The sequence below is a fragment of the Clytia hemisphaerica genome, unplaced genomic scaffold (assembly GCF_902728285.1).
Source record: "Clytia hemisphaerica strain Z4C2 unplaced genomic scaffold, Clytia hemisphaerica genome assembly, whole genome shotgun sequence".
NCBI classification, from domain to species: Eukaryota; Metazoa; Cnidaria; class Hydrozoa; order Leptothecata; family Clytiidae; genus Clytia; species Clytia hemisphaerica.
The window spans coordinates 18,850-90,938 of NW_027104310.1; the positions used below are offsets into that span (position 1 = coordinate 18,850).

The 72,089-nt window shown below is 36.1% G+C and overlaps 1 protein-coding gene across 2 annotated transcripts; it reads left to right on the plus strand.

Annotated features, from left to right (window-relative positions):
• The first annotated feature begins 19,512 nt into the window (after positions 1-19,512).
• On the plus strand, positions 19,513-60,532 carry LOC136817528 (adhesion G-protein coupled receptor G6-like). Of its 2 annotated transcripts, XM_067073854.1 has the most exons (14): positions 19,513-19,549; positions 26,268-27,055; positions 41,199-41,357; positions 41,520-41,720; positions 42,708-42,958; positions 44,653-44,793; positions 45,574-46,159; positions 47,123-47,366; positions 48,681-48,805; positions 49,675-49,818; positions 51,423-51,498; positions 51,938-52,227; positions 53,143-53,304; positions 59,868-60,527. In XM_067073854.1, exons 2-14 carry the CDS (start codon positions 26,305-26,307, stop codon positions 59,900-59,902), a joined length of 3,165 nt encoding a protein of 1,054 aa, XP_066929955.1. In that variant the 5' UTR covers positions 19,513-19,549; positions 26,268-26,304; the 3' UTR covers positions 59,903-60,527. The 2 variants fall into 2 exon arrangements, with proteins under 2 accessions (XP_066929955.1, XP_066929956.1); XM_067073855.1 differs by lacking the exons at positions 19,513-19,549; positions 26,268-27,055 and adding an exon at positions 39,955-40,732 and having other exon boundaries at positions 59,868-60,532.
• Positions 60,533-72,089: the final 11,557 nt, after the last annotated feature.

Sequence of the window (72,089 nt, forward strand, 5' to 3'; positions counted from 1 at the left end):
AGAACATCGTAAGAATATTTTTGCATGATTTTTGCCAAAAAGTTAAGAATATGCATGATGAAATGGATTTACACCATTCTTATAAAAAAAGCGTGTTTGGCCAAAATATCGTCCCCGCTTAAAAGTATTATGCTATTTTTGCCATACCCACTGATTTTTTTGCCCAGAAACCAATGGATTCGAATCCCCGGCCATAAAGAATATGCAGGTGTGCAATAAGGGGGTGTGAATTATGATTGTTGGAAAATACCCGATTATGTAATTGGAAACGGGAAAAATAAGTCTAATAATTGTTTATCGCAAAGTTTGTACTTTTTTATTACAAAGAAGCTTCAGAAAGATTATGTTGAAATAAAGTTAAAATAATAATACAACATGAATATGAAAAAGTACAAAAACGAATCAGCTAATCGTTCTTAATCATAATAGTGAGGATATTCAAAACAAAAACGTGTTTTTGATTCACTACTATCACTACAGTACCAATTCCTGCAATTCATTGAAAACAATGAATCGAAAGCTTTTCTCCTATCTGTTATTTTTATTTTAGGGTAAATGGGCTATTGACCTTAATCAAAACAATTTTGGATTAGAAAACACTTCGTGAGCTCAAACCGGAAAGTATATCTAAACTTATGATGTTATTTTGAAAGGTAAATGTGATAATTTATCATTAAGAAACTATAAATGATAACTTCTTACTCGATTTATTCATGCAGGGTTATTAAATATGGAATTCATAACATATTTTGTCAAATAAACCTATTTCTTCCAAATACATTTGCATTTCCTTTTTCAGGGATTATCTCCCTTTGTGGCGGAGAGTATTTATCGGGACTGTTTTTCACTCCCGCTTTCCATGTTATATTATAATATTTTTTTCAGTAGGTGTTATAAGTTTTTGTTGAATAGTGACTTTGATATGTCAATTCTCGTATAATTGTGCGTCTTTATTTCTTGATATATATTGACAGTATCCCAGATCTACACAAAATGTTTCAAAAGTTACTATATTGAGAGTAAGTGCTATTTCATATGACGGCTTGTAGTTATTCCATTAGTTTTTTTTGCGTCCTTTCTGCTCATAAACGTGTTTTAGGTTTGCTTTATTTGATTTGGGCTTTTTTGAGGATGTCCGGTGACTGAACATAGATTTAGGCAACAGACAATAGAATTTCAGCGCTTGACCCATCAAAAGCTTCACGGGTTTTCAAAAACAATAGCAACAATATTTTTTCCGATATTAACTGAGAAAGATATGAAAGTGCTGATTTATTGTCGTTCTCAATTAATCAGGAACTAGGTAAATCAAAAATGAATCGGTCCCGTTAATTTGAAGTTTAGTTTAGCTTTATATTGCACAGTGAAGGTTATCACGACTAATCGTAGCCATCAAATATTTGAGTTTTCATTTTATTTATTTCCAATTTTTTTCACAAATAAGATCATCAATTTAGATCTCAACTGCAATTACGCACGGTTGATCATATCGAAAGGCACACGAGAAAGAAGAATTAAGCCATTTCTCAAGAAAGCTCCGGACAGCCAATTCACTTACGTTTATTGCATAACTGTACCAAAATATCTAAAGAAACTCCTTGGTATTTCAAAGATTGCCAACAAACTTGCATCCCACATCACAGCAGTCAGCAACTTGTTATCAGATCCGGATTGCGGACTCATCAAGCCAATCAAAATTTTGTTCAACATAATGGAAGTTCTTCCAGAAGTTACAATTTTTCTGATATCCGAAAAAGAGGTTTTACAAAATCAAACAGGTTGCACGCCGAGGGCATTTGTACGTTACCAGTATCTCCAAGACCGAACACCATTACCAAGACCATTTGTTCAAGGTTAGTAAATCTTACGTTTTTTCTTGTTGTTATATTAAGTTCAAATAGCTTTTTTGGTTACACCCAACTCTTTAACTTTAACATTTCCAGATTTGATATGTAATTATGTTCTTATTTTTTCAGCAATATTCAATAGTTTTCCCGATTCGAAAACACGTGTAGAATTCTCACAGAAATATTATAAGCTATTGCTACATCGAAAGTTTCCAATGAAAGAGCCCAAGCTACTTCTCCAAGGAGAATCGGACTCGGGGAAGACCAGTTGGGAGGCACCATTTGATGGAATCATTTCAACAATGAATATTGCAGGTGTTACCCAAGAAGGAAATTTTGCTGGTCAACTTATCAACAACCAGACTGAATTAGTATTTATGGACGAGTGGACCGTCAACTCTTTGAGCTGTGAAGATGCCAAACGAATTTTACAAGGTAAAAAGGCTTAAAGTACTAAGTATGTGCAAAAGTGTTCTGTTTGGAAGATATTAATTCAACTGTAAACCTTTAGCTTTGTAAGTAGTCTAACTCAAAGATATTTGATTGTTTCAGGTGGTCTTGTGGTGCTTGCTCAAAAGCACGCGTCAGCGACCAAAGTGATGTACAATTTGAGCTTCTTCATAACGACCAACGTTCTGCCAAACTTTGGCATCTCCCTAGATCACGACACAGTGTATTTTCGTCTAAAAGTATTGAATGATGTCACAAACGACGACCTACGGAATGATGTCACAAACGACGTGACAATTGAACCTCAGCTGGAGCACATTACTGGCGAACTTCTTGCATCAGGAGCTATAAAGGAGGATGGAGCAAGAGCTGACATTAGTGCTGGACTAGAGACCAGCGGGTATTCTTTGATGTTAGGGTATTCAACGCCTATGCCCAAAGGTACTTTAGGATGAGCCCTTCAAATGCTTTTGAGGTCAACGAGAAAGAGAAGAAAAGAAAGTATAATCAGAGAATTATACAGGTTGATGGAGGATCCTTTACGCCTCTAATTTTCACAACAAATAGAGGTTCAGGCAGGAAAACACAAATGTTTAAGAAAACCCTCAGTATGCTCTTTTCTGAGAGAAGGAATGAAATGATGTCTTTGACTTTCTTGAGGACTAAACTATCTTTTGCTATGGTCAGATCGACTGTTTTATGTATTCGGGGGAGTAGAACACCCAAGAGGACTGTAGCTCATACCATGGACATAAACATTACAGAAGCTACAGGCTATATGTAATGTGATCTCAACTGATTACATGGCTCCGACTGGGGTTCTAGGTCCCCCCGCCAAACTTAGGCCCCCTGAGAGCAAGGTCCCCCCAGCCTGATAAAAGTTTAGGTCCCAGTATAATAGGCGAAAAATTTTTGATGAATAATTTTTTTTCAGTGTAAATTTTTACCTTTTAGTCAATGTAAACACAAGTAAATACAGAAGCAGCCAACGAGGCCATTTCCCCGAAATATCTGTTTCCCTTTTCCAGGAGAGAGCTTTTTTTGAAAAATGGGGAAACAGATCCGATTTTCTAGGAGAGACCATTTTCTTAAAACTATCTGTTTCCCCGATCCAGCTGATGACGTCATCAGAGAGAAACAGATCAATATTTCTAGGAGATGACATAAATAAATTGGGAAACAGATATCTGTTTCCAGAAAGATGATATTGCATTGGAAACAGATTGAACTTTCGGTGGGAAAACAGATATAAATCACAAAAAGCAAGGGAAACAGATGAAAATTTCCAGGAGAGGGAAACAGATATCCTATTTTTTATAAGCTTGGGAGAACAGATCAAAATTTTGATTCTGAAAACTGTGGAAACAGACCAAATTTTCTAGGGAAGATACTTTGAGATTAAAAATTTAGGTTTTGAGGAGAAACAGATCTTAATTTCTAGGAATAAGATTTTTGAACCTTTTGACCAACAGATCAAGTTTTCCAGGAAGGCTATGCCTGGGAAACAGATGTTTAAAAAAAGGTCCTCGTTGGATGCTTTCGTAAATAAACAGTAAAGTAAATTAGTAGTAACTAAACATTTTACAACTTATGCACCCTTGAGTTCTTAATTGCCCTCTGAAATAGTGCCAAGAGGCTTAACTTTTACCGGAAAGATTTTGCAAAGGACTAAGTTATGTGTAATACAATTTCAAGGCAAGCAGTAAGACTTAGCTATAACAAAAGTCAGCTAAGATATTTCTAGAAGACTGCATGAACTTTTAGCTTGGCTCTGTGACTAGAAACACAACCAAGGGTTCCTTTTGGAGTTAATCTTTAACAGAAAGTTAATTAAAATTTTAAGAAATGTTTGTGTTGTATAGACTTTTTACATACTCTCGGGTACCTAATAGCCGGGGGGGGGCCCGCTAATTAATTTTTCGAAAATTTTCCACCCAAGACATTCTTATTCCAACCCCCCCCCCCTTATTGATTTTTGGGAAAATTTTTTTTGAAAGTTCCCTCTTTTGCCCTAATTCTGCTGTATCAGCCTCCTTTTCGAACATTTTCCACCCAGGACATTTTTATTCCAACCCTCCCGCTTATTAAATTTTGAGATTTTTTCCAACCCCCCTGCTTATTCCAAACCCCCCGGCTATTAGGTACCCAAGAGTAAGAAAGGAAGAGTATCTAGCTAAAATGTCAATGTAATGAAGTTTTCGTTTTTGGAAAAAAGCCAGGTATATAAATAATGACATAAAAATAATATCACATGAATTAACTTTTAAAAACCTTAAAAATAATATATAGTGAAAACTATAACTTAGAACTATGAAATAAATATCAAAATATCAACAAAGTAAAATATTACCGTGTTTCCGGGCGAGGGGTCTGGGACTAGCAAACTTTTTTGGAGGGAAAAAAATTAAAGCCAGCGCCGAATCTTTGTTTTGATTTGAAATTTTTTTGAGAAAGAATTGCTGACACTCAAAGTTCCAAATGGAGCTGTGGTTCTGCACTATGTTGTAATACATACCAGACAAAAACTTAGGGACTTACCAAATATCGACTACCTAGAAAAGAATCAGTGCAGAGAGTCTATGCGAAAGTTTTCAAAACATCTGGATGGAACTGGGAGATGGTTTCATTTGCTCTGCACATTNTGAAATTCAAAACTAAATTTTTTCAAAAAAAAAAAAAAAAAAAAATTTTTTTTTCAGTTATTTTCATTCCATGGGGGGAGTGTAAGATAAATTCAATATATTTTCTCAGAATTTCATTTTATATTATAATTTTTCATATTTCGTAGGTTTGGTAGTTTGTTTACATTTTTAGGTTAGCATATTTGTTTTGATTTTGACATGATGACATCATCACTTTTTGGTGCACATTTGGTGACTTTTCACACCAGACCACAGTCATGCCTCACTTTTTTGACCACCCACTTTTTGAGCATAGTCAGTTGACATCTGACATTGGTCAAGTCAGGATGTCACTACTCAAACATTAAATTTTTTTTACATGTCAAAGAATTCTTTTGAATGTTCACTCAGCTATCAGTATAGCCATATTTGATTCACTCACTCTCAGCAAGATTCCATATGGCAGCTGGTAAGCTTTCTTGTTTGCTTTTGCTTCTCATCCCTTTTGTTTTCATCCAGGTGTGTCTTTGCCTCAAGTCACTTTAGGTTTAGGTCAGCACATGGTCCTGGCGGCCATCTTGGATTTTTTCATTTTTTAGTTTTTAGTTACTCAAACTTTTTCAATTTCAATTATTCAATCAAGCCTTATTTTTTCAATTACTTTTTGCTTAATCAATCAATATGAGCTCAATACTTAGTCAATTTTTCATACTTAGTCATTTTCACGCATTGTCATATTTTCAGTTTATTTATTAGTCATTCAATTTTGTATTTCAGTTTGAACGCTACGCTCAAGAATCAGTAAAAGTTACAAATCGTTGCTTTGTCAACTCACATATTATCTTGCCAAACTTCAATTCGACCACAGCTGTTAACAACTACAGTTTGCGTTCTGTTTGCAAGGTAATTTCTAATCCAGGAGAGAGTATTACCTCTTATTCCATAGTGATCAAGTTTAATGCACAGTTTGTCATGGTCTACTTTGTCAAATGCTTTGGAAAAGTCAAGCAAGATGGAATCGATTTGACTTCCTTCATTAAGCGATTTTGCAAGGTCATTAATGGTGAGTAAAAGCTGAGATTCACATGAACGATTTTTCCGAAAGCCATGTTGCGTATCAGTTAGTATGTTGTTTTTATCAAGGTGGGAGATGATATTACTGTGAAGAATATGCTCAAATATCTTGCATGATACTGATGTTAGGCTTATAGGCCTGTAGTTTTCAGCTTTGGCTCGGTCTGTTTTCCCTGGTTTGAAGACTGGGGCAACCAAGGCATGACGCCAGTCCTTTGGAGTCATTGACTGTAGCATGGATGCCTGCATTACCAATGTTAGTCCAGGTGCAATTTCATTACCAAGCTCCTTTAGGATTTAGAGGAGACATTGTCTGGACCAGATGCTTTGTTTGGGTTGAGATTTTTCAAAAAAGTTTCTTGACTCCTGCTATATTGATAGTTATGTCTGGCATAGTTATGCAACGTTGACCAATGAGTGGAGGGATGCGTCCATCTGGTTTGGAGAAAACACTGGAGAATTGATGGTTCAGTATGTCTGCTTTCTTTTTGTTATCAATGTGGATGTGACCCTTATCATTTAGAGGGGCAACACCTTCATTGTCACACTTACGAGAATTTATAAATGTAAACAGTTTTTTGGGATTGTTGTTCTCTCCGGGATCAACACATTTCACTACATAATTGTTAAATGCTGCTCTACAGGTTTTCCTTGATTTGACGGTGAGTACTTTAAATTTGTGTGATAACATCACATATACCGTGAAAAAGGTTAACTTGCATCAGTGGAGGCTAACATGCATAGCCCTCAAATGAATGACCTGGCTGGTCATTAAAATACAACTATGCAGCTCTACTCTACCATTTTTGTTTTGATTTATTTTTGTATTTTAATGACCAGCTGGGTCTTTCATTTGAGGGCTATGCATGTTAGCCTCCAATGATGCAAGTTACCCTTTTTCACGGTAGGTAGTTGATTTGTCTTTTACAAAACAGCTGTTATCTAGGTAAAAGATAATTTATCCTGTTTTACTGGCTGGAGTAATTTAATTTGTCAATCAATTTTTTATTCAATCATTTTTGGTTGTGGAAGTTCTAAAAGTTCAAGTTTCTATTTCTATTTGGCTGTTTGGTTGAGTCACAGCACAGGAGGCTTTGAGGCCCATTTTTTGCAACTATAGACGCTTTCAATTAGCGTCCCGTCAGCACCTTGAACTGACTACCCAATTCCCCTCACATGGTATGGGTTGACCTGGGCGAAGGTTCATTCACTGGCTGGCAAGTGAACCGCTGAGTGCTGGGAGTGGGAATCGAACCTCAGTCGCCTGTGCAGCAACTAAGGTTAATGACCACTATACCACAGCGTCTTAGTTTGGTTAACATTTTTGTTTGGTTTCAAATTGAAAGTCTCATGCATTTATCCAATCAACAAGCGTTCAACAATCAAATTTCATGCGGTCGATTGCGTTCGATTTGGTTCGACTGGTTCGATCGTCGATTTCGCTAAATTGAGATCGTCTAGATTTATTTTGTTTTTGCACTGGTTGCCTATGTCATTTGTTCCAGGCGTAGTTAATCGATATAATCAATAATCTGGAGTAATCGATAAATAATTGATAAGTAATCGATGGATTAGATATCGATTAACCGATAGAATCGATAGGTAATCAGACATTCAAAAATTCTTGAGTATCGATCAGCGATCGATTATTTCCAACCTATCGATTACTTATCAATCATGTATCGATTGTTAACAATCATCGATTACTTATCGTTCATGCATTGATTACTTTTATCAATTATTTACTTATCTTCGATCATGTATCGTTACCGATTATATATCGATCGTGACCGACTATTGACTACATTACCGGCCCTTTTTACGTCGGCCCTTATTCCACCAACGAGCCCAAAAATAACGCTAATAAGGTCCGACGTAAAAAGGGCCAAGATAAGGTATTTAATGAAGTAAAGAAAATTTCTGGAATTCACCAAATCTCATACCGATTGTATTACTTTGAATAAACGCCCGCTTTCGAATTAATAATGCTCCTCCAAAAAGGCAAACCATTCAATAACGCCCCTTCTCTAAATAAAACGGTAACTTTGTTTTTTTTTAACTTTTTTTTGTTCAGCCTTTCAGAGGGTTTGAGAATGCTTCAGCCGAAATTTACCGTATGCTTATAAAAAAAAATTAGTGTAGTAGCTTTTCTAGGCCCTATGCTACCAGGGGATTGGATTCAATTCAAAAGTACATCCCAATCGAGATCAGCAAAAAATGTTGCTTTTAATTTCGCGAAAATGGCGAAAATTCGAGAAATCGAGAAAGTTAATCCAATTATAGTACCACTCCCTAAAATCTGATAAATAATCGATCACGAATTTTAATCGATACTTAATTTAATTGAAGTATAATCGATCTATAATCGATAAACAAGCGATGAAAAAATTGATCGATAAATAATGGAGCTTTGAAAAAATCTTGAGTATCGATTACCTATCGATTCTATCGGTTAATCGATATCTAATCCATCGATTACTTATCGATTATTTATCGATTACTCAAGATTATCGATTATATCGATTAACTACGCCTGGTTTGTTTGCTTGTTCATTTTTAATGCAGTTGCGGGCAGTGTTTAATGTCAACTGTTTAAGCGGTGTGTGCAAGCATATTAATATTCTTTTCTTTCCTCGTCTTGTTTGTTTTGTTTGTTAGGTTGAGTAAGGCAAATTGTTGATGCCAACTGACTTTGAGCGTCGCAAACACCCAGGTTTTGCGGTGCTGTTTTTATTCTATACTGTACTTGTTTTTGAAAAAAAGACAAAAAGAAAAATAATTGGGTGCAATAAATCAAAAAGTATACTTTAAAGTATACTGCCCTTGGAGAGGGAAAGTTATTCTCATTTGTTTTGAAATCATTTTTCCTTTGTTAATTTTCATGCATGAAAGATTTTTCTAAAAAGAAGTGAATTTCATAGAAACTTTGAAACACATGAAAAATTCTCTCATAACATCAGAACATTTTTAAATGTGTGTACTGTATGTAGTGTTGTGAGAGAACTTAATTGTTTTGACCATTTATTGAACAGTTGAAATTTTAAACATTTATAAATTTGAAGATGAAGTGTTTGCTAACAATAATCAAAGGTTTAATGGATGATGTGCAGCGACCTTGCTTATGTAAGTATATAGATTACCTGTATATTGCTCAAAACTAATGGTGCACTAGAAAATGAATGTAATGAATCTTGTTTGTGATTATACTAGTCTGTGACAGCATGATGAGTTAAGGCAGTTTAAGTTAAACCTGGTGTGAGTGGATAGGGATTTTCTTTATCTGCTAAAGAGCTTTTAAGAGTATTTACTTTCAATGTTGTTTTCAATGTTACTTTCAATGTTATATACCAGATTAATAGGAGTTTGGTTTTAAAAGCTTTACTGTTTCTTATAAAAAAGTTTCAAAAATTTCTTTGAAAACATGGAATCTGGCATTTTCTACTTTTGTGGAAAAAGGATAGGTGGGAGATCGATTCTCTGGGTTTTACCCCATCGTTGTCAAACGTACTGCCTGAGCAGTATTAGTACGTGAGAAATGAATTACAATTAGTGACTGGAGAGGACAGTATTTAGTCATGGTATGAAGAGGATACTTGCCTTGCTTAGTAGTAGGAATTAAAGTCTGTCTCAAAATAATTTGCAGCTGAGACAATAATGGGTTGTAACTTTTGATAGAATTCGAACTAAGTTATGATTTTGTGCTCATCAAAAAGATATTTGTGTGTGGAATATTATCAAGCAAAAATAAATTTGAAAAAAATGAAAAATGAAAATGAAGAAGAAATAAATCAACTTCTTGTAGAAATGTGGTATGATTACCATTTTCACAGGAGTGGTTCTTAAATCTTAAACATCACTACTATGTTGGGTGTGCCACAAAAAGTATGCATCTTTGTTATGTTAAGATATTGCAATGAAAATTTTCTATTCCTTCTTTTACTATTCATAGAGGAAAGCGTAATTTTAAAAATTTTGGTTTATACATGTTTTTTTTTTATAAAAGAATGGTGTAAATCCATTTCATCATGAATATTCTTAACTTTTTTGGGAAAATCATTCTAAAATATTCTTACAGCACATTCTTAGGTTGGGATCCTTATTCATACTAGATTCAACATTTAGTATATACGTCTCAAGCATAAAATGGCACTTTTGTAAAAGGAGTGAGCCTAACTTGGGGATAATTGATAATTGATAATTGAAAATGCTCTTAAAATGGCATTCTTAGCTTTAGTAGCAAAATTCCATGATGGTGATATTCTTAGCATATTCTAAGTTGTTTGGCCATTTTCATCATGGACATTCTTTGTAAATCTTTAAATAATTGGCTCAGTCAATAAAGTAATATATACTCAAAATGAGATTTTTAAGCATTGTACATGGGGAAATGTTGTTTCTACAATTTTCCGAGACCCTCAAAATAGCATTTCATATAAAACAATCCAAATAAGGTGCAAAATTAAACCAATGAGGTTAAAGCATTTTGAGAGTGTTTTGGATGGTTTCTTTTATAAAATAATTATTTTTTGTTTATAATTTTTTTTTTATAAAACTCCAAGTGACAAAACTCTTCCTCTAATGTTATAATGGTCTTAGCTGGTTGTTGTCTCTCTTCTTCATTTATCATTAAGATAATAACATACTCAGTATCTATAACCTCTTTCCCTCATAGTCTTTTTAATAATCTCTTTTCACATGTCGTTCAGTAGGCTGGAAACAGAACTTCGTCATTTAACCTAAATCCACAATGGGCAAAGACTTTCCTAACTGAAAGTGACGCCCCCAAAATAACATAACATATATATATGGTTTCTTTTATGATTTAGCTGTTTACCTCGAATTTTTGAACTTTTAAAAAATTAGAATTTTTCGCTCTCTGATCAATTTTCAGAGACCTTAATTCAGCCTTAATTTCACAGTTACTTATTGAAAATTCAATCAGTTTAGGGCTATCCAGCTGTTTAAGTGGTAATTAACGGAGAAAAGGTTCTGCTTGCTGTTTTAAATGAATTTTGTCATTTTGTGTACAGTATGTGGCCCCCAAAACGGCGATCAAATTTGAAATTTCTCTCAAATCTAGGGGAAAAGAGATTTTACAAAAATTTTTGCTGCATGAAAACCTTTAACATCTCTACTTTATTTCCTGGAAGTTCTTTTTCAAAATTTTCAATTTCAACAATATTTTTCAATCGCTTAAAGATAGGTAGCTTTTTTCTAATGGCCCCCAAAACGGAGGTTTGAAATTTTAGCGATTTCTCGAGATATCTTTAAGATATGAATACAAAATTTTAACAAAATAGTTTTGAAATATGATTTAGAGGGTTTTGAGCATAAATTTATTTGATAAAATTTTTACCGTATACCCCGGTTTGTCAAAATGCAGGTTTTGGGGCCCCCAAAACGGAGGTGTAGCTAAAATCAAATTATTAACCCAGTGGTATAGGGGGGAAAAACTATGAACATATTTGTGTTTCCCTTAAATTTCAACCCGATGGATGTAAAATTTATGATTTTATGAAATATTTCAAGATTTCGATATTGCAAGTCCAAACTGAAAATTTAGAATTCAAAACGACAATTTTGTTTAACACGTCTTAATCAAGTTTTTTGAAAACAAATCCCTTTTGAAAATAGTTCCATTCATATGGAATAAGCTGTGAAATTTTAGAAAAAAGCTTAACTGAAAACTGAAAATATAAGCTTAAGATATTTTCTCCTATATTTTTGCAAAAAAATGACAGAATTTGCCTTTTTGCTGATTCAGCGAAAAAATTTATATATAATGTCAATTTTGTTATAAACTATTACTTAAGGTGATAGAATAGAATTCCAAGATTGTACTTTTCTCATATTTAGAATTTTCGGTTTTGTCAATGCTGATTCTAGGGCTCCAAAATACTGGTTGACCTTCAAGATGCTATATCTTTTACCCCGCCTTAAGTCAGATGTATTTGCATTTTCTGAACGGCATTAGGTGTAGAAAGTTTCCTATACCACGTTTTCATAACTTATTTTCAATATCCAAGGAGCTAGAGTGAGTTATATGCAATTTTTATCTAATTTTGGTGTTAAAATATTTCCTTTAGACGCAAATATGTTATTTTGAATCCGTCTCAAACCAGCAAAAACATGCTTATTTTTAAGTATAACCATCATTCTTTCAAAATAAACAAAAATCGTTTAATTCTGATAAATCTACAAGTCAGAATCTTCATTTTAATGAAAACCTCCGTTTTGGGGGCCGTCTCCGTTTTGGGGGCCATATACTGTATGTAAAAAATTTCAGTTTTTTAACATTACTTTTCGTTGACTGAACCGATTTTTAAGTTTTATATACCAATTTTTATGTTATAAATTTTTCTTTATAAAATAGAAGAAGAATAAACAAAAAATCTCTTTCCGTAAGCTCACAATATCTTGAAAAACCTCTATGCTTTTATTTAGCCCACCCGGCACACCATTAGTACATTACATAACGTAGGGCTGATATAGGTGAAAGGGCAATTTTGGGTCGGTCTTTAAATGTACGATACAAGCAAGTGACAAAATTAAAATTTAGTTGAGCAGTGTCCTGTTTTCTGCATTTTCCAAAATATTATGACGTCATCAAAATGCCCAAATTTTCACTGAAGATACCAATTTATATTTTGAAGCAAACTTGCAAAATCTCAAGTCATTCAGATAAACATTTCAAAAGTTATCAAACTCATTTTCTTGGATGGGAGGGGCTCTTTTCCCCAAGATGCACAAAGGGTTAAAAATTTATCAAAAGGTTATAATGGGTCCCGATTTAATAAGCATAGCACCTATTTCAATATTTTGGACTGGTCCCAAAGAAGTCAATAAAAATTCTTTAAAAATGGGTTTGATATCATTTTTACTAATAAACACAACAGTGACACACTGAAGGGAGCCGCTAGGACTGGTTAGAATTAGGTATTCCTGTTTGAGACAAAAACTGGACTGTGAAAATTCTAAAACGTTATCGCTTTAAATGCTCTTAAATACAACACCAAGCCTGATCTGATTCTCAGTTACTTAAAATCACTTGGAAATGTGAAATTTCCTAACCAATGAAAAATCTGTTTGGTATGAGAACAAGGTCTGGACCAGTCTACCTCCCCCCCCCCCCATCCCACTCACAGTCTGGCACTGGGTTGAAACCCTACAGTTTTACTTGCTCTTTGCTCATTTATAAGTATTTTTTTCTTTGTTCTCTTGCATTCAAATGTGTTTCATGATTTCAAAATTTTGTTAGGTGCAGTCTTTGTCCAAGAAAACAGGAACCCCGCCCAAATGCATAGTGTGCACCCCCCAGCACCCCCTCCCCCAGAATAGTGGGGAGGGTTTGGTTTTTTGGGTCGAAAATTTCCAGGTAGGATTTGGAAATTTTCATATTTTAGTTGGGAGAGACAAATTAAGGTGGGATTAATTTCTTTAAGTGGGATTTTTGGTGTTAGTTAGTTAATGTTAGTTTTTTCTCATCTTCAATTTAATTATAATTTTTTTCTAATTTTATATTCTATAAATTATTCTTTTACCATACTAAACTTTTCTCCTTTTTATTGTTATACTGTAAGAATATTTGTTTGGATCCTCGAATTAGTATAATTTTTTGCAGGGATAGCATTTTTAGCTGGGATCTGAGAATCTATGGATTAAGGGTGGGAGTTTTATGGCTAGGTGGGACCTGAATTTTAAGGTAGGACCTGGAACCCCCTGCACACTATGAAACCTCCCTCCATTAATATGGGGAAATTTCTTTCTACCATTTATTATTTTCATAATAATAATTTTCATAAATCACTTTTTCAAAAATTTTCCACATACATCCAAGAAGAGGTTTTTGACGATTCTAAAGATTTGAATCTTGCTCTCTTACCAGTTTGCAAATCCTATGAGACTAGAAATGAAAGAATCCCCAAAGAGAGGCATTCATAAAGTATTATACATTTCTTCTTCTAGTATAAAACAAAATGTCAAAATGTTATGTATGCAAAAAAGACTTAGCAAAGCGTTGTACCGGCTGTTTGACTATTTCATATTGTTCCAGAGAGTGCCAAACACAAGATTGGAAATACCATCGTCATTCATGCAAGATACAACCCAAAAATGTGATCGACAGACTGCTCTTTTTTAATGACACCTTTTTGCACATTTACATAAAAATAATAGAAAAACTTGACGGACAAGCTTTTCACGCGATGAGATGTGTGAACAGGCGTTGGAGAGATCTAATTCAATCATTGTGGGAATCAAAGAAAGACAAGAAAAACTTTGTAGATATGTTGAAGAAAAAATGGATTAGTGGATCTGCACGTGTCAATCAAATGTATTGGGGCAACAATGGCTTTGGTTGTAGCTTAGTCTTAGACAAAGGTGATCTTTTTGTAAGTGTGGAGGCTCTTCATCGTATGTCGTTTCTAGCTATTGATACCAATGGGAAGAATTACCCAAAAATCAAAAGCTTTGTACCAAAAGATATTGACAAAGGTGTTATATTTGACGTTAACAAACTTTTCTTTGTAATTTATGTTGAGAAAAAGTTACTTTGTTTTGATCGAAAAACTTTGAAAGAGATACCCAATGCTTGTGAGGATTTACAAATTGGTAAGCACAGTGAAGGTGTACAAGATTGGAGTGCTTTCAAAGTAAAAAAGCATTTAGATCGACCTGTTCGAATCAAGTTGTTTGATGAGTATGGCCTCATCCTGTACAACAGCGGTTTGGTGATCAAATTTCGTCACAGCTATTGGGACGAGGACTATTCAAACCGTTTCAGTGGTAAATATGTAAAGCAAGTCCCCTTTCAAATTGTGGATCATTTTGACACATTAAAACCGTGGTCACGTCAGATATCAGTATTGGCAAGAGTGCATTTTACATTTCAAGCCGAGACTGGCAGTAAACACCACATGGAAGGCTTTACTACAGCCTATGTCTTCAACGCTACCGAGATCGTCTGCTTTAATTTGGAATTCGATCAAATGCAAGATAGTTTGTCAGATACCAAAATGCTTTTAAATGTTTATGAGAAAGATGGTGGCTTTGGTTCAACTGATGATCATGTTATGTTGACGCGAGAAAAGGATGCAGTCATGGATGAACGAGAAGATTATTTGGAATCTCCCGACAAACTGGAATACTCAGATGATGAAGACGATGATGAAGATGAAGGTGAAGAATACGGTAACAAAGGGAAATATTTCCAAATTTGGTTACCAGAGTATAATTCAACTGAAGCTAAACCAACTATTCGATTACCAGGGATTCAATGTGCTGCAATGAATGAATATTGTGTTGCTTTGTCTGCTTCACGAAATAGACGATCACATTGTATTTATTTGTACAGTACTGAAAGACTCATGAATGAGGATACCATGTGGCAAGTTGTACCGTGTTTAAAGAAGTTTCCTGTCCAGTATGAATGTTCCAACTTATTGATGAGTAAGGAGAAAATGATTTCATGTCAATGGTATGAGGATCTTAGCAATGTTTACAGTTGGGATTTTGACGAGGAAGATAATGAATACATTCGCTTGGTTGAGTATAACTTTTGGTTCTAAATTTTTTATGGGTACTCTTAGGTGCCAAATAAACGGGGGGGGGGGTTCGAATAAACAGGGGGGGGGTTGGAAATTTTCGCCATTTTTGATACCGTGGGGACCTAATTGCCGGGGGGGGGTTTTTTTCGAAACACAATATAAGGTAAATACGGCTAAAAGCAGGGGAGCAAAATAGGGGACTTTTTGCCAACTCGAAATATTCTTTAACATTAATAAACGGGGGGGGGTCCTAATAAGGTCCGAGGGGGTTGGAAAATTTTTGAAAAATTAACAAGCCTGGGGGGGTGTTTATTTGGCACCTAAGAGTACACCTTGTTGAACACTTCTTGTTAACCAAAGAACAGTAAACTGATTTTGTTTCCATACCATTTCAATTTTTCTTTTGTCTTTGTTATCCTTTGCGTTATGATTTCATCGAATCATTTTAAACCTTTTAAAAGGCTACATACACTACACAATAATAATGTCAGGCAATATATTGACAATATTTTGCTGAGTGTCCACAATATATTATTAGCTCGATTTGCAGTATTCCAACATTTTTTTGTGATTTTGATAAAACAGGATAAAATCCTTTTTTATAATACTTGTTGTTTACTTGTTACATTACAGTCCGCAAACCATATGTTTGAAAACTATACACACCAATTGTTTGTGTTTATTGTGTTAAATATTCTCTACACCCCTGTCTCACAGCCCCGGTGGAACTTTTTCCTTAGTTGTGATAAAAATTCTCCTTGAAACCCCGATGGGGATGGAAGTTCTATTGTTCCGAAATGCAGTGGAGATAGTATTGGAGTACAATTTTTAAACATTAAATTTCGAATGAGGATGAAATCAAAGTCAATTTCCCAGTGGGGCTAAAATTCTAGGGTGCGAAATTTTCGAGTGGGGCTGGGGTATCTCTGGTGATCTTCAATATTCAAAACAAGAGCAGTGTGCATATCCCGAAGAGTAGTAGTTTTACTCTCGAAATGACGTAGCCTACATAAACTATATTTCTATTCTATATACCCTTGTACACACTTTTTTCCACTTATACTTCTAAAAGAGAAAGAGAAACAATGGAGATGCTACTTATCCACATAACTCTTGCATTGAAGCGATAAAGTAACGTCAGTTCGGTTAAAAGCTCTTCAAATGTTAAAAATAGTTTGCACTCTACCGCAGAGTGAACATTTGGTAAAAGTGTCTCTCTTATAGAATAAAGCTATGACAGCAAATTGCTATGTTTCTTTGGAGGAAACCTAAAAGTGCCATGTGCTGAGAATATTTTGTCCTGTGAATTAATTACCAGCCCCCTCCCTCAAAGCAACAAAACGGTCTGTTCTGTTAAAGGTTTAGTAGGTGTATTTTTGGTTAAAAACTGTTAGGGTCAGTACTTGTTTAAGTTCTGAAGATGGAATTATGAATGAGTGGATTTCTCGGTCAGTGAAGACAGTTTTCTTAAACCAGTTGTATATAGATAACAACCATTCTGTGATTGATTCAAATTGTTTTCATTCCGTTCTTTTTTTAGTGGGTAAGTAATGTTTAATAGGTATAAGAGTGATATCGTTTGCTTACTCAGCAGTTTTTATTTACAAGCTTTTTGATATTGAATTTATACAAATGTGGAGTAAGATTGGTCAAAAAAAAAAAAAATATTTTGTTGCTTATATCAGCATGATATAACAATAAGCAGACACTGTCCTGATATGAAATATGTGTCTGATATGAAACGGGAACACTTATGTTAAAATAAAACCTTTAATAACCTAGTTTTACCACTTTGATCCTTTAATTTGCTTAAACTTCAGCTACTTCATGCTCGGTGTGTCATTCTTAAACTTTTTTGCTCTTTTGAACCAGAGAGATATTATCTAAACACTTAAGGTAAACCTTATATAAAGCAGTTTTTTGTGTCAGTTTTCTAGAGTGGCAGGAGATGGTTACTCAAGGTACCGCACCTGATCTCAGACTTCGGTCTTTAGCTTATCACTTCCTTTTGTGTCTTGTGCATTCCTTTTGTCTTTTACTTTTTTAATTTATTTTTTCCAAAATGTATATTGGGTTTTTATTACAAATAGACGATATCGGCTTTACATAAAAACTCAGATTGGACCCCCGAGAATTCTCCACAATGCTTTGTGCGGAATAAATTTCTCCGTAAACTTTTTTCCGCTCAAAGCATTGTGGGCAATTTTCGGAGGTCAAATCTGAGTTTTCACGTTCACGTCCGATATCGTCTATTGTCATGGTTAGTCGCTAGTTTGTATTTTCTTCAGTACATGTAACTTCACTATATTTCATAAGAATTTTGTTTCTACTGGAGCTTTTAAATTTCTTTTGTTCCTTTTTCTTTTAAGTGGCCAAGAAAAAAAGTTAAAGAAAGGAAAAACAACATGGAAGGTCAAATCAACTTAAAAGACATTGCAAGACTCTTTAGTAAGTATGATGTTTATACTCCATTACTTCCCGGGTGCGCCACAAAAAAGTTTCTCTCTTTAAGACTAATTTTCTCGAAATCTTAAAACTTTTAAAGATCCGTTTCTATTTCATTGGAAAGTAGAAAAATAAACTTAAATTTTGATGGGTCATTCAGTATTAAATTCGACTCATTAGATCAAAAGTTATGCTCAATTGAATAAAAAAAGTTACTTTCGGAAAGTGCTCAAAAAAGTTAAAAATCGACCTATCCTATCTTTCTTCTTTCCAATTAAATAGGAATGGTTCTTTTAAAATTTAGATTTTGAGAAAATTAATTTCAAAGAGAGAAACTTTTTTTGTGGCGCACCTGGTAGAATTTACAGAACCCGCCCGAGGCCTTGGTCTTCAGCCAAAGATGATGACATCATTTGAGGGAAAATAAAATAAAAACCTGAAACAAAAATATTTAACCTGGTCGAAGATCTTACTAAGAGCTTAAATGTACAGCATGATAATTATTTAGACTAAATTTTATTTGACCTAACTGCAATCATGGTCGTAATATTTTAGAAAAAAAGGGAAAAAATCGAATTTTCAAAACTACAAACGATTTGGAAGTGCTCAAAGTTAGGTTGGGATGATAGAGTTTTAACTCTGAGCTTTAACTCTAGACTTAGACCTTAGGATCTCAGGATTTGAGGACCCAAAAGTTCAAAAATGGTCCACTAAGAAGGCTCGGAATATAGCCTGGAAGTCTATAAACCCGTGCCAAATTGAAATATCCGATTGAATTTAAGAGATAGTCCAAAATCGACTTTCTCGCCCGAACTCCAAATTTCAAAAAACTGAGGAAATAAGCTAAATTCTCAATTTATTTTGACCTAACTAACCCTTTTTTGTCTAAATATATCAAATGCTTAATTCCTTTAATTCAATTTTATTACAGTTGCTTGCGTTGTCATGGTGGCGATACCCTTGACAACGGACATCTTCCGACTTTCCAAAATCAAAACTGAACATCACATTGATTCTTTGTCCAGTTTGAATGACCAAAACTTCACATGAAAGCTGTTTTGTATAAACATTTACATCGATATGTCCATCCCTGTGATCCTTAATGAATAATGGCACAGAGATTTTAACCCTGTAGCATTGTGGGAATTCAGGCATGGAGCAAAGAGCATGAAATTTTAACCCTGTAGCACTGTGGGTATTCAGGCATTGCTCCTGAAGGCTGTTTTGGATGAAAATTTTTTTCAAAACAGTGATCATTGTTCGATGGATGGGCCAATCATTGTTGATTAAAATTACCCTCGAATATGGGATGAACGTTTTAGAAGCTCTGAGAGATAACTCCAGCCTCGTTTTCAAAATCGTCCAGGACAGACTTTTTAAGACCTGGGTTTCCATAATCAACATAAAATTTCCGTTCCAACGGTATATAACAACCCCATTCTTTTTTAGGGTTAAGCAAAAATGCCATTTTTGGATTCTGCTCCCCGACTATAAGATATGCTCGGGAAAGAAAGAGTTTGCATCCATGCGCTTCTTGACCAGAAATAACTCACAGCTCAATATATAGGTAAGTGTTATCCGTAATGTCATAAAGGGTTACCTAGACTACACAATATATTGGCGAACAACATTGGGCTTTTCCAGAAATAGTCCGTGCACCCTCTGTTGAGGATATCGGATATCCAGGGGGTTAACAATTTTTGTTCAAAAGTGGATATCCAGGGGGTTTAATATCTGCAAAGGAGCGGATATCCACGGGGTAAAGTGTCTTTTCATGTAAGAAATACGATATCCAGGGGTAAGCATCTTTATAAGAGAGTATATCCAGGGGGTTGAGCATACTTTTAAGAGTAGATATCCAGGGGTCTACAAAACAGCGGCATGTATCAGTACTTTGTAGCAAATTTGACCCTGACACCCCCATGTATAGTACACAAGTACTAAACAGCAAAATTTTTTTGAAAACACCCACCCACCCGGCATGATACATGCCGCTTTTTTGTACATGGACCCCCCCTGGATATCCAGGAGATTCGATACTTCGAAAAATCAATATCCTCAACAGTGGGGGTAAGTTTTTTTTCTGGAAAAGCCCATCGTTCCTGGACCGTAATGTACGATTTTCTTTCCTTGAAACATGAATTTTCTCAGGTTTAAAATATCATCTCTAAAATTTTTATTTTAGAGCAAAATAGGCCATTTTGTAAACAAAAAATTTTCTCAACCGCGAAATAAAATTCCACCAAACTTCAAAATTCGGAGCTGTAAACCGCTAAATGAAATTCTTTATTACATGTAAAATACAAGATATATTTTACTCTTTTTATAATCAATTAATTTTAATGCTGATATCTTGTGAATCGCCGATAATCACCAATATATTGCCTGAGAATATATTGTGTAGTGTATGCAGCCCTTGATTCCTTTTTTTTTTGTAAGAATAGATTCTCAAGTTGTTCTGAACAACCAATTCTTATGAATCTTGTTCTGCTTACAGATGTTATGATTCTAAGAAAAGAATTCTGCTAAAACACACCCCTTCTCACAGACCAGGTAGGATTTTTTCAGTCAGTGGGGATAAAAATAACAGACTGAAACTCAGTGAGGATCGATATTCCCATATTTCTATAGCTGGGGATTTCAACTCTTTTATTTTTAAGTTAAAGAATTCAGTGGGGGATGGGAAAAATAGTAAATATTTATAGGTCTATTTGATTATTTTCAGTGGGGGACAAAAATAGGAAGATAATTTTCCACTGGGGACGATGTTTTGGCCGATTTTTCCAGTGGGAAGGGGGTGTAAAAATTCTTCTCATAAATTTCTCAGTACTTGATCTCTGAGCAGATTTTGATTGAGACTGCTGAATGACGTGCCCTACGTACCCACGTGCCTTCATTTTTTTGACGTGCTTTCGTGCCCTACGTGCCTGACGTGCCTTCGTGCTTGCGTGCCTTACGTGCGAACACGTCTTCACTCTCTATAGCTATAGGCCATGACAGCGTAAGAAAATCTGCTTACGTTGACGGGCTGCATTGGTCTTTTTCATTCAGATTTTGGATGAATATTTTGAATGAACGTCAATGATAAAGATAAACATTAGAACCCAGTCGCTTTCGCTTTCGTTTTCAAGCAAAGACAACGAGTTTTTTGACTGTTTTGGTTGAACAACTAGGTCAGAGTTTTAAGTATGAAAATGTTCTTAAAATGTACTTAATTTCACCTTTTTGAGTATTTTTATCTATTTGGCTAAGAAATCAAGTGTTTTATAGTCTGCAAAGCCTTTGAATGTTCTTAACTTGTTCTACAATAATTTGGCTATTGAAGCCTTATGTTCTTATAAAGTTTGTTCTTATAAAAGAACGTTTATTTACCCTTTTGTCATTTGCTGTATTTTTGATGAATGGTCATCAAAAAATCATTTCTCAGTTAACGATGAGCTTTTCCTTGAAATCGAAAACATTAACTGATAAATTATTTTACACTCTTGACCTGTTGTGACGTCATCTTGACATGTGCTGGCGTCTTTAGTAATTTCGAGAGGTCCTCGTCTCTACTTGTGGTTGGAGTAGCTGGCTGAATAGTTGATAGATTGCACAAACACTTTCTCATAATATTTTCACAAGATATTCTACTCGCTACCTTTAAGGGAACTAATTTTAACGGTCGAAAAGCATTTCGTGGAAATTAATTTTCGCGGTTTTGCCCTATTTTGGACATTTTACTTTCTTTTTTCTAAGGATTTTTCAATTTTTTTTTATGAAAAATGGCCAAGTTTGCAATTCGCGGGTTCTAAAGAAAAAAGCGAAAATTAGCTCCCGCGAAAATATGTTCCCTTAAGGTTTCTGACAAAAATTCGAAAACTGTCTTTAAAATTGTATTCGAATCAAATCTGTTAAGAGTAATTATCAACTTCAGTTGAGCTAGAATCTGACAATCTGTCTGTCTGTCTGTCTGTCACAAAAGCTTTTGAGCAGCCTGGAGAATTCAAAAATGGTCGGATTTGGCTGAAATGTGGCACACTTGTTTGTACCTTGGCTTTTTTGAAGCTTTTGATTTTTGGGGCCTGGGTACTAGTTTTTCGCTTTATTAGCAAAATTGAAGATTCTTTTTCTTTGAAATTGTGCTGTTCGTTTTCTTCTCTATGCGTTTTTTTATGATATGGTTTTACTTTGTCATACCTTTAGCGCAAACTTCTCAATCAACAGCAGTAGCTCAAAAATAACTTGTTGATGAAATTACACATAGCTGCCTCCACTACAGAGAGTAGATCTTGTCTATGCTTGCCCCATGTTTCACCCTCAACGGTGAAGTGCTAATCTATCAAGTTTTATACATTTCTTAATGATCAAACGCACTCCATCGTCCTATCTCTTAATGTTATTTGAAACTGTGACCGATTTTGCAGAGTTGTTTTAAGCAAATTAAACATCAGTGCAGGTTATAAGAAATTTATGGTGATATTATTTTTAATTCTGAGTATAAAAAACACTCTGAGAGGGACCACTGATAATTATTTGTAAAGGTTCTTAAAGTTTGCTAGACATATTCTTATAGCCCACACTAGAAAAATGGTGAGACATGCTCTTTTTGTCAAAGTGACGATATATAGATTACATTAAAACAAACAATATGATCTTAAAGTGGTTTAAAAATTTTCTTAACTGATTCGTATTTGTTTTAGGGGTTTTTTAAGGTCTTTTAGGTTTGGATTTAAAAAAAATATTGATTCAGGTTTTCGATATTACATTTGTTGGTTAAAAGGTATTGCTAAAGTTAATAGTTCAACGATGGACTCGAAGCGATATATTAGCGATACTTTCGGGTACCTAATAAACGGGGGTTGAGAATTAGGGCAAAAGAGGGAACTTTCAAAAACATTTTCCTAAAAATTAATAAGCGGATGAGCAGATGGGGGGGGGGGGGATAGAATATATCCGGGTGGGAAATTCTCCAAAAATTAATTAACGGGGGGGGGGCCCAGAGTATATTGTTTATTCTACGGATTGGGTTGGGGTTGTGAGGCCGGAAGAGGTATAGGGTCGCACTCAGAGACAGTTTCTCATTCCTCAAAATCTTTTGATTGGAGTACTACTCGATAGTACTTAATATAATACTTACTTAGTCTTAATCAAAATCATGTGTTTTATTTGTATATCTTTTAGTAGAGCTCTATCTCTTTCTGTACAATGGCCTTTCATATAAAAGCTAGCTCCTCCCCTTCTTACGTTCACGGTCATTGAGAGACCAAAACCTTACCTGACTTCTTGTCTTATCTTTGCACTTGCTAGAGGGTATCACTTGTCTGTCACAGACCTCTACAAAACCGCATTATATGTGATTCTCCGCGCTATTTAAAGTACCTGAAAATCGGACTGTCCTTTAGATGGTCGGTAAACATTTATCAAAAGGCTGCTACGAGTACATTTAATTTAGCAGCCATTTCGAAGCTTATATTTCAACAGTTGGACTGGTCCTAGACCGGACGAACGGTCGACATCCTTTGAAAGAATTTTTCATGTAATCTGTACTAACAAACATTATAACGGACGGCCAGAACTTGTTTAACGAGCGGCCAGGACCAGCCGAACGAACGGCCAGAACCAGTCTAACGGGTGGCCAGGACTGTTGAAATTCAGGTTTTCTAGAAGGCTTGAAGGCCGATCTAAAAGAAAAATTTGATCGCTAATAAACCATAGGTTTTACCGTAACAAGACCAGTCCGATTTTCAGGTACTTTAGGTCGTTTGGTATAGGGGATGTTAATCTGAAAAAAAATTCCCGTCCAAAAGAAACCCTAAATTTTGGGTAACCTGTTTCATTTTTTTAGAAATCCAATGATTGTATTAACCCTCTATTTTATGGACCAAAATATAAAATTTCCATATAAGTTTTGATGGTCGAAAAACAGCCATACTTTGCTTGAAACTTTTGAAGAAATTTTTTACTATGAAAACCCAACGAAGACACTGTTTCACAGTTTATTTAGACTGTTTCACAATTTGTTTCAAATTGACGGAATTGCCATGGGATTGGTGCAAAAGAAAGTCCTGGCATGACATCCAAGTTTCCCTATGTGCGAATCGGAATTTGCTTTCTCCCAGCGGAATAAAAGAAATTATAGGTAGAAATTATCGTTCATAAGACTTTCTTTGTTTCATTTGGAGATAACTTTTCACAAAAAAAGTTCCTTTTTATAAGAACCAGTAAATTTCGACTTGTACGTTCTATCCTCACGATTTTCAGCCTTGAATGTTGACTTACTCCTTCACTGCCGAAACTAACATTTTCCTAATCCATTTCTGGAATTTCGAACTCTTTTTTCGGGCATTTTCTTCATCCATTTCTGAAATTTAAAACTCTTTTTTCGGGCATTTTTTTCATCCATTTCTGAAATTTCGAACTCTTTTTTCGAACATTTTCTTCATCCATTTCTGAAATTTCGAACTCTTTTTTTGAACATTTTCTTCATCCATTTCTGAAATTTCGAACTCTTTTTTCGAACATTTTCTTCATCCATTTCTGAAATTTCGAACTCTTTTTTCGGGCATTTTCTTCGTCTATTTCTGGAATTTCGGACTGGGATTACAAGTTCTTAATTTGTTCTCAGTTTAACATATTCCCATATCATTCCTATAAATAAAAACTTTTTCAGGGGTTGCTCGAGTTTAAGTTGAAAGTAAAATCCTATGAAAGCTTTATAACCTGAAGCCCGTGACGATTTTAATATCAGCTTTTCATTAAATTGTCTCTCCCCTGGAAATAACGACGATTTTATATTGTCAAAGAAATTTCCTTTTTGACAATTTCTTTATTGACGATTCTCAATAAATTCCAATTTCAAAAGAAGAACGTCAATGCTTTCTTTTTTTATATTTTAAAGTAAAGCAGGTTGGTTTTTTATCAACTTTTTCATAAATTATATAAGAAGGATTTTTCAGTATTGGCACTCCTCTTAAATGAAAACGCTTTTCTAGGTCAAAACGTCTAGTATTAAAGTCTATTTTGAATTAGTTAGTGGTTTTGTGCTCGTTACAAAGATAATCCGGAGTGGAATATTATCAAAAAAGAAAAAAATGGAAAAAATGGAAAAACGAAGATGAAAAATGAAGGAGAAGAAAATCAACTTCTTGTAGAATGATGCTATGATGCTCATTTTTATATCAGAAACTCTTCAATCTTTCGACAGAATAAATCTTTTTTGAAAATTTTTTTCACATTAATGATGTTCTAAGATCAAAGAATCACTCTGGTGAAAATGATAATTATATCACAATTATTGAAAAAGTTGATTTTCTTCTTCATTTTCAATCTTCCCCATTTTGCGATCTTTTTTGAGTTTTTTCTTTATGACAAATTATCCTCCTGTTTGTCTTTTCAACGAGCACAAAATCGCTACTTAATACCAATTCTATCAAAAGTTATTGAGCTTTGAAAGAACACTGCCAGCTAATTTGAAATAGACTTTAAGGTGAATTTTAGTATGACCTTTTTTCAAATTCGTGGTTGGTTCCCTTGTTTGAAGTCCACTTTTCAAAAGTTGTTTGCAGTGTCGCCCTTTAGGGAAATATTGTCTGATTTCACTTAAGGGTCGTGTTTATAGAAGAATAAATTGAATCAAACCATGTTCACACATTACTGTTCCGTTTCACTACGGTATGATTTCATTACGGATCGAGTGTGTTCATATTGGTTTCGGAACGTTTTGAAGCAAGAAAACGGAGCAGTTCTGTTCCGATGAAAAAAGTGGAGCGAAACCGTTTCGATCTGTTTTGCTTTGTAACGTCTTCTTTTTTGACGTTTCGAATTTTGACGTTAACACTTGTCTCGGAACCGTTTCGGAACGGAACGGAACGGAACCGTAACGTTTGAACATGGTCTAAATCTTGACTTTTCGGAAAGTATTTAAAATGGTTGGTAATTCATGATATGCACCATTGCAATATCTTCGACATCACACCTTAGTCCCAACAGCTGATTGGTTGTAAGTGACGTAAAATCAGTTAATGCGTCAGATGCAACCAATCAGCTGATGGATCCATGATGTAATGTTGGAGGGTGTTGAACGTTAAGTACGTTATTCATAGATTTCACCGTCGCAAAGCGTAATGGGTAATTAGGATCCCTGCGCGTTAACGAAGACTTACTATAGTTTTGCGTCTAGCCAACCAGAAGTCGTTACTAGAGCGCAACCAGCCCTGGTTCATTTCGACTGTAAAATAGCCTCTTGGATGTCCGGCTTCGAGAAGGTGACTTTTATCGCATTATCCATATATTTTATTTTTCAGGCTCGATTGAACGAAATTCTGTCAAAACAAAAAGACCATGCTTCGAACGTTCGTCATCATCACGTCATTTCTATCACATTACGTCACTCCTCTCAAACAATACGTCATCAAATATCCAACCAATGAAACGATCAACCTTTTAACACCGAAATGTATCGGCAAAAATTGTGGACCCGGAATGGCTGGTTGGTCTCTAATGAACATCCCAGGGTCTTGGGGATTATGTAAAACGAAACCGGATTCGCAAAACAAACGTTTTATCTTGGAAACTCCGACCATCAATTTACCCCCGGATCTTCCTTCCCCGAACAAGCTCTACATCACTGTTAACGCAAGTTTTAACAAATGCCAACCGGAGGGTTCAACGTGTAAAGAAAAGTTATTGTTAGAGACGTTGTACTCTACATCGAAGGGCTTTTTCACTGAATATCTTTATCTGATATCTGAACCGAAATTGAAAGGCACTTTTCAAGAACATACTCGTTTCATTGAAGAACGAAACATCAAATCGATCAGTCTGACTTTTATGTCAAGTTATTTTTGTGGTGTCATCCGAGAATTATCAATCTCTTTCGTATATTGTCCAACTGAGGTTGTTAACATGGTACAGTATCCGAACCTTAGTGCGGACTCCACTGGGAACGGAATATGCTTACAAAATTCGACCAATAAGAAACCTGGTCAGCTGTTGAGAAGACAATGCAGTGCGGCGGGTGATGCAAAGGATTCTGGGAGATGTGTTTGTGAGAAAGGCATGATGGGATATGCGAATGAAACAAAATGTGAAGGTAAGGATGATTCCCCACTGATCTCTATCTTCTTTATCCACTGATCTACTTTATCTACATCATCAGTGTTTTATTGTATATTCGACAATCAGAGCAAATGTCTTGATGGTGGGCATGGCTTTAGAGATATTGTTCAGAAGTGAATCAAACTTGTTGTGATTTCACTTTGACATAGTGCTCCAAGAATTGGAACAATATGTAATGTGTGGCACAACAAGAGCATTTTTATAAGCATTTTTTTCATGTGGTCGTCAAGAAAGCTAGAGATGCCTTTTATTTTGTTTAGTTTGAGAATGAATGCAAGAGGCTGGTCCCTATTCAATTTCAAGGTGACACTCTTGAATGCAAGGAGACAGTGAAATATCATCTTTGATCAAAACCTTAGCCGGGATGTCCAGGTCACCAGAACTAGCCTGTATATCGAAATCTTGTTTTCGATTCTGGTCGTCAACAGCGCGATTCGAAAGTTTTGAAATTCAAACGTTCGAAATTCTAAGGTAAAATAAAAAAAACATGGCGGAATAGTCTACTTCAAAACTGGACACAATTTCACGGGGAATCTGTAAGCAGTTAGCCTATCTAACGTGTAAAGAAATAATGATATCTCTACACGAAAAATCCATTTCACACGTGCAATGTATGATGGGTTATCAAGGACTGATCGCGGTCTAATAACGACTTCCTATTGGATCGTTGTCGTTTAGAGAAAATTGTTAGTCCTAATTTTCTTTAACAATTCATTTTGACCATGTAACGGCTAAAAGGAATCATGGGTAATGAGGACCACCGCGCTCTGCTGATAACGACTTTCTATTGGTCTAAATGTTTTCGCATTGAGCCAAGGGGAACCGTTATGGGGGTAAAATCAGTCCTGATTAACCATGATTCATTTCGACCAAGAAAAAAAAGGGTCCCATAAATCTTAGCAAGGATTAAATGAGATTTCGCGGGGACTATTTCGCGGATGACACTACTAGAAGACAATATTTTTACAATTTTGTACCTTTTACTGTGTAATGATATAATATTTAGGTATGATTCGAAGATTAAAATTATCCATTGTTTTACTTCATTAGGACTTGATTTTGCGGATGACACTCAAATCTGCGAAATGTACGAACTTTAATCCCCGCGAAAATTTATCCCATTAAAAAGTAGTAGCTAAAAGCAACTTTTTCGTCGTCACTTTATCTCTTGTTACGAGTCATAAGATAGAAACAGACATACACTCATATCACAAATATAGAAAAAAGAGAATTTCGTAATTCTGAAGTAATAGATATGTCATTAAAATGTAACACGATACTCTTTGCTATATACAATGTTACTGTGTATGACAGTTGTATCAATAAATCGGTCGGAGAAGTTTCAGACCGTTTATTAGAATAAGCAATTCCAAATAAAGAAGTTCATTATTCGAGGATCTAACTTTTTAGGTATTTCTCAAAGAAAGTCCAGTCCAGTCCCGGCACGGGTCTTTTGTGTAACAAAAGTTAAAATAAACAAACTTCTGTAACAAACTTCTATACCGGTTTTCGTGACCATGTATTCTTTTATGATGAACGATTTCTGATTTCTTGAGAAATTGAGGCTTAATTTTGGCCAAAACATAAGAAAAAAATAAGAACAACCCGAACCTAAGATGAGAGAATGCTGTTTTTAAGCCCCATTCCGCGGGGGGGGGGGGGTACTAGGGTTGCGAGCTGGTAAAAAGTTGAAGTTTTCCTACTTCTCCTACCCTTAGTGGGATTGAAATTTGATTTTCTGACTTTTCCGACCCTTAGCGGGACTTTAGAAATCCAAAAAAGGTACCCTTAAGGGCGGCACATATTGGACCCTAAGTAACCCCCCCCCCCGGGCCCCATTCAATTCATTGTTTGAACACAGTAAGCGTTTTAAAAAAATTTCGAAAATCTCAATATCCAGAAATATTTTATGTCGAAAAAAACCTAAGGACAAATTATAAATATATCTCAACCTCAGATTTCAGAAATTGCTTTTTAATTGTGAATAAAATTGCTAGGAACAATTAAAGACCATTTTCAAGCTTAAAATTGTTTAAAATAAGAACAGTCGATCCTCTATTATAATTTTCTTGTTCTTATAAAAAACCTACCTTAAGCTTATTTCTAATAATATTGATGGAAGTCATTTAATTATCAAATCAACTGAATAAACTTTTCAGCCAAAATATTCGGTCAAAGTCTGTTAAAAGTCTTTTTTTGAAATGAGAGTGACTTGAAGTTGCTGGACTGCTTTTTCTCAGGGAATCTGTGTTATAAGATATCTTTTTGAAAAAGTTTCTGATGAATATATTAGTAATAGAAGCGAAGTTGAGCTGATGATCTATTTGCGCGGGGTAGTTTTGTCTTTCTTTCGGCGGGAGTTTAAGTATCTGTGCTTTTCTGCGGCGGAGACGGTAAGGTTCTAATTTGACTAGATCTTGACTCACTGAGGACGAGACGGTAAATCAGAACTTTTACCGTCCTCGATTTTTCGGGTCAAAACTGCCGGCTGTTCCAGATCGCTTCAGTCAATTTACCGTCATCAAAAGTGCAAATACATAAACTCGCCTTTGCGTGGTGAGATAGACGTTCAGGAACCTGTCCTTCAGCACGTGCCATCTACTGAGCAGTATTATTTATCGATCGTTGTCGCGATGATGGATTCGCGGTCGCGCGTGACAGTTCCCAGGTCACTAGAATAGAGTCCAGTCTCCCCGGATCTCTCCGCCAGTGCATGTTAACTCTCTCGATCTCTGAGTGAGACGCCTGGGTTTCCAGAAAAGGTGAGAAATGACTTCTGAGAATGCGTGAAGACAATGACCAGCAAATATTGAACACACATCGCCTTTAAGATGGTAAAGATGGGCTTACACGCCTTTTTATAAGAATGTACTCTATAAGAATATTTATGATGGAATGCGTTAAAAATTAAGAATATCACCATCATGGAATTTGGTATTTGAACCTACGAATGCCATTTTAGAGCTCTGTGAATTGCCAATTATCCTCAAAGTAAGGCTCAAAACTTTCACAAAAATGTCATTCTATTTCTTCAGGTAGTTGGAATTTGAATTCTAACCTAAGATTACCACCAATGATATTTCAGGATGATTTTCCCTAAAAAGTTAAAATTAAATGGGAAAAATGTAATCTTATAAAAAGGGGTGTAAGGGAACCAGAGATGGTGTTTTTGGTTAGGGTGATGGCCCCTAGAAAGTTTTTTTAAGGTACTCTGGTACATCTTTATCATGGGAAAAAGATTCATTTTTTCTCCCATGAGTGATGAATAACGTTGGTACTTAAGTGTCAGTTGATGAAGTGTTTTGGATTGCAAAGAAATTTCACTTTAGATGACAAATCACGCATTTATTTGTGTGTTACAATATGTGTCTTGATGTTAGTCAGATGATAATATTTAAAACGTAACAATATGGTTGAGGACCAGAGAATTGAATTTGGAAGAACTTTCTATGTTTTGTACCTTGATTTTATCTTTGAATCAAGAGCCTCATCATGCAAACAAAATAATTAGAATTTGAAGAATGCAGAGACTTGTTTTTGTATGAAGGACCATACTTTCTTTTCAGTAGGGGGCCAAGCCTGGGGTCCCGTGACATCTTTTCTACGACCTAGCTATATTTAGTATCTACTAGGGGGGAGTGGAGGATATTTTGAAAAATCCCAAAATACTTTCGCATTCCCTCCCCTAGCCTGGAAAAAAATTTCGAACCCCCCCCCCCCCCTCATAAGGCCCAATATTTTTTCGCACCCCCCCCCCCCCCACTAGAAGAATTTTTACGCAAAAAAAGAATTCATACAGATGCGGTACAAAGAGTATTATTTGTTTTTATGACAGTTTTTTATGTCAAAATTAGGTAAGGGAGATAGTTTAGCCCTGTAAAGTTGAGTATAGTCCTTTAGGAGATCTACCATTTTGATTGACGTTTACACCACGGGATTTTTTCCGTCAATTTCCATGGTTACGACGGAATTTCTCTAAAGTAAACAAAAGAAAAAAACCCGTGGTGTAAACGTCAATCAAAATGGTAGATCTCCTATAGGAATAGTCCAGGGTTAAAATAAGAATCAACGAGTTATTTTCTCTGAGTTTCCCAAAGTTTTAGGAGAAAATTACGGCTTATTTTCCCTGATACATAATCTCCCTAGATTACAGAGGCATTACTCAATTACTCAAAATTTGAAGATCAGGTACTCGAGACCCTAAAATACAAGCTATTCTGTTGTTAAAAGGAGTCTGAAAAATAAAATTCTCTGAGTTTGAAATTTCCCTATAAACCTATATTTTCAGGTTTTCCAGGGTCTGTCAAAGCTCTGTGTATATAATTTATAAGATATTAGTAGAGACTAAGGAGGCACAACCATGGTTTGCGCCGACGGGAGAAAATGTCGATGTTTTTCACCACCATTTTAGCTAAAAGACACTTTGTTTTGATAAATTTCTTTCTAAAAAGTACTTTTTCAAACCACTCTGATGAGCTGTGAAAGCCACTAATCTACTTCCCTCATTTAGCTCAATGCTTCAAACCAAAAGGGCAAGGCGATGATGCCCAAATAATGTTAGTATAACATGTACATATATCAAATAAAATAAATTCTGAGTTGTCGGCCGCCAGGCCGAAAAATTTTTGAAATCTTGAAACGTAAAACTATGAAATTAGACTTCCTACATTTTCTCTTGAGTTGCCCAAAAGATTTGGAACCCCCCCTAAACCCTCAAAAAAAATTTTGTGAACCCCCCCCCCTAAACCCTCGAAAAGTTTTGGAACCCCCCCCCCCCCTAGAATCCTCCACCCCCTCCCCCTAGTAGATACTTTCTGACCACTCCCTTAGTCTATTCCAAAGAACAGTATATTACAAGATATTTTTGAGAGGGAGGACGCGGATTAGGCCCGGGAAAACTTTTTATGACCAAAATAGTGACGTCATAGGCAAAACAGCAAGGGAAAATAAGGGGTAGATAAATAGCTGATTTTCGAAAGTCAAATGATTGGTACCATCAGAAAGAGCATGAAAACCTGAGCAAAATAATGTATTACAACAACTCTCTGACTAAATCACACAAAGAAATACAGCCGCTTAAAGTTCAAAAACATACCGACGTCAGTACGATCAAGACAAGATTTGACGTCAAATCAGAGTAGAGCTGACAGTTAGTTGGTCTTTTTTTCTCGTTCTGTTTGTAGTGATGTTTGTTAGAGGGAAATAATAACATATTTGTGCAATATAATTGAGTCGCCAAGTACGAATTATAGAGACTTGATCAAAATGGAGTCTCTTTAACTCGAACCTCTTCTCCTTTTAACTCGAAGAATTTTTCTCGTCCCTTCAGTTAACAATCCCTGTGAACAGGGATTTACTTGTTCTATAACTCAAAACTTTCCTTAGGTAGACTCCACTATAGTAAAGGTTTGTTTGCGAAAAGAACAAGAACATTTATTTTAGCTGTGATGTTCTTATTTTTAGCCCTTTGGGAGTATTTTTATTACGTGTCTTTTAAAATATTAACGCTTTAGATTCCACAAAGCCTTGAACTGTTCTTTGAGTGTTCTAAAATGTTTGGCGATCGAAGCTTGAAATGTTCTTATTTTTAGCCCTTTGGGAGTATTTTTATTACGTGTCTTTTAAAATATTAACGCTTTAGATTCCACAAAGCCTTGAACTGTTCTTTGAGTGTTCTAAATGTTTGGCGATCGAAGCTTGAAATGTTCTTATTTTTAGCCTTTGGGAGTATTTTTATTACGTGTCTTTTAAAATATTAACGCTTTAGATTCCACAAAGCCTTGAACTGTTCTTTGAGTGTTCTAAAATGTTTGGCGATCGAAGCTTGAAATGTTCTTATTTTTAGCCCTTTGGGAGTATTTTTATTACGTGTCTTTTAAAAGATTAACGCTTTAGATACCACAAACCATTGAACTGTTCTTTGAGTGTTTCAAAATGTTTGGCTTCGAAGCCTTGAAATGTTCTTATATACTTTGTTCTCATAAAAAAGTGTGTCTTAAGGTAAGATTGCATCCATTGAGTTTAAAGCCCGAAGGGCTACAGTCATGGCGTTCTCCATGGCTACAGTAGAATCTCTAACCTTTCCCAGGCAAGAAAAAGTGAATCCACTTATTTCCATCCAAAACGCGTCTAGAACGCGCCGCAATCATGACGATGTATTGTATCTAGTGGTTCCTTTGTTTTTGAGGACTGCATTTCTTGAAATCTAGCGATAGGTTTTTACTCTAAATCCGGCGTTTGTAGAAAAAGCCACGCGCAGGCGTTCTGGATGGGAAATAGGTGGCTTCAAAACTTTCATTCTCGAGTCTAGGCCTTCGGGCTTGGAATGAATGATCGCATCAATATGAGTTATGTGAGAAGTGTACAAACGTTAACAACTGTGCTCGCCTGTAAAATTACGGGGTCTTAACTGGTTGTTAATCCGAAAGTGATTCCGATATTAATCGGATTAGGGAGGGGAAAATGGTTGAGATTGTTTTCTAATGATATTTGTTTAGGAAATGTTCTCAAATTACAAGATAAAACATTTCACAACTTTTCTCTCTATACATGGAAAAATTATTATCTGGTATTTTTTTGTGGTGGCTCTGGCATCATTTGTTGTTTTTCGCTAGATATCATAAAAAGGTATTTGAGAGAGTAGGGGTTCGGACCATGTTCGAATGTAACGGTTTTAAAGCGCTCCGGTATGGTTTTGGTTGCGGATAGGAAGTGTATTCATCTGATTTCGGAACGTTTCGGAGCAACGAACCGTTTCGCTTTGGAAGGATACGGAACCATAACGTCTGAACATGGCCACACTGTGTAAGAATTTATAGAAAACGTTTGTTTCCATAATGGCGGATTTTTACTAAGATTCATGACTCTGCAAACATCTTCAGTCTATTCGCTTGTTTCATTATTTGAGTCTAGGATTAGGCTTCCGACTAGTTATCTCTGGAAACGAGCTGTCCTTTTCAACAAAAAAGGAATATTAATTTACTGTGTACATGTATTTATAAGAACAAATTATATAAGAGCATAAGGCTTTGGATGGCCAAAACATAAAGAACAAGTTCAGAACATTTTAATGCTCTAAATCCCCCGATTTCTTTAGGAAAATGAGAAAAAATACTCACCAAAATGCGGTGAAAATCAGAACATGTTAAGAACATTTTTGGGCTTAAAACTCTAAAAGTTAATAACATCCGAAGACTGCCTCCTGTTCTAATAAAATAGTTTCATAAAAGAAAAAAGAGTGAGGGCGGCTTGGCGAACAATCGAATATCTTCGTGTAATGTTTTTCACACTTTTGGCAATTATTGCCAATATCTTTTCAAAAGCCTATCGAGAGGTTTAGAGTTAATTAGATGAATATTGCATACCAGCTGGCACACAACGTTGTTTCAACGTTTATCTGACGTTCACAACGTCCATACAACGTTAGATCAACGTTGAGAAAACGTTGTGTGTCAACTTGCATACCATATTATTCACTATACAGTACAGTGCCAAAAGGTTTTTTTCTTTCACGAAATTATTTTTTTGATTTAGTTCGTACTCGTATGGTTTTGATAATTTTGATGAATTTAGTATTGAAAATAAACTTCCTTAAACTCCCTTTTTCGGGCCCTATGGGACTCATAATGTTACACGCTTTTTTAATCTAGAAGGAGTTGGTCCTTGCTCGTTGGATAGGGCTTTGCCCTCCTACATAGCCCAAGTCTAGTATACTCGTCATTGGTACTTAAAGGGTTAATAAGTTAAGGTGTTTTTTTCAATTCATCATGAATATTCTTAACTTTTTTTGAGTAAAATCATCCTGGAATATTCTTACAGTATTCTTAGGTTAGGATGCAAACCCAGCCTTAATCTAGCATGCAATATACAGTATACGTCAAGCAAGAGTTTAGCATTTTTGTAATACTTCTTAGCGTTGCTGGGTGATAATTGTTAAATAAATAATAAAATGCTCTATAAATGGTATAAATTCTTAGCTTCAATAAATGGTATAAATTCTTAGCTTCAGTCCAAATTCCATAATGGTGAAATTCTTAGCACATTCTTATTTTTTTGGCCAATTTTATCATCATGGACATTCTTATAAAGTGTATTCTTATAAAAGACAAAGCGTGTATTAGAGGAAGTATATTTCGCTGCATGTAGATGGGATCCCCCTCACTATCAAAAAAGGGCCAAGCTCAAGATTTAAGTTTGGCAAAACAGAAAAATTATCAGTTTTCTCAGACACTAATTTTGAGATTGGACCTTTTGCCTTGATGGCAGCGATTTGTCATGCAATGAAGCGGGATGGCTGTTATAAGCAAAAGTGCAATTTTCACGGCTCACCAATTACAATCCTTTCTGGTCTGCAAATTATAAAAGTTAGTTTATGTACAACCATGTATTTATATTTTTGATAAACTTGAAACATAGTCATTATAAAAACACAGGTCTGGAAGGCTTTTGTCTTTTTTATTGTTAAAAGATAGAGCTTACGTACCAAAATCGATTTATTTTGCAAACTTTTTGATCATGTGATTAGAAAATAGACCAATCTCAAGAGGAGATTTTGGTAACGTGATAAAAAAAATGCAAATCGCAACTTGTCTTTTTTTTTTGTAACAAAAGAAAATTGAACAAAAAGCTAAAACAATACATTTCCAGACCGGGGTTTTTTATAATGACTAAGTTTTTTAGAGAAAATGAAAGTTACCGCTTGCCTATGAAAGTCTTGTTGAAAAAATCTTCTTGGATTTTGAGCACCGAAATTTTAATCCGGTAACGGTATTGGTTGACCCTAGCAAGTAGTATGTATGGCTTTTTCATTTAATTTTCTCATCATTTGGTCCCTTAGGGCTTCAAACCCAGTTTTTGCCAGTCTAAGGGTCTCCAGGCTAAAATGACTTTGGCCCCTCCAATGCTCTTATCCATAGTAAATTTTTCTTACTTTTTCAGTTTGGCAAAATCTGCTTTTGAAGCAGTCCCAAGGTCCCATTCAATTCTGCGCATATGCTTACATATAAATGCTATGTATAGAATAGTCTCAAGGGACGAAAGTTAAAAAAACCCATTTATGCTACTTGTAAAGGTTGAAGCAAACCATTTCACTGCTGGATTATTTCTTTCATAGCTTGATACGTTTTGTTTCCTATGACTATTTTATTTGGTTTCAAAATGTTGACAGTTTATTTGTGTGTTTGTCATTTATAGGTATGTAGTAATGTAATCTGTATCTCCCTTTTGTTTACATTGTGCGCTATAAAACCAATTTTATTTGTTATTTTGTTTATTTTGTTGGAATGTTTGTATGAATAAGGTATACAGACGAAAGTAGGATTTCGTTTTGGAAGCTCGATAGAAATTTTATAATAAAGGTTGACGGCATTTATAAATAAATCTGCCATGAGGAGTTAACATGCGGTTTAAAGGGTAGTGATTTATAATTTTTGAAGCCTTTGGAAGTTCTAACCTTTTGAGTTTTAAGCCTAAAAACGTTATTAACATGTACTTATTTTATTATGTTTATTATGTTCTTATATAGTTTGATTTTATAAAACAACGTGTACAGTTGAAAATTGAAACTTTTGAGTGGTCAAAAAGGAAGTGTAGATTTATTATTTTGTTCAACTATACAGTCAGTTGGTGGCAGAGCTGCATATAATTTTGTCTTTATTGGGAATCATCAGCACTGCATACTGCACCCTGGCTAGCCAGACCTAGTAGATATAATACTTTGGAGCTGAAATACAAATCTATAAAAGTTTGTAATTTCCTTAACCTACTTTTTGAAATTACTGACCTTTATATAACTTTCTTAATCACTCGCAAAATCTTTGATCGTGTTTTTTTTTTCGGGGTAAATTCATCGAGAGCGCTAGATCTATTTTTTCCGGAATACTTTTGACGATGTAGCGCCGCTAAACGTTAATTTTTAGCATCACAATGACTTCTTCTTTGCGGGCACCACTTTCAAAAAAACTCCGATCATTGATCGCGGATAAAGCTTTGTCAGGGATATACAGTCAGTCTGTTCCTTTACAGAATCCTGCATTGTAACACGCATGCGTAATTTGTCGTTCTTTAAACCATATGTAGTTAATTCCCGTGATAAACAAAGAGGAATGAATACGTAGGTGTGGATGGCGACATTTGTCGTTCTTTATGAAATTTGTCGTTCTTTTTGTCTATTTTTAGATAATGCATTCTTTAGATAAACCCTCTCAGTATAAAGTCAGTGGTTGAAATCTGTCTGTAGGAGCAGGCTTCAGTTGTTTTAACGCTCCTCTCACGCGTATTCGCCATTCTTTACCATTTTAAGGAAATGTTGTCCTCTATGTATTTGTTTAGTAATGATTATATTGTATCGGTTTATTAGTAAATAAATAGACATTGGCAAGTTTGTGTTCTATTACTGTGTCTTGTAAACATATTTTTAGTTTATTTGCTGATCAGGAGTGACAGATATCTCAACAAAGTGTTAAATACATCCTTCTGCGTTCTTTGCGTGTTTTCCGAACTGTGAATCCGATCTTGTCGAGTCGAGTTGAAGCTCCACTGATTCTTAAATGTTGTTTAAGTTGTTTTCTATCATTTTGTTTGAGTGTTCAATTTTGTTGGTTGCCAGGGAACCCGAAAAAGAAGGTACTATTTAATAATTTCACACCTTTGTTTTTCTTTTTAAAGCTTGAGGGATTTCCCAGAAAAGTTTCCGTACAACCAGGATAAAGGATTGTTCGGTCATTCGAATTGTTCTGTTCCCGGTGGGTTAATTGAGATAATTGTTTTAATCAGCATCACTGATTCAGACAGGTTTTTTGGCGGAGGGGTATAGTCCATGAAAATTTTTTTATAATCGGAAATAGAAATAAATATTAGCGAGTTTATGTATGCACCCCTTTTGAAGAAAACGTAGTGACACAAATAGTATGGAACAGCCCGAAGCTCCAACCCGCAAAATCAAGGACAGTAAAAGTGTTGAGTTACCGTTATCATAATATAATAAAGAGTTGACACAATATTTTTGTTTCAAACTCAGAGTTTCATGGTGCACAGGCACCAATCTTCAGTGAAATGAGATAACGTTAGAAAATAAAATACAATATGTTGTCTTCAAAAAATATTTATGACGTCACATTTGAACGTCATCAGGTGGTTCAAAGATATCAAGCTGAAATTTTCGTCTGTGTCTACATTTGGCAATAATTTCTGATCTCTTATTCAGTAAGTTCTTGCCAGGATAGTTCGCGATCTCGAATTTCTCGGCAAGACACAAATTGCATCGTTTGGTATCTGGAGTAAATGCTTTGGATTTGCGAATGGTTCGCCAGGATACGGTTGGTTCGCCGTTTAGGTCTTTGATACGCCATACTTCAGCGGATAAAGCTGTGTTGTTGCGGTATCTTTCTAGGTTGAAGTTTGACTTGTGGCTGGTGAATCTTTTTTTAAACGTACTTTCACAAAGTCCAATGTATTTCCTCTCTCCGAAGTTTAGTAAATCGCTGGTGACTGTTGCTTCGTAAACGATACTTTTTACGATACTGAGTTACCGTTATCCTCAGTTGAGAACTGAATTGATCTAGACAAATCAACAGCTCCGTCACAGAAAAACAACAAATGTATTAGATGAAGAACGATAAACTCTAGGCCGGTCTCCACTTTCGCGCGAAATGAACGAACATTTTTAAGCGTATTTGTAAAGGCCGGTCTCCACTTTCGCGCGAAATGAGCGAGAACTTTTTAACGTTTTTGTAAAGGCTGGTCTCCACTTTCGCGTGAAATGAGCGAAAACTTTTTAACGATTTTGTAAAGGTCGGTCTCCACTTTCGCTCGAAATGAGCGAAAACTTTTTAACGTTTTTGTAAGGTCATTGGTCGGTTGAAAAATGACGCAATTCCATTGGTCAAAATTGACGTAACGGTTGAAAAAAGTTGAACTTCTTTCAACTTTTTTTTTGTTTGCGCGAAACATTTTTATGACGTAACCTTTTTTTTAGGCAAGAAAAGGTTGGGAAAAAAACTGTCGCCCATTTCGCGCGAAAGTGGAGACCGGCCTTCAGTATACATTCTATCACTATCGATTGGTAGTGCGAAGGTTTCAATCACAGACTTTCACCGCAATGGACTGTGTTCGAATCCCAAGCACTTCCAGGCAGGGTATTAGTCAGGGAAACATTGTGATAAAATCTCTACTTTCACTCACATACCAATGTATTGTTATTACTAATTGATGAGATGAATTACTTAATCCACTCGACTTTGTGTAAACAAAAGTGGGATGTCCAATAGAAGTAGTCTTGTGAAGTGATCAAAGAGTTTTTTTTGATTGCTATTATTATTTGGTATATTTGAAGTTGTATCGCTAGCCTATACTAGACATCATTCGCGTTTTTTCTCCGCAATTAACTTATTCATGATATGCATCACTGCAATGTCTTCCACGGACCCACAGCTGATTGGTTAAAAGTGACATATTGACTGATTTTACGTCACCAATCAGCTATTGGGTCCGTGATGTAATGTTAGAAGACATTACAATGGTGCATATCATGAATTCAACTTTGCGACTTTGATTCGATCTTGATTTCTAGAATAACGAGAGTGTGTCCAGCTTTTGATTTGACGTCCGCCATTTGTTTTTTTCATTTCTGGTTGTTAACAGCTTGATTCGAATGTTTTAAAATTGAAGGCCGGACTCCATTCCAAAAACGTTTGGAAATCTGACGTAATAAAAAACTGGACTAGTCGATTTCATTACTGGGAAATATATGGGCAGTTAACCTATCTATTGTGTTAAGAAGTGTTATCTGTGATTTTAACCGAACCCAACTGGCACAAAATACCAAAACAAAAGCCGTATTTTTGCTTAGCTGGTCTTGGAGAATTCATTACTTCTAGAGTTCAGAAAAACAAAAAGAATTAAAAAAAAATGAAAACACATAATATTTTTATCGCTGTCATGCAAATTATCTCCCTAATGCCATGCGCATCAAAGCGTTATTATCTCCTTAATCTCACGGATAGCAGAAACTCAACTAACGATTTTACAGTGGACTGTCGCTCTGATATAGAATGTGGAACACTGCGGAAAGGAGGCTGGAGATTTGAGAACAGAGGCTGGATTTTTGATGAGACTGATCTCAAAAAATTTTGCTGTAAATTACGAAGTAACCCGGTTGGTTTTCCTGAAGAAATTCCAAGGCCGTCGGAACTTGTTTTGCAATTAAAAGTTGATTTCCGTAAATGTTCACCTTACGGGAGTGCGCAACTGTGCCGGGAATACTTACGTTTTGTCGTAAATGACGCTACGGATGAATTCAAAGAAACCATAAAGCCCGGGACTACGGGGACCGTATCACGTAAACGAAATATAACGTTATTTAACACTACCTCTGAAGCACAAATTGAATTTTCCGCCGTGAATTTTGTCGGTGTTGTGCAGACTGCTCAATTATATTTTCTTTACTGTAAATCATCGACGCGTTATTTAGTAAATTATCCCAACATGGCTGTTAATACGGAATCGAAAGGCCGTTGTGTCGCAAATGCTGTTCCGTTGACGAAGGATTCCGTATTGAAACGGACTTGTCTTTCAATTGGCGAACCGGTTGATAATAAAGAAGGGTGTGTTTGTGAGAGAGGTTTTAAACTTGTTGGCAATAATAATTGCAGTGGTAGGTATAGACCTCTCTCTATGACCTCAATTAAAACATTCCCTCCCGTTCAGTGCGTCCGGGACAAGCTTTTTCCCGGACGATTTGTATCAATTTAGACCAATTTGGCGGCCATTTATTTAACGATTTATAATTAGGCTCTGAACTTACAGCAACCGGCCCTATAATAGTGGCTCACCGTGGAAATAATTTTTTAGCTGCCGCTGTAATAAATTTTTCGGGGCATGTCACCAAAAACATGTTATATTATATTGTTATTGCCCTAAGTGCTCGTTCTTTCGTCATTTGGGGGCGAGAGGTGTTCTCGCATTACGTCCGGCTCAAACCCGAAACTTTCCGGTCTGAATGTAAATGCAAGACCACGTTTCCTTCAGACAAATATGCGGTGAAAATAGCTAGTGGCGCGCGACGGTAAAGGGGTCACTGGTGAACCATGTCCAACCTCGTTGTTTTTTTTTACTTTTAGCCTGTGATGCCAATTCGTACAAACCGTTGATCGGAGATGAGGCTTGTCAACGATGCCCCAACAATTCGCGATCGAACACCAATCGAACTTTTTGTGATTGCAATGTTGGATTTCAACGGTACAACGAATCGCAAGCTAACTCGCCCTGTTTTTCAATGGGTAAGTCTTTTTTTACATTTTTAATATCTGTCCGATACTTGAAAAAAAATAACTGTTTTAACAGTCCGTCTAAGCACAAACTGAAAATTGAAAACTACCACGTACTACGAGATCACTTTTTGCTGCTTTATTTAAGAACAATCAATTCGATTCTCTTTGTAGAACCTTGTTTACTTAGTCGTCTTGAGGCTGGCTCGCTCGGCACTTACATTTTTCCTCAATCACCAGTTGGGACGACCGTGAAACAAGATTGTACTTACGGAAGTGTTGGCGAAAGTTTCGTTCTTTCACGAACGTGTGTTATGAATCAGTACGGGCGATCAGTATGGTCCGATTTTCATATTAACGGCAATTGTAGACACGGTAATTATGTATTTTGTCTTACTAGTATGTAAATAAATAAATCAATTCACCAAGAGAGCTCAATGATTGCATGTAAAAACACAACCAGGGCGAAATCATACGATTTTAAGAAAAAATAGACAAGAATCAATTCAGTACTTTTAGTTTCCTTTAATCAATTTTGTACTTTCAGTTTCATGGAAACTGACAGCAGTACTAAATTGATTCTTGCCTACTTTTTCTTAAAATCGTATGTATTTCGTCTTATCATTTTTATTTCCACCCGTTAATAAAGCCGTGTCGATCACTAGTAGTCTGAGCCCTGCAAAAGACCGCTGTGAGATATTTTAACACTCTCAGTAAACTGTCTATAATGTTGTTCATGTTCTAAGATACGTTTGGCTGTTCCATTAAAAAACCATACAGAGGGTAGACGAACATTTCAAGTAAAAGAGAAATTCTTGAAAATGTGTGGATACCCCCTGAAAAAAGACAAAATTTGCAAAAATATCCTTGGGAAAATTCATACCTTACAATGAGGGTGGACGAACTCAAATCAGTCTTTTACCCCCGTGGAAATTTTAGAATAACTCTTTACCCCCTTGGAAAAATGAAAAAAACATCCCCTGGAAATTTTTCTCGGTTTACCCTCTAGAAATGTTTGTCCACCCCCATGTATAGATATAAAATGGAATGGCCCATTTATTTACATCACTTCTTTTGAACCATCCTGAATGACTTTGAAAATTTAATGTGATAACAAACGGAGAAGTGCTAGAAAGATAATCTATCCATGCTAGTCTAGTACAGGCTGCTAGTGGTCTGAAATGAAATCGTTTCCTGGAAAACTCATCTTAGTAGAAAGATAAGTTGTCTGTTTGTTTTCTCAAGCTAAAATTTTCATAAATTTTTGACCCTAAAACGCCCTCTACTATCTTCAGAGCGGCTATAAAATTAAGAATAAAAATAAATGCGTTTAGTCAGACCTTTTTAATTTATCTTTTTCAGCTCCTTGTCCTGCGGAAGTCATTAACAATGAAAAGTACGGAATTTATACATTTCCGCAATCCAGGGCCGGACAAAGCATCCGGTACTCGTGTAAATTCGGTTCGCGTGATCAACGGAACACAACAACGCGTGCTCGATCTTGTATTTTGGACAAGCCTTCAAACAAGATGTATGAATGGCATGTTTATTGGGCGGATATCGACTTGGGCGGTTGTAGAAGTTATAAAGAACTTATGGCAGATGTTGAAAAGGTTTCTTTCGTCTGAATTATTCATCCCAAAGCCAACATGAGCCTCTTTTAATGGGCTCTTCCAGAAAAAAATTGTACATGGGGGGTGGAGGATATAACAATTTTTAGTGATTTACCCCCCGAACAGGGTGACTTTTGGCCCCCCGGACAATAGGTTTTACCCCCCGGACACCTCAAATTACCCCCGGACAGAGCAAATTTACCCCCCGGACAAGGCAAATTTTGATGATTTTTTGCTACCCCCGGACAAAATATCCTCCACCCCCCATGTACGAATTTTTTCTGGAAGAGCCCAATCTTAGTCTAGATTTTGTGAAAGTGAAATTGACTGGGTTTTAATGGTTTATGTTTGTGATTTGGTGCTATTGTTTTGCTTTAACCAATCACTGTGCCCATAAGCTCATTAGATATTCATCCCAAATCTGGATGAAAAAGAAAAAAAAAGATCAAAGCGATGCACCAACCTGGGCAGATTCTCTTACGAAGCCATGGCCTTTAGAGTGCATACGTGCCAGCGTGGAGTAAGGCAATTACTTTTTCTGGTTTACGGACATTCAAAGATGATCTTTTGGACCGGAGGATGGAAAAAAATAAAAATAAAATTGCTCTTTTCAAACTTTAATGTTGGAGAAAATCAAAAAAATATGTTTTGAGAAAACTTACATACATTGAAGAACGTTTTTAGTAGGGAAATGGTGTTTAAGTTATTAAAGACCTGGACACTGACCCTTTTGCTTGCCCTTCTTGCTTTTATAAAATGTAATTTTTTATAAAGTTTCCTTTTTATGGCTGTTCAGTACAAGGTCGGAAGAGCATAAATAAATAAAATATTTGTAAAATCCAATTTTATTTTTATTTTATTTTTATTTTATTTTTGCAAAAAAAACGTTGGCGATTCCGTAAACCAGAAAATAAAAAAGTAATTGCCTAATCAAAATCTGCTCAGAGATTACAAAAACACCAAAATAGAAAAATCAGTCCCTTGTCGTAGGGTACCTTTTTTAGAAATTTTGGGAAAAAAGTAGAATATTTTGAAAAATTTCAGGAATTTTAGTGCAATTTAGAGTCCCTTTTTCGCAAATTCTGGCCAAGTTTTTCTAAGCATGAGTCCCAATGTGTATAGGGTCCATTTTTCGGACCTCAGCGGAGCATCTCCGTCGATCGGCAAGGGTAGTACAGTCCCCTGGGATCCTTACAAACGATAACACATAGCTCGATTCACAAACACTTCTATACTTTCTATTTTCGAACTTTTTCATCAAAGTGGAAGCATTGCTATTGACCTAGGAGGAGGACTCAGGGTTTGACTCCAATCTTTAACTTTATATTAAAGTTTGGTCAAAGCACTGTTTATGAAAGTAAATTTCAATATGATGTCATTTGAGGTCAACTCCAATCTTTGATTTTCTATGAAGATTTGGTCAAATCACTGTATGAATACGCCAATTACCGCGCGGCCATTTTCGTGTCTGTTTTATCCCACTAAACTCTATGCAATCCTTTTTGACACATTTTTCTATTGTCTATAGGTACGAAAAAAGGACTGGGTCTGTTTTAGTGGGATAAAGCGGACAAAAATATGCCCGCGCGTCAAATGGTGGTTACGGCCGAAAAGGTGTATATTCATTGGAACAGCTCATTAGATTTGGTCAAACCATTTGTTTTACGAAGTGAATTTCATTTTCATCTCCTTAGGTCAATATAACGAAAACGAACGTCGAGGAGATTCTCAAATCATTTCAATCCATCACCACCAACACCTCTTACCAAGATATGGTGGTGTCTAATGCAACAAAGCTCCTCAAGAAAAGTTTGTCGGTCGCCGAAACTGAAGAGGTAAGCGTATTAAGCACTGATATCTAACTACTTGACTGGATCGGGCTAGCCGTATATGAAGTGAGTCCTGATTTAGAGCTGACTAGTCCGTCATCTTGTTTTCAATTCTTGTCGTCAATAGTGCGATTCGAATGTTTTGAAATTCGAACGTTCGAAAATCTAAGGTACAATAGAAAACAACATGGCGGACTAGTTGACTTCAAAATTGGACACACTTCCACGGAAAATCTAGAGTGTAAAAGAATATGATCTCTGTGATATGAACCTTCGCCAGTGTCTGGGTCTAACAAAACCCTTCTCTCATGGAGAGATATCAAGAAAGAGGACCTTTGAACTTCCTGAGACTCGAAATATACTTCAAGGTTTAGGTGGGACCCAAGGGACGAAGTTGCTTCAACAATAAAACAGGAGTGATCGTCCTACCGATACGGAGCAGGTCCTACCCAGGATTCACTTTCCTATGGTATCGTAACCATGCTTAAAGATGCACTACTTTACCTTGGACAATACATTACAAAAAAGATTATTAAAAAGACAATTCAGTTTATGTATTCGAGATGAATCAAAGTAGACGGTACAAAGCACAGTTGACGGCGTCCACTTTGTTCGACGACGGTAAAAACACCAAAATGATGGGCAAAGGCGATATAGAGCGGTACTTTAACTAACGACTTTGTATAGCGTCGATATCCTCCGACACATAAACTGGCTAATAATGAACATTTCTCTACCTTAAAGTGCTTACAATAATGACCTTAGTATTCTTTTTTCTTTTTGTAGGCTTTTGATTTGATTTTGACGGTGGTAGATGACTTAACTAGCAAGGTAAACATTACCTCCTCTCAAAGCTCATCCGAAATGCTCACAACGCTCGATCTACTAGCGGACGCTCTGATTGCTTCACCCCTCAGCAACCAGGCAGATTCTATTTCTTTTAATGGCACGAATTTCGGGTTCGGATTAAAAGCGATACCTCAAAACTACACGCACGATTTAATATCGCGAATCGTTGAAACGAATGACGTCATAAGTGTGGAGTTTGTTGAGCGAGCTGAATCGTCGCGGAACGATACTTTAGAAGAAGGAATTGAGATACCGAAAGAACTTTTCAAATCATTCAACGAGTCAGCAAACTTTCTCTATTCGTACATCTTTAAAGATGGCTCCCTCTTCGTATCCAACACTAGTTACCATGACAACAACAACAACAAACAAAACAAAATGGTTTCCTCAACACTGGATGGACACGTGTTAGCAGTGAGCGTTCACAATAAGACCATTAAAGGCTTGAAGCAACCTGTCAAATATACAACCAAAGTTTCGAAGGCAAATGAGAACGGAGTATGTGCTTTCTGGAAAATTGAAGGTAAAATACTTTTCTCAAAGTTCTTATCTTGACTTTCGCTAATCATCATCTTCGACTGTGGTCAAGTCGGTTAATTTCTACGAGAAAGAGAAGAGAGAAACTGATCATCCGATATCATCGGACCGGGCCCTATCCCGGGAAGGTAAAATACTTTCTTTAAAGTAATCAAACCCTCCAAGCTCTTATCAAAACTTTCGCTAGAAGGTCCAAAATTCAGTCATTGCCACAGCATTGATGTGGACCTACCTGGACCTACTACTATATTATAAAGATAAATGGGCTAAAATATGAATTAAATTAAAAAGCAGAGACTTCAGAGATTATTAGATTATGTGAATTTATATATGGAACGTTTTTGAGGCGTTCCTAAACGTATATACGAACATTCTAAAACGTTCTCGATCATTTTCAAACGTTCTAGAACGCTCAGGAACGTTTCAGAATGTTCGGGAATACTCAGGAATGTTCGGGTGCGTTCGTTAACGTCGCGAACAATCCTTTGTATCTAAAGGTTAATGTTTAACTCTGTGAGAACGTTCCTAAACATACAACAACCTTACATATCGTATCCATTTTACTGGTGCTTGTGATGAGATATTGGGCTTTTCCAGAAAAAAATTGAATATGGGGGAGGAGGATATAACCTTTTTTGGAAATTTACCCCCCGGACATTTTGAATCCACCCCCCCCCCCGGACAGCAGGTCTAACCCCCCGGACATGCATTAGTTGACCCCATGGACAATTAAAATTACCCTCAAACAGAGCAACTTTACCCTCGGACAAACTGGGACTAGACAAATTTTGTAGATTTTTCACTACCCCCGGACACTATATTCCCCACCCCCCTGTGTACAGACATTTTCTGGAAGAGTCCAATTTAGAGAAGCTTAGTAATCATGGTGTGCTTATGAAAAGTTCTGCGAATCAAACGTTGATCTTTTTTGGTTTCAATTTTTTCACAGAGAATCCTGCATTTAACCGCTGGTCAACTGAGGGCTGCAACATTTCTCGCACTTTCATTTTAAACAATTCTCGTTACGTCACTTGCCAATGTGATCATATGACGTCATTCGGCGTTCTGTTAAATATCTATGAAGAATCATTCAAGATGGTTGACTCATTTGCGTTGTCATTGGTCAGTCAAATCGGATGTTACGTTTCTATTGGCTCGCTGTTGATTACGCTTGTAGCGCTCAGTTTCTTAAAGTAAGTTTTTTTTTAATTCACACATATTCACGCTTTTGTGACCTTTATTATAAACCCTGGACCAGCCTGCACTGGCCTTTATTATACCCTGGACCCACCCTGGACAAAGTTTCTCCATCCAAGCCAAGCAAAATTTTTGATCTGAGTTTTTTTTTGAGAGAGTACCTTAATGATATCACTACTTAATATGGGCGAAAAGAAATTAAACAGGAAATTTTATAGTGCTATCCTTAGGGTATCACTTTTTTAAACTTTTATCAAAGATGATGAATATAGCTTGGTTCAGTATATAAATGTCACTGTTCCTATGCCTTCGGAATACTTTAATGGGATAGACTTTCGCGGGGACTTAATTTCGCGGGTGACACTATTGGGTGGCAATATTTTCACGATTTTGTGACTTTTATTGATTCTGTCAAATCATGCATGTTGGTAGTTGAAATACACACTATTTGCGCCTCTTTAATGCCAGTAAACATTCAAATGGTATTTGTTTGACATATTTTGAGTTTTGTTTAGAAATATTTCGTGGATGAGGCCCTTTCAAATTTCCATCGGGACTTAATTTCGTGGATTTTCGCGGATGACACCCAAATCCGCGAAATTTTATCCCATTAAAGTAACAGCACACTTTCTCTGGTGGTACATTTGTACTGCAAGAAGCTGAATGTGTTGGATGTTCTTAGTAGGGGTCACCTTCCTCTATTACAACTGATAGCTTATATAAAACAATAGATAGAGCTACTCTGTATTTCCCAAGGTGCAGCAAAATAATCCGCCATCTTTGTTGTATTTCCCAAGGAACGTCAGGTGCAGCAAATTAATCCGCCATCTGAAAGTGGACGATTAAAATTTATTTCATTACCAAGCTCTCGTCTACCCTACAGGGAGAAAATATGCCATTTCACAGTCGCAAAGCGTGATGGGTAATCAGGACCACTGCGCGCTAATGACAATTTACTATTGGTTCAAAGTTTGAAAAATTAGAAGATTTTTGCGTCTAGCCAATCAGAAGTCGTTACCAGAATGCAATCAGTCCTGATTACCCATGATTCATTGCGGCTGTGAAATGGATAACATTTATATCGGAGATATATTCTACGGCTACGGTTGCGGGGCTGCCCATGCGGGTCGTCACCAAAGGCGACATGTCGTTGTCTACTTTGCTCTGTACGGGAAAAACACCGTATAAGCAAAGTCGACATAATGCCGTACGTCAAATATCGAACTTGCTTTCACCCGCCATTACTTGCCTTACTCGTTTAGTGCAAACTTTCATAATGTCTTAAAATGTCAACATTTCGTTTTCGATAGAGAGCTTCGAACGAAAACAGCCAACAAGATTTTAATTAATCTCTCACTGTCCATGCTGTGTCTACTGGTCTCTTTCTTGGCTGGTATTCAATTCAAATCATCAGAAGACGCCTGCCCTGTTATCGGTTAGTATACACGTTTTTTTTATAAGAACAAACTATATAAGAACAGGTGGCTTCGGCGGTCAAAATATTAAGAACAGGTTAAGGATATTTTAAGGCTTTGTGGACTCTGAAACACAAAATTTTATCTTAGAAAATCGTACAAAAATACTCAAAAAATGGAAAATTTTAACAACCTTTAAACTCAAAAAGTTTAGAACATCCGGAGGCTTCAAAATTTAGGATGTTCTTATAAAAACAAACTTGCACTGCCTAAAAAGTTCTCGGTAGAATTCTTCTAAGGGATGACCTTTAGTCAATGAGGAGTTGATTTGTTTTGTTTGACGGTGGAAATTCCAATTCGTGAAGGAATTATTCTAAAGAAAGTTCACAGTGAAAAAGGCCGAAAATGTTGATAAACTTTTGATTTGGTAATAAAATTTGTCTTTCTTGCCTGTGTGTCCTTACGAAGTCGAGATAGCTTATTCGTCAGATCTTTTGTTTTACATACATCCCTTTAGAGCTTCAGCGTGGTGACCAGAAAACAATCACAATCTGACTTCAGGTTATATAAGACTAAGACCATGTTCACACGTTACCGTTCCGTTTCGCTCCGATATGACTTTCGTTACGGATCGAGTGTGTTCATATTGGTTTCGAAAGGTTTCGGAGCAAGAAAACGGATCAGTTCCGTTCCGATGGAAATAGTGGAGCGAAACCGTTTCGATCTGTTTTGCTTTGTAACGTCTTCTTTTTTGACGTTTCGAATTTTGACGTTCACACTTGTTTCGGAACCGTTTCGGAACGGAACCGTAACGTCTGAATATGGTCTAAAACAGCGGTGTGGACATTGGTCTCTCCACACATGATCATAATACTTTTGTGTTTTTCAGGTGTTCTTCTTCACATGTTCGTATTGACAACTTTTTGTTGGATGTGTATCGAGGCCCTTAGTTTGTATCGAAAGGCCGTCCGAACATTCAAGAATCGCGGTGAAGGGAAAATCTTCTACCGGACATCTTTCGTCGTTGGATGGGGTAGGTCGAAATTTTTCGTATGTTATTTGTTTATAAAGAATGAAGTTTTGAGGGTATAAACCATTGAGTTTCAAGCCTGAAGGGCTAGAGGCGAGACTCCTGGATGGGAAATGAAACCATTTATTGATTATTGATTTATTAATGTTTACGGCGCGTTCTATGCGCGTTTTGGATGGGAAATAAGTAGCTTCAATTTCTCTTGCCTGAGAAGGGTTAAAGTCTAGCACTACGGGCTTTAAACTCAATGATATAAACGCCTTGTTCTCTTTTTCAAAGAACAGTCATCAACCGATATGACATCTACCCACAGAAATCGTTTTTCTTTCCACACTAGATATGCTAAACTGATCTTCCTGTGGAATTGTCTCCAGTTTTTAAATTGACTACTCCACCATACTGTTTTCCCTTTTACGTCAGATTTTCGAACGTTTCAATTTCAAAACATTCGAATTCCAACTGATCCAATTCATGATGTTCATGACGTAATGTTTTCTATGGAAAGACCCCGGTTTTTGCCAGTAGTGGCAAATTTTATACAACTTTTGTCTAGTTTAAATTTGCCACTACTGGCTAAAACCGGGGTTTTTCCGTAGAAAACATTAACAATACAATTTCTGGGTACAAAAATCTGTCAAACCTTTTTTGATTAGAGAACCTTCAATTTCATTGTTACTAAGGTAGATAAAAGCACAAGCTCCTTTAGCAAAAACCATAAGCCCATTTTATATTAAAACCTTTCAACTTTTTGTAGGTGTACCGTTACTGATCGCCTTGACGACAAGATTTTCGGGATATTTCTCCATTCCACCCGTGGACAAGCGTGTACAGTAAGTGCTCATTTTTTTTGCAGTGATATCAAATTGTTTGATGCTTAACCAGCTAGCAATGAAACATAAAACACTTTACCAATTCTTCCGTCTTTATTCCCCACTTCAAGGAGCGATGGCCAAGTGGTCAAAACCGTCAGCGCCTAAAACCAGGTGTTCATTTATTAATGTTTACGGCGCGTTCTATGCGCGTTTTGGATGGGAAATAAGTAGCTTCAATTTCTCTTGCCTGAGAAGGGTTAAAGTCTAGCACTACGGGCTTTAAACTCAATGATATAAACGCCTTGTTCTCTTTTTCAAAGAACAGTCATCAACCGATATGACATCTACCCACAGAAATCGTTTTTCTTTCCACACTAGATATGCTAAACTGATCTTCCTGTGGAATTGTCTCCAGTTTTTAAATTGACTACTCCACCATACTGTTTTCCCTTTTACGTCAGATTTTCGAACGTTTCAATTTCAAAACATTCGAATTCCAACTGATCCAATTCATGATGTTCATGACGTAATGTTTTCTATGGAAAGACCCCGGTTTTTGCCAGTAGTGGCAAATTTTATACAACTTTTGTCTAGTTTAAATTTGCCACTACTGGCTAAAACCGGGGTTTTTCCGTAGAAAACATTAACAATACAATTTCTGGGTACAAAAATCTGTCAAACCTTTTTTGATTAGAGAACCTTCAATTTCATTGTTACTAAGGTAGATAAAAGCACAAGCTCCTTTAGCAAAAACCATAAGCCCATTTTATATTAAAACCTTTCAACTTTTTGTAGGTGTACCGTTACTGATCGCCTTGACGACAAGATTTTCGGGATATTTCTCCATTCCACCCGTGGACAAGCGTGTACAGTAAGTGCTCATTTTTTTTGCAGTGATATCAAATTGTTTGATGCTTAACCAGCTAGCAATGAAACATAAAACACTTTACCAATTCTTCCGTCTTTATTCCCCACTTCAAGGAGCGATGGCCAAGTGGTCAAAACCGTCAGCGCCTAAAACCAGGTGTTCACGCTTTGAATCCCCGCTCCTTCCAATGTTCCGTTCAGTTCATAGATACTAGAGCCAGCTGGCCCCCGGCTGGAATTCTTGAAAATAGTCAAAAGCTGTCTAATTAAAAGACCTAGATCACTAGGCTATCCACGCAAAATATCTCTGCCTTTACTATTTTTTGTCATTGCCTTGTCCTAATCATTTTACACAATTTTTCTTAAAGCATTTCTCAAAATTTATTTTAATTCGTGTGTCACTTCCCTCTATCATTTTCTTTCTCTCCTCCCCTTTGTTTTAGTTGCATGATAAGTGGTCTCGCATTCAAATACACCCTCCTCCTCCCTGTATCCATCATACTCGCAATCAACATGATACTCTTCATACCAGTGCTACGAAAAGTCCAAGGTCACATCACAACTCGTTCTTCATTCAAGAAAATACCGAAACCCAAACGTTTAAGGCGTCGAGTGCGTGTGACCATTTCATGCTCTGTTCTCCTTGGTTTAACGTGGGTTTTTGCCTACCTTTCCATTGGTGGAGCAAGTTATGTTTTTCAGTGGTTGTTTGCCATCATCAACTCTTTACAAGGTAGGGTTTATTGTCATCGAGTTTTAAGCCCGAAGGGCTAGAGGTGAAACTTTAACCCTTCTCAGGCAAGAGAAATTGAAGCCACTTAATTCCAAAAATGTGCATAGAACGCGTCGCAATCATGACGACGGATTGTATCTAGCGGTTCCTTTGTTTTGGAGGACTACATTTTTTGAAATCTAGCGATAGATTTTAGTTTCAATCCGGTGTTTTTTAGTTTACTTAGACTGAGTTCATACCAATGAATTAAACTCGAAGGCTAGGGTTGAATCTTAAACCTTCCCAATGCTAGCCTATACTAGACATCACCCGCGTTTTTTCTACGCAATGAAACGAAATAAAAAATCCCGGTTTTTAGTGAGGTGCTCGCTATCCCAATGCAAGCCTCAAGACCTGCGACATTTTTGGTTGACGGATTGAATCCATTGACTTCGAAGGCCCAAAACTCTTGGGCGGGAAATTAAGCCACTCATCTCCCATCCAAAACGCGTGGGCCGCGTGCTTTTCACACAAACGCTAGATTGAAAATACAATCCATCGCCAGACTTCGAAAAATATGCCGCTCGAAAACAAAGAAAGATTCAATCTGTCATTCTAAACGCAGCGCAAACGACTTCACTTTTTATTGCTTGAAAACGGTTAAATGTTGACCTTATTCTTGATTCTATAAGACTAGCTTTGTGTCACGCAAGAAGCGATTTTGTTCGAAAAAGGGTAAGCTCGATCGTTTTCAGAAAGCGTTTTATGGCCTACCCGTTAAAAGGTCAAACACGATTGAACCGCATCTATGGTCCATGGGTCTCAGTGATGCTAGTTGTCTACCGGTGGTGTTCACTCAAAAATTACCCTTAAAACGTACCCCCTTCTCCTCTTGGAATGACTGTGTATGTTATAGTTTGTCTCGTTTATTTTCAGGTTTTGTGATCTTACTCTTTCACGTTTTTTTGAATGATCGAGTCATCAAATCATGGCGAACCTTCTTCAATGTACAATCAAAACACAACAAAAGCTCCATGTCCGGCTCTTCCGTGTACCGAAAAGATACGTCGCCCATTTGGATGAGATCTATTAAGAAAGGTGAGTCGTCGAACAAAATGAGGTGATGGTTGAGGTTGAATTGAGACATGAAACTTTTTTTGTTGAGCCACGTTAAGAGTTCTGGGGCCACTTTAAACTTTTTGCGTGCTTCAGTTTTTTAAATGTTTCTATTTAATGAAAAATGTTTCAAGTGGTCCCAGCCCTAAAAGATTTGGTTTTTAAATAAGAGTGATATCGTTTGCTTACTCATCAATTTTAATTTACAAGCTTTTTCACATTGGATTGACATGGATGTAGAGCAAGATTGGTCAGAAAATGGAAAATAAAAAAATTTTTTGTTGATATCAGCATAATAAAACAATAGGCAGACACTGTCCTGATATGAAATGTGTGTCTGATATGAAACGGGAACACTTATGTACAAACAAAATCTTTGAGCGGAAAATGAGAATGATCGTAAACAACCTTTGGGGCCGTCCATTAAGCGGGGCCGTCCGTCACTATGTGGACGGTACTTATTACGGGAAAAGTGACTAAAATTTTTACTCGACAAAAGTTTTTCACTTGGATGAGTCTTGTTAATATTATCTTACAATTTTATATTTTTCGGAATTCTCTTTTGCTTTTTGGATGATGACGATATTTCTTTAGTAAGTACCGTGTACAAAATCATTGCAAAAATATAATTAATTTAAAGCTGACTAGCGTACGTTTTCAAAGTTAAGCTTGTTTAGGATAAGGATTTCTCCTCTTTCAATCCAAAATTAATCATATCAAGCTTCTTGTTTATATACTTACTTGTTACTTGTGTAGTTGTTTGAGCATCCTGCTTCAGGTAAGGTTCTTGGTGAACCACGCCTCTGTGTGATCAATCTGTCGAGAGAAAAAGAATCTCAGCAGATATTTTTCATGTCAATTATTGAATTAGAATTAGCTCTCCTGCACCCAGTATATCCATGGATCTGGGGTTCATCTGGGATAGACTTAAGGTGTGTGTCCAGGGCTCTTTTGAATTTATCGATAGAAATGTTTTTGAGGTTTCTGATGCTCTTCGGCATAGCATTAAAAAGTTTTGCACCTTGCACTGCAAGTGTGCTGTCTCTAAATTTTGATGTTTGGTTCTTTGGAATTGACAGTGTACACATCCGGCCCAGCCGGGGGTTTTCAGTGGTTTTGATACCATTTACAGCAGGTACAATCTTTTCCATCACCTTCCAGACATACATTATTCTGTAGCGTTCTCTTCGCCTTTGAAGTGAGTAAATTTTTGTCTGTTTTAGACACTCCCAATAATTGTTTGGGGTGCCATTTATCTTTCGTAAGAAGGACTTTTGAATATCTTCAAGTCTCTGAATGAGACCAACTGCATTTGGGCTCCACAGAACGGAGCAATATTCTAATATTGGTATCACCAATGATTTATATAGTACGATCATACAATTTAAAGATCGTGAAGAAAAAGTTCTCAGGATCCAAGATGTAAAGTTTTTAGCCTTTTCGATTACTGCAGTAATTTGCTTCTGAAATGTGCAATTACTGTCCATCAGGATTCCAAGGTCTTTCACAACATCTTTGTTTTCAATCTCAACACCAGACGGTGATGTATAGCTTGTTTGAGTCTTGATCTCATGGTTCTTTCCATAGCGCAAGAGTTCAAATTTTATATCATTCAGCTTCATATTGTTGTCATCCGTCCATTTATATATTCTATCAAGATCTTTTTGAAGTAGGACAGCATCTTCTAGAGTTTTGACTTCCTTTGTGGCGCGAGTGTCATCAGCGAAGGATTTGAGAAAGCTGTGTACCACTTCCTTGTCAATATCCCCAATCAATATGAGGAAAATCAAAGGTCCCAAAACACTACCTTGAGGGACTCCTGAAATGACCTGTTTTGATTCAGAAGTGACACCATTCACTAGCACTGATTGTTTTCTCTCTGTTAGGAAGGACTTTAGCCACTGTAATAATTTTCCATCTATTCCTAGTTTCTTTATTTTTCGTAGGACAATTGAATGGTCTACATTGTCAAAAGCCTTTGAAAAATCTAGGTACACAACATCCGCATTAGCATCTTCGTCCAATATATTTAGTATCAGGTCATATTGTTCCAAAAGCTGACTCAAACATGAACGCCCGCTTCTGAATCCATGTTGATTGGGATTGAACAGATTATTTTCATCCATGTGCTTTACAATATGTGCTCTGAGTACTTTTTCAAATATCTTGATGACATGGGATGTTAGGGCTACTGGTCTATAATTTGATGCCAGTGATCTGCTACCTCCTTTGTAGATTGGTGTGATTGTGCATCTTTTAAGTTCGTCTGGGACAATCCCTTTGTCCAAACTTTGTCTCCAGAGGATACAAAGAGGAATGGAAAGTTCTTCTTTGCATTGTTTGAGAAAGATTTCAGGGAAACCATCGGGACCTGGTGCTGCAGTTTGGGACAGATCGTTGATTGCTTTTATTAAATCATCTTCTGTAACTTGTAGATCTGAAATGATATCTACGTTGACTTCATCATTTTCACTCTGTATATCAAATGGTTTTGGTGCACTGAAGACGGAAACATATTGTCTTGACAGAATTTCAGCCATTTCTTTGCTTCGTTGCGTCAATTCACCATTTGTGTTCAGCAGAGGGCCAATTTTCGTTTTTATCTTTGCTTTCTTTCTCGCATAAGCAAAGAAATATTTTGAGTTTTTCTTTATGGAATTGATTGCTATATTTTCAACATAACACTTGGAATCCCTAAATGATTTTTGTAAGTCCTTTTCAATTGTCAAAAGTTCCTTTGTTATTTTAGTCTTCTTTGATTGGGACGTGCATTTTAAAAATTGCTTTGTAATTTTTCTTCTTCTTTTCGTAAGAGAGCGGCGATATCTTTCAACTTTTGATTTCTTCCTGGTATCTTTGGTTGTTCTGATTGGTATTCGTCCTCTGCATACGTCCAAACATATTTGATTGATACTTTCAAGAATTTATTGTGGATCATCACTGTTAAGTTTTACATCCCAGTCAATTTGATTCAAATCTTCCTTTAACTTATTCCAATCAATTTCATCTGAGAAGAAATTCAAAGCGTTGAATTTGGAACGTGGTTCTGGTTTATCATCATTACTAGCAAAATTTTGAACTTTGAGCCTAGTTGATACCATAACAATACTGTGATGTGAAGTGCTTTGTAACACTGGTAAAATTGAGTAGTCATGTATAAGATCTTCATTATTTGTGAAGACAAGGTCTAGGGTGTTCCCATCTTTGTGTGTGGGTTGATTGACATATTGGGACATGAACAACTCGTTGCAAAATCGATTTAAATCATTCAGCATTGATCTTTCTTCCATAGAGCATCCAGTTTTGGGTAGTCCATCAGGCCATGTTGACTTTGGAAGATTGAAATCGCCACCAAAAATTATGTTTGGGACAGGTTCCAAGGCGGAAAGGGCTTGTTTCGCACCTTTGAGCGGTGTAAGAAGGTCTTTAGCTGTTGATGGATTTCCATTACTCTTGTCGTCAGGCTGTCTATATATTACAAGCATAGCCAAGTTTTCAGTCTTTGAGTAAACACAAAGGAGTTGTACACTTGGTGATTTATGGGAGTAGATTATTTCACATTAAGCAGCTATATCATCTCTTATGTAGAAGCAGACTCCTCCAGTTGCTCTCCCTCTTGATTTTTTCTTGCGTGATGAATCACATTTGAACAAAGTATAACCTTCTACTTTTAGTTCTGCATCTCTATGGTTGTTGAACCATGTTTCTGATAGGCCAACAAACAGTAAAATTTTATGACATATGTTATTTTCGATAAAAGGAACTTTGCTTGGTACAGTTTGCGGGCACAGTCCTTGTACATTAAAAAAAGCAAAGTTGTTGATTATTGGAACTGAATTGGATTGAAGTTTGCTTGGTGAGGAATTTGCCTGATCATCGGTACAGTTGGCATAGGAAACTGGAGTATTTGAGAGGTTTGCGTCTGCTGAAGGTGATGAAGATGATTCTCGATCGAGGTGATCTTTTTGTCCAGTGTCTCCATGATTTCTTCCTTCATCAGACGGACAATCTCTAAAAATGATCTGGTTCAGAGGATTTGATCTCATCATCTTTTTCTGCCAATAGCTTTCTGTTGTTGTGAGTTACTGTGTTTTTAACCATAATGGGTTCTCTTCTGGTTCCCTTCACATGAACAAAACGGCAGGATGTTGCGAAACATTCTCCCTTTCGTATTGAGTCGAAGCACATTTTGGGATGGAAATCTTTACATTTTTTTCCAAGATTGCATCCTCTTTGTTTATTTGTGCCATGTTGAGTAAATTTTCAGCACATTTTTGGGTGCGCAAATTTGCATTCTTTTCCTTTGAATCCATACTTGCAATTGCCATTCTTGTAGAAACGACAAGTTCTATTACAGCTTCCAAAATCATCTTGTTGATTCTGGTTTTTTGTTTCTCTTGTATTAATCTCTTTATCCTTAGCATCTTGAGTTGACAGCAGGACAACATCTTCAGTGTCTGTCTCTAATAATTCTGTTGGTCTGTCTTGACTTGGGATAGATGGTGCAGCATCTTTAGTGACTTTTTTCTTTTTCTTTTTATTATCACCGTCACTGTCACTTGGGATTGTGTTAGGTTGACAAGCATGACAAATGTAGAACATGCCAGGTAGATTTAGAGGGTTATACAAGCTTTTGAAGAATTCAGCGTCGGTGTCCTCATCAATATTGGTGTTGTTTGTGGGAATCGTAGCAAGATTTAACCAACATGGTTTGTGTACACCTTGACCACAAACGGCACATTCAAGGATCGGGAGCTCCATAAGACCAATTTTATATCTTCTGTTGCAGATGGAGCAATTGTCCGGTAAGAGGTTTTGTATCTTGCAGATGATCAGATGAGACAATGATCTTTTGGTTTTTTCATTATATTTTGGCACTTTCAAGAAGTTTGCAGTTTCTTTCAAGGTGTCAAGTTTTTCTTTGTACATGTCATTTTCAATATCTAGTACACTTTTGCCATATTGATACTTCCGCAAACAGAATTTTACAGAATCCAAGGAGGCATAAAAGCAAAGTTCTGCTATTAGATCCTCAGTTTCCAATTCTTTGGTACATTTTTGGGACTGATCACCCTCAGGGGAATTATCACTTTGATCCATGATCAATGGAGTGCAGGAGAGTATAAAAGCAAAAGTAATTGAGAAATGTACTTCCTTTATTGTATTACAATGAAGAATCTTGTCACATTTGTAAATAGTATTAGTCACTTAGCTGAATGGCTGCACTGTGGGATGAGTGCAGCCTGATGTTGAAGTGTCTTGTTGAGGTGGTCTTCAGACTTTACATACAAACAAGCCAAGGCAGACAGGATTGATTGTTGTTGATATCCACCAGTTGTAGCTCGCCAAACATTTGATTTTGACTTTTTCTTCTGTAATTTTTCCTTTTAATTTTTATTTTTCACTGAAAAATACTGGCCTCTCCCACGTGTTTCCACACAGGTTCAGCCTTATTCACTAATTCTTAATGGGGTGAATTTTTTTATCTATCTTAAATATATTCTCTCGATCCAGAAAGAAAGAGTGTTTTGGCCTTATATGATATTGATATTTTAACATTAGACACTAAAATCAAATTGAAAATTCACTAAATACGTGTGGAGCTTTATTCGGCAAAGTATTCCCAAGGGAATTCAGTCATAACATTAATCTTGACCCCCTGATTCATACCAGCAATAAGGGTGATTTACTAACACTTCTGGCTGAGCTTCGTATTTAAAGACGGGGGTTCACCATTTGAGTCGAAGGAAAAAATTAAAAGGAATCTTTTTCCCTGTTAATTGAGAGAACTTGAAAAATTACCCTTCAAAAATGTCATAATTCTAACGACTTAAAAAACAATAACAAAAAACTAACTCTTTTGTTTCAGAGCAAAAACAACTAATTCTGGAAATTCTACACGGACCTTTACTTTGAAAAAATCAATGTGGGTCAATCACTCACTACTAACACACCTTCATCGATCTTTCAGAGATGGTAAATAATTTCATACTCACTCCATCTTTAACACTGACCTCTAACTAATTGACTGGATTGCGCTTCTCTCAATGGGCTCTTCCAGACAATGTCCGTACACAGGGGGTGGAGGATAATGGTAGTGAAAAATCTTTAAAATTTACCCTGTCCAGGGGTAAAATTGATCTGTTTGGGGGTAATTTTGCTCGGTTTGAGGGTTATTTTGCTCGGTTTGAGGGTTATTTTGAATGTCCAAGGGGTCAACTGATGCTTCTCCAGGGGATCAGACCTGCTGTCCTGGGGAGTCAAAATTCGCAATTCTAAAAAATTTTATATCCTCCAATCCCCCCCCCCCATATTCAATTTTTTTTCTGTAAAAGCCCAATAATGAAAGTGTATCCAGTTTTAAAGCCAACTGCACTTTTTTTATAAGAACCAGTAACTTATTATTTATCTTGGACCCAGTCTATTTTACAAACAAAATTTTTGAAGGTCGGAAAAACTTTTTAACACCAGAAATGTTGAACTTTTAACCGCCCAAACAAATTAAATTAAATTTCAGAATTTATATCTTCTTTGTTATTTTTCAGCAAAAGTTTCATTATCAACATCCGTCAGTGGTTGAAAAAATGTCCGAAATTCGATCCTGTCCGAAATTCGATCCTGTTCGAAAATTGGTGAAGTGTAAATAATACAGTGCCCAAGACTTGGTGTTAAATTTCTTGCTGTCCGCACCACTTAGTGAAATTTGAAAAATGCTGCCCAAATTAACTGGAAATTTTTTTGCGTCCGAAATATAGCGAAATTTGTGCAAAATACTGTCTGAAATTCTTTCGTATCCGGAATGTAAATGAGAAGGATATTAATCATTACCTGGAAAAACTATTTTTGGATTTGCTAACGAGACACAGTAGGCTTTTCCTATTTTTTTGGTATTTCGAGCTTCAAATTTTTCTTATTCAAAATTGAAACGTTTTACGTTACTGTAAATTTATCGAACTTCAGCGATCCCAGGTTTATTTTCTTAAATTGTTCTTATTTTTTGGCGACTTTGGGCCTTATTTACATTCTCATAAAATTGTTTTTTATAAAAAGGGTGTGTTTGAAGCGAGAAGGAAATTTTTTTAGCTAAATTATCAGATTGAGTAAAATAAGATTATCTCATGAATATTCTATCTTGACAGAATTGTGATTATTTTACAATATTTCTTTCCAAGTTAATTTTCTTGAAAAATGTTTTACTTGCTCACAATATTTCCAAAGTCTCTCAAATTTTTCAAATTTTTCGTGTAAATATTAATCTCGCCTGGAATTGGGTTTAGCCGTGTCCTTTCTCTCTTTTCTTTGATATTGGTGCAAATTAATAAGAAAACATTTCACACTGAACCAGTTTTTTTCAATTTTTTTTTGTTGGTCTAAATCTATCTTGTTTTTTGCGTAACGCCTACGGCTTCTAAAAGATTCGAAACTTTTGATCGATATCAACAATCTCACAAATCTGCTTCGGAAAATTTTTTCATCGCTCAGAAAATCGACCAAAATGTGACCAAAACCCTTGATGAAATTGGAAATTTTTTTCAGGAGCAATGTGGAGGAGTGCAAAATGTTTAAATATTTCCTTATATGGTAAAAAGTGCACTCCACCGTAAAGGTCCTTGATTTTTGATCGAAATTTTTTATGAAATTTTGTAAATGAGCAACGTGGAGGAGTGCTAAAGGGTAAATTTTTACCTTATATGGTCAAAAATGCACTCCATCGTAGTGCTGATTTTAGAGCTGAAAATTTCGCTGAAAGCTGGATTTTCTGGGCTATTGGGTGGACAATTTTCAGCTGGGGGCCCCGATATCGGCGACAATACGTCGTTCAGGACGATATTTAGGGCCGTCACGTTTGGTTTATGGATTTTACGGCGCTAGGACGTCGCTCCGTACGGTTTTTGTGGCCGTTGCATTTAGATTATGGATTTAACGGCGCTAGAACGTCGCTTAGAACGTATTGCATTAACGATGGCATGATTACATATATGGGTAACAATTTCTTATTTGAATATTTTGGTTACATAAATTGGTCGAAATATTTATTATAAGAAGCATGTAGTAATGTATTGTGTGATTGTCAGATATATTTTGATGCTTATAAGTACTGTGCTTATGAATTTGTTATAAGAATTAAGGACAACTTTTTTAGTTCAAGAAATATGTAGAAGAATAATTCGATTTTGTAATTTTCTTTTATATTTAAAATATTAGTAATAATAATAATTGCTGACTAAAAAGTTTATGTATAAGAAAATCGTAACATGATGATTTTTACAATATGCTTTAATTATAGAAAAAAATTATGTTTTTTATAAGAACAAATTACACTTGATTTGACCAAAACATTAGAGCAAGTTAAGAAACGTTTTTAAGCTTTGTTGACTCGAATCACTTGTAAAAATAAACAAAAACACTCACAAAGTGTTTAAAATAAGAACATGTTTAGAACATTTTTAGACTCAAAACTTAAAAGTTAAAGAACATCTGAAGGCTTCAAAAATTTTGGATGTTCTTATAAGATGTTCTTATAAAAAAAGATTCCCAAAGTTTTGTAATTGTTCACGTGGTGTAAGTAACAAATTCCCTGTCTTGACAAATCATAAATATAAAAATCATGTATGATAACCTATATGAAATACTACTCTCAAATGTTTGTCAAAAGTGTTCTTATACTTCGAGGAATGGCTTTCATAAAAACCACACCATCCAAAGTAGTTTTCCCTCGTTAGTCTCGATCCAATCGATATACATTTTCCATCCATTCGACGTTCGTCTTGCGTCCATTCGACGTTCATCTCGCATCCATTCGACGTTCATCTTGCATCCATTCGACGTCCATTTAACACTCAACGATCGTTTATTCATGGTTTAATGACCATACTATAAGGCAAGAATATTTAAAAAATCACTGGTCAATAAACAATGATTTATATAATTTAAAACATACCTGAAAAGTATGGTTCAAAAATTGTCCAGGTTCAACATCATGAGAAATTACAAGTTTCACTCAATATCAAATATACAATTTTTGGAATACTATACAAACCTTTTTCATCAGCCTCGATTCCAGTTTCCCAGTCTCGTTTCGATGTTCGTCTTCGTTATGACACGTGCAGCCAAATGTAAAGGGCCTGGTGGAGAATTATCGAACACAGTATGTCGATCCAAGTTGGAGAACACACCCAAAGATCATGCCTGAATAAAGGAAATCGAGAATGTTAAAATACGCGCCTTTTTTATACGAATATACTTTAGAAGAATATTCATGATGAATTTGGCCAAAAAAATAAGAATATGAATTTAGACCCTAACTTATGAAAAATGCCGTAAGAAGATTTTAGGATGATTTTCAAAAAGTTGAGAATATCCATGATGAAACGAAAAAGCATTTTAAAAAGCGCGTATGTAAATTTGAAAACGATTCATAAAGTTACCCAAAATAGTAAATACATTTCTGAAAATCAAGAGCTTTAATTAAAGAAAGTTTCAAAACGTTACCGAATGTAGAGAGAAAGGAATTCACTCAGTTCGAAATTTATGCATTTAGAAATCACTAAAATGTATGACAGTAAAAAAAACATAATTTAAAAACAAATCTTTGTTTGTTGCAATTTAACCAGCCTCGTTTCTATGTAGCCTCACTTAGGTGTAACGCGTACGCGCTGACGAATCAAGCGTGATGTTAAGGGCGTTGATTTTCATTTTCCGTTTGTCTGCATTCGGAAGTCCATCTAAATGAAAGAAAATTTGAAATTAAAACTTTTCAATATACAGGAACCTTAAAATTCAATGACAAACCGGGGTGTGAATTAACACCCCTGTATCTCACATTCTCTCGTCAGTATTCATGAATCAGCTCACTTCAGCGAGAAAACTAAACTAAAATTAAAGAAACGCTTTAAAATATAGCTCGAAAGATGTGGACAAAATAAGTATGACTGTGAGAAAATTGTTAGAAAATATGAAGCGATAGATATCAGGGGAGGGTCATAAAATTTTAATACAGTAACTGAAAAAATCTATTCAAAAAAAATGGGATGAGAGAGGAAGAAAGCAGAGATACAAATAAACTTTTCTTACCATGCAGAAATGTCACTTTATTTCATATTTTGAATTTTAGAAGTTGAAAATATCATCCAAATTCAAACTTCGCCTCTCTTCATCAAAGTTGTAACAAACAAACACACACGTGCGACTTGTCAATTCGACTAATTCTTTGAAGCAGCGAGAAATATTATTCAACCTTATTATAGGAGAACCGATTCCCCGAGGAACGTCCCAGACTCTTTAGTGCATATTTATTTCATGTGTTGAGGGGGTAAGAATTAGTAGAGGCCACTACACGCTTTTTTTATAAGAATACACTTTATAAGAATGTCCATGATGAAAATGGCCAAAAAATTAAGAATAATGCTAAGAATATCAGCATCATGGAATTTTGCTACTCAAGCTAAGAATTTAAGAATTTTTAGAGTATTTTTGATTATAAATTGTCAATTACCCCCAAGTAAGGCACAACCTCATCCAAACCTAAGAATGCTGTAAGAATATTTTAGGATGATTTCCCCAAAAAGGTTAAGAATATCCATGATGAAGGGGGGGGGGGGGGTGGAATAAAAATGTTCTGGGTGGAAAATTTTTTGAAAAGGAGGCTAATACAGCAGAATTAAGTTAAAAGAGAAAACTTGCAAAAATATTTTCCGAAAAATTAATAAGCGGGGAATAAGAATGTCCTGGGTGGAAGTTTTTCGAAATATTGATTAGCGGGGGGACGCTTATTAGGTTCCCAAAATTAATCTCATAACCGATCATCAAATACAACGCTGCTGCTCCATAAGGATATGGCAAATGTATTCTCACAGACCAACAGGAAACCTTTCCCACTGGAAGAATTGGCCAAAATATCGTTCCTAGTGAAAAATTATTTTAGTCCCCAGTGAAAACAATCATATAAACCGCTCCTCATTGCAAAATATTGTGGTATTTTTCCCATCCCCACTGAATTTTCTGACTTGAAAACAGAAAAATTTAAATCCCAAGTCATAAAAAAAACATGGGAATACCAATCCCCATCGAGTTTCTCAGTGACGGCCTGGCAGGGGGTGCAGGGTGTGCAGTGCACCACCCAGAAAGACCTGAGAGGGGCGCCAAAAAAGCTTTTCAAGGGGCGCCAAAATATTTTTTGATGTTTGGTTGGGCGATTTGGCGCCCTTTGACACGTTTTTAGCGCCTTTTATAAGTGCAATGTAAATTTTTTTTCGCCTGCGGCGCTTCTTTTTATGTTACGAATTTATTTAAAACTACTATCAACATTGAATTGCAAAAAGGCGAAGCAAGAGAAGTGTTGTGTATCCACCAGGGGTAAAAGATGATGCTCACCCCCAAAATGTGCGATCGATAAAAACTGCCCGATGTGGTTGTTGTGGTCTTATGCAGACTAACTTTCTCCTTTTTAGAATATCTTTTAAGCTGTTTGACCTTTCTTTCACCAGAACTTTTTGCCTGCGGCGCCAGAATTACAAAGAACCCTTATTCCTGCCAACTTTCGAATTTTTGGGGCCTCTTTCAGCCATTGATCTTCAATGGAGAGTAAAGTAAGACCAGGAAATAACAAGGAAATAGATATCAAGTTATCATTACCACCACCTTCGTATAAATAAAAGTTGGTTAACTCAGAGATTCCGGGCGTTACTTTCAACCCAGTCACTGCTCTTACAGTTTAATATTTTCACTTAATGGTAGAGGGCGCAAATAAGGACAAAAATACCAGGGGCGCCAATTTCATAGTTTGCACCACCAAGAAAATTAAGCCAGGCCGCTACTGGTTTCAATCCGTTATTTTTACCCCCTGAAATCCTAAGAAGGGGGTGTAAGAATGTTCATGAAGAAATGGAAAAGCAAAATTCTTATAAAAAAACTTGTGCTACTTTTTCTTTACCTGGAAATCTAAACTACTTTTTGCTGAACAATTTTCGAGAAAAAAACCAGAGGGGGAGTTCCGAAAATAATGTTTGTTTTCTATAAAAGGTTGATTTCAGTGCTCTCCTTCGTAGATAAAGCTCAAGAAATACCATTTTATTTACCAAATATTTTTGGTTTGTTGAATGGTCGTAGTGTAAACAATACAATAATACGTATGAAAAATGTTGTGTTTTGAATTTGCCATATGTGAATGTGTGTGTGTATGTGGTTTCAAGAAATATCGTGTTGGATGAATAATGAAAGTTGTTTTGGTGGTGTAAATTTTGATGAGAGTTTATTGCGGATACATAGACTTATTATTATAAGCGGTGGGGTAGGGGTTGTCAGAAAATCTGCCGTATACTATCTTCGCTTTCTGATTTGAATGATGGCGCAGCGATAGAATTTTTAAAGGCAAAAAGTAGTTGAGCTCCAGCTCCTGGACTAGGGTAGGGGGGTTTAAAGGAAAGTCGATTTAAAATCTGGTAATCAAATTTCTCAGACCTGAGAATCAGTGGCAAAATTGATCGACAAAAATCCCCGAGGGGGATTTTACTTAGGCAAAATGGGTGCCAGGTATGTGCAAGTCATAAGATTCCTTTTCCACTCTCGAAAGTTTCTCAAAGAAACATTAAAAAGCAATTGAGTCTCTGTAAAATTATTAAAATCAAGAATCGACTCTCTCCAAGGATCATAAATTCTTAAAATTTAGACTAAAATTTGAAAATTTCAGCTGAAATTTTTGGGAAATAGTGTGGCAGAAACGTCAGAAAATGGATAAAGTTTTCGAAATTTGGGCTCTCTATACTTTCTGTATCTCACGTTTATCGCGTTTATCGTTTCCTAGTACACTCTGTGCGAAAAAGAAATTCTCGTACGGAAACCTCTGCGATGAAGTATGATCTATAAATAGCAACACTTCTCTCGTCATCTCCCCTTTTTCTCTCGACTGCACTCTATCGCTGCCGTCAGTTTGAAAAATCTCAAATAGGAAAAGACATGACAACATACCCTCTACGGCAATGAATTTTGAAATTAGCCGTAGAAATCGGGTCTGTGTACAGACTAGTCTCTTTCAGGGTCGATTTTCGAACTTTGGCTCGAACATGCCCATCATCTCGCAAGCCTAGTCCCCCCGGGCGAAAAACGCTCGAATAATTTTTCTAATAAATATCATACCAATATCTAGGGCTTTCTTTGTACTTACGCGGCATATTTTAAAGAAAATCTGGCTCTATATATGTTTTTTTATTAGAACCCAGTTTATAAGGAAATTAAGGCTGAAACTCATCGAAAAAGAACATCGTAAGAATATGCCCAGCAAGACAAGAAACTACAATTGATTTTCTAAAATCGAGAGTCAAATATTGTCCAAATTTTAACAATTTTAAGTGCTCTTTATTGTGCATGATATTATCGATTTAGAGTACAGTGGAACCTCTAATTAGCGAACACCATCGGGGAGTAAGCAAAGTGTCCGTTAATTGGAGGTGTCCGCTTTTTGGAGACAGTTTTAGTGGTGTTTGTTAAAAAAGGGAAAAAGGTTGTGTCCGCTATTTAGACAGTGTCCGCTTTTTGGAGTGCCCGTTAATTAGAGGTTTCACTGTAGTCTGAAAAATTAAGAACGCATTTAAGAACATTTTGGGCTGAAACCTGCCGAAAAGATAAGTACATCCAGGCTCAGCCAAAATTTAGGAGTTCTAATAAAAAAACGTGTATATATTTTACTTTCAATTCGGCCTTTGTTACCGTAAACACCAAAGCTTAGCTTTCTCTGAATATTATTCTGTGGAGACAAAAAACTGTAAGATTTTATCGCGCATGTCTCAATCACATTAGTATCCAAAGAATCGAAGATAGAGAGCACAATATCCTCATATTAATGTTGTGAAGGGGCCACTCACATAGTGATGTCTCCCACGACTAACGTCAAATTGACGAAAGGGGGCGGGGGTCAGAGAGGAGAAAAATCAATCAAAACATCGATTTTCGTAGACTAAGTAGGTAAGTACGTACTTTTTCATTCACCCCCCCCCCTCCCTCGGTTGAAAAAAATTTCGAATTCAAATCGTTTGGTTCGGACCTTTATTTCATACATGAAACTCAATGTTTATTAAGAAACTTTTTCTTTTCCTTGATGCGTATAAGAAGCGTAAAAGTCGACAAAAAAAACAAGCAAAAAAGGGCCATTTTCCTTTGACCCCTTACTATGTTCACTGAATACAACAGCTTTCCAAACTACTCTCCCGCGGCGATTTCTATTTTTATAAGAACTTATAAGCACTTTTCCTGCGTTCCAAGGAAAGGCAGGCGCTTGCTAGTCTACGATTTTCGGGGCTGATTGAATTCTAACATTTCAAGCAGGTAAGCCAGTAGACGATGCTATCGTCCGTATAATATATTATTATTGCCACCGCAGGAAGCCTAAAGCTTCCGAGGATGGCATTCATAGCTTCACTCGTGAGGGAAAGTTGGGAAAACATCTCATAATTTTGCGCGCGCGTTTCAGTATTTTAGTTCCGGTTAAATGGTGTACCGGTAACATTCTTAGCTTGACTGTATTTCTATTGTTTTATCATCATTAAAAACACTTTTCCGGATTTGTTTTGATCTGATTACCCATTTTCAAAGCTCTATATGTCTTTTTTTATTACCTCAGGGAGTCGAATTAAGGGAAATTCCCTATTTAAACCACAAGTAGTTATTAACCGCTCTGAGCAACCCAAATTAAAAATTTTTATCTTTTCAAAAACTTGTCGTTTGACTATTACAGTAAAATGGCAGTTTAGTACAGTAGCGTTTAGTATGATATAAACAAACCATTATATATCATTATTTTGGTAATAAAAGAGATAACAAAAAAAAACAGATAAATAACTTTATCTTATCTCTATAAGAAGATATCTATGAGATGGACACAAATTGCTAATATTTGTAGACTAAATTTTGCTTCAGATGAGATGCCATTCTAACAGAAGAAACGGCTATCAGTAACATTTCTTTCCAAATTCAACAACTCATTTGATCGTTCTTCTGCGGTGGCACTTTAATGAAAATTATGGCTAGAGATATAACATAGTTTGTATATATCATAAACCGTAATATGTTGCGCGGCGGATAGAGTCTGTGTTTACGATTTAAGACAACACAGCTACCCCCGAAAAAAATTCCCGTCTTCACGTTTGTTCCTCTTATATGAAACTCGTCTTAGACTATAGCATAGTCTAGTAAGCAAGATATCTTTTTACTTTTTTAACTACTCTCTCTCTACGCATAGTTTTGTCATCTATTTTTCATGGTATTTTACACAAAAAATTGGTGACATAACAAAACGAGGTTATTGATTTTCGAAAATTTCAAAAAAGGTTGGTTGGTTTGAATAAAAAAGGATAATAACTAAAATATAGAAACTGACGCTACAATCATTGTCGTAATATTTGAGAAAAAAGGGAAATTCCCACGAAATCTTATAACTACAAACGATTTGGAAACGCTCTAATTTAGGTTGGACGGGTAGAGTTTTAACATGAGACTTAAGACTTAGGACCTTAGGATCTGAGGAACTAAAAGTCCAAGAATGGTCCAATAGGGCTCAGAATATAGCCTGGAAGTCTATAAGCCCCTCCCGAATTATCAATTTGCCCAAAAGCGATTTTTTCACCCGAACTTTAAATTGTTGAAAACGAGAAATTAACCAAAATTCCCATTATATTTTGACTGAGATTGTAAGGGTAGGGGGAGGAGGACTTGGACTTAGCGTCATTTTGACGTTAGTCGAGGGAAAAATCGATATGTGAGTACCCCCTAAGCTCAAGTAGAAAATATAATTTTCTATTTCAAGTTATTCAAAACCCTTCTGAGACTTGAAAATCAATGATTTCAAAACACTTTTTTATATAAGAACAATTTTATAAGAACAATGCCTGAAGTTACTCAATTTCAAGCAATTTAGGGGTCAAAGTAGTAAAAATTGGGTATAACGCCTAAAATACCCATAGCGTCCTCCCCCTGGATTCAGGGGGAATGGGTTTTGAGGTCAAAAGGACGTAAAGGGGGGAAAGAATTTTTTTTGAAGCCAGGGTGGGGAAAAACGAGGGGGGGGGAATGGAAAATTTTCATTCTAGGCATGGGGGAGAACTCACCAAAATCAATTCAAAATTGAAAAACATCTGGTTTTGATGATATAGCATAATGCTTAGTTTTATTAATATTATGGTTTAAAAACAACCATCCTTTCTATATATTCTTGAATTAGAACTACCTTAGGGAAAACAATAAGCGTAAGTTCATCAAATTACAGCTTTTTAATTTTTTGCTTGAGGGGGGGGGGCAGAGAAATTTTTGGAGGCAGGGTGGGGAAAAATAAGGGGGGGATGGAAAATTTTCATTCTAGGCATGGGGGGAAGAGACCCTGAAGGACACTATGAATACCTCAATTACACCTTAAATAAGAACAGGATAAGAACAATTTGAGGTTCAAAGTGCTAGAAAATAAGAACAACAGAGCCTCAGAAAAAATTTACTGGTTCTTATAAAAGAAAAAGTGTAGCCTAGTCTAGTTCAGTGTTGCCATAGGGATGTTTCTTTGTCGCCATCTGTTATCAGATTATAAAAGCGAGTTAATTAACAAAACAAAGCTTATTTAAAGATGAATTAGATGATCAAAATTTTCCCCTTTTTACTAAGAAAACGACGATTTTGAGGAAAGGAATGGATTGATTAATGAACTACATAGACGAAATTGTTAAGGTACAAAATTTTGATTTGAAGAGCGGAGTTTCCCTGTTTTTTCTCATAAAAACAACCTTAAGTTTGGGATATATAAGTGGTGTGTTTAGTATTCTTTTACTTTGAGAATCTTTGGTTGATTGTCTGACCCAGGGGGGGGGGGCAATGGGTAAGGGTGGAAATTTCAGCAAATCTTTGAAAAATTGCAAATTTTTGCTCCAAAAATTTGATTTTTTTTGCTCTAAAAGAGTTTAAAATTTGAAAAAATGCACCGTAAGGGTATGAATTTCACCGATTTTTTTCTGCACTGTAAGGGCGCGATTTTAAAAGCCAATTTTTTCGCCGCACATACCGTCAGTTGGTAAACCCACTCTCCCCCCCGGGTTGTCTGATTATCCTGGTGGGCCCAGGTTGTAGAGACTATGTTGGTCTGGTTGTAGAGACTATGTTGGTCTGGTTGTAGAGACTATGTTGGTCTGGTTGTAGAGACTATTTGTCGTTTTTACCGTCTGAAGCAAAGTTGACACCAAGTTTTCCCGATAAGTCGAATTTGCTTTCCTTTGATCTTTTCCTTTAGCCAAGGTTCTGAGCGATTTTAATTTTGTTTTTAAACAGAGGTCATCACGAATGACTCTCTGGCTACGTTGCTCTTAGCTCGAAAGCGAAAGTGATATGAACTGGGTTCTAGTGGTTTGATCGATGTTCAATTTTAGTGTCGTGCGCGGAGTAATAAGGATCTGCACAGAGTGTAACGAGAGTCATCTGCTAAATTCCATGATGGCAATATTCTTACCATATTCTTAATTTTTTGGCCATTTTCATCATGGACATTCTTATAAAGTATTCTTATTAAAAAAAAGCGTGTAAACGAGAGTCATCTGTATTGCAAAAACGAAAGTAGCAACTTCTACATTCAAATTAGACATCGGGCTATTCCAAAAAAAATTGTACAGGGGTATTTGAGAACTTTTTTCACTAACCCCCCCCCCCCCCCCCCCCAACCCCAGCTGGAAAGTGCAATTTTGTTAAAAAGGGCCTGGAAAATGACTATTTAATGTCAGTTTATGCGAAGAGAACTCCCTGGAAACTTTTGATAACACCCCGGATAACACCCTTGGAAAATCTGAAGAGCAATAATAAACGTTGTGGCTATCAGGTTACACAACACGCTGTTTTAAAAGAATGGTGTAAATCCATTTCATGATGGATATTCTTAACTTTTTTGGAGAAATCATCATATTATATTCTTAACATATTCTTAAGGTTAATTTTAAGATTTTACCAGTCATACTCATAGTCATCGATGGTGTTCAAGTAATTGTATAACCACCCAGCTGGCATACAACGTTATTTTCAACGTTTATCTAACGTTCACAACGTCCATTTAACGTTAGATGAACGTTGAAACAACGTTGTGTGCCAGCTGGTAAAAGGAAGTAAGAGGTGTCGAAAGGAACAGCTATAAGGAAAATGAAAAAAAAAATTGTTCAGCTTAATCAGCTCGAGAAGTTTAAAGATGCATTTGGAAGTATATTCATAAAATAAATTTGGAAATTTTCATGATGGCAATATTCTTATGATATTCTTAATTTTTTAGTCATTTTCATCATTGACATTCTTATAAAGTGTGCTCTTATAAAAACAAGCGTTTATCTCTAGATTGCGACATAAGATTAAAAGTCATTTGTAGTGCTAACTTTGTTTTTTATGAACAAGTAATGAACAAGTTTGTGGTCTGTACATTTTTTTGCACTACACGCTTTTTTATAGGAATGGTGTTTTTTCATTTCATCATAGATATTCTTAACTTTTTGGGAAAAATCATCCTAAAATTTTCTTACAGTACTATACTAGTCATAGCTTTCACTAAATGCCCACGCAGAAGATCATGTCATGCACTTATAAAGCTTTTAATGCTTTAAAGATTAAAGCATTAAAAATAATCAGGAATAATTGATTGATTTAATTATTGAATGATTTAAGGAAAAGCTTCTCAAAAATATATTTCAAAAATTATGGTATCATTAGCTTACTGGTTTTCACATCTCCTGTTTGTTTTTTTCTCCCAGTTTCTTTCTTACAAC

Excerpts from the sequence above, each read along its gene's own strand:
- LOC136817528 (XM_067073854.1), top strand. The coding sequence starts at position 26,305 with ATGCTTCGAACGTTCGTCATCATCACGTCATTTCTATCACATTACGTC. Across the intron at positions 41,721-42,707 it reads TAACGGCAATTGTAGACACG|CTCCTTGTCCTGCGGAAGTC; the intron begins GTAATTATGTAT and ends TATCTTTTTCAG. Across the intron at positions 46,160-47,122 it reads TGCTTTCTGGAAAATTGAAG|AGAATCCTGCATTTAACCGC; the intron begins GTAAAATACTTT and ends ATTTTTTCACAG.